The 72,089-nt window shown below is 39.2% G+C and overlaps 2 protein-coding genes across 5 annotated transcripts in view; both read right to left on the reverse strand.

Moving 5' to 3' along the window:
* DEPDC1B (DEP domain containing 1B) overlaps positions 1 to 14,826 on the reverse strand; it is a 16,444-nt gene extending 1,618 nt beyond the window's left edge. For both annotated transcript variants that reach the window (XM_041414615.1, XM_041414614.1), the window contains exons 1-8: positions 14,779 to 14,826; positions 14,102 to 14,367; positions 10,083 to 10,218; positions 7,660 to 7,787; positions 4,780 to 4,910; positions 3,765 to 3,812; positions 3,180 to 3,320; positions 1,378 to 1,544 (exon numbers count right to left, since the gene is read on the reverse strand). In XM_041414615.1, the coding sequence (XP_041270549.1) occupies positions 1,378 to 1,544; positions 3,180 to 3,320; positions 3,765 to 3,812; positions 4,780 to 4,910; positions 7,660 to 7,787; positions 10,083 to 10,218; positions 14,102 to 14,367; positions 14,779 to 14,826 (1,065 nt within the window). The remainder of the gene's footprint in view (positions 1 to 1,377; positions 1,545 to 3,179; positions 3,321 to 3,764; positions 3,813 to 4,779; positions 4,911 to 7,659; positions 7,788 to 10,082; positions 10,219 to 14,101; positions 14,368 to 14,778) is intronic.
* A 4,403-nt stretch (positions 14,827 to 19,229) lies between these two features.
* ELOVL7 (ELOVL fatty acid elongase 7) lies at positions 19,230 to 50,776 on the reverse strand. Of its 3 annotated transcripts, none has more exons than XM_041414617.1 (8): positions 50,701 to 50,776; positions 30,754 to 30,842; positions 28,603 to 28,793; positions 26,282 to 26,362; positions 25,699 to 25,755; positions 23,894 to 23,999; positions 20,977 to 21,113; positions 19,230 to 19,693 (listed from the first exon to the last, which is right to left on the reverse strand). In XM_041414617.1, the coding sequence occupies exons 2-8, from the start codon at positions 30,815 to 30,817 to the stop codon at positions 19,490 to 19,492; spliced, it is 840 nt and encodes a 279-aa protein (XP_041270551.1). In that variant the 5' UTR covers positions 30,818 to 30,842; positions 50,701 to 50,776; the 3' UTR covers positions 19,230 to 19,489. The 3 variants fall into 3 exon arrangements, with proteins under 3 accessions (XP_041270551.1, XP_041270550.1, XP_041270552.1); XM_041414616.1 differs by lacking the exon at positions 50,701 to 50,776 and adding an exon at positions 50,337 to 50,452; XM_041414618.1 differs by lacking the exon at positions 50,701 to 50,776 and adding an exon at positions 49,481 to 49,513.
* Positions 50,777 to 72,089: the final 21,313 nt, after the last annotated feature.

Consider the following 72,089-nt stretch of genomic DNA (forward strand, 5'->3'; position numbering starts at 1 on the left):
TTAGAACAAATATTTTAACATCACAATACTTACTGTACTTCAAACATACCAATTTTTTAAAAAATGTATTATGTACAGTGGACATTATGTGAGTGCACTAAAGATTGCTCCTGCCTCATAGTGATAATCCACTCCTGACTTTAGTTATGGAATAAATTAATTCCATTTTATTCTCAAGGCTTTGTCAAATAGCCACTTTACAAGGCTATTTAAAGAGGGCATATATATTTAGACTTTTTTAAAATAACACGGAAATTTAATAGAAATTAGGTACCACAGGGAAAACTTGAAACCACTATTCTGAAATCATCAAATCAAGTTTCAGGTTCAGCTAACTTCAGGTAGTCTTATGCTCAAGCACTCAGTTACAAGATTTTTTGTTTGTAACATTAAAATCACAGAAGGCAATAAAGATTTCTGTCATGTACCATACATTACATTGCTGAATTAAAACAGCACAAAACACTCAGACTGTAAGGATTCACTTCTAAAAACAACATTTGAATTGCAACAAAAATTTTAATGAAAGACCACTTAACAGTTAATTAAATTATAACCTTGGCAGTAAAAAAATTAATTATTTTAATCAAATACTATTCAGAGTTCACTAAAAACTTAATTGCTGTGGAGCACATTTATATTTGTGCATGCTGCTGTAGGATTTTTACAGAATGGCTCTGCAGCTTAGTTTTCCATTGCACTTAATTTTCAAAGACTTTTAAATTAACCAAAATAAATACATGTTGTTAGCTAGTCAGAACAGTTAAGTTATACCGAATAACTTTGTAATAAGGTGTTGTTGGAAACATCAGTGTAGTGATATCACTACATAAGCTCCTACAGAAAAAGAATCAGCAAAAACTGGAGCTTACTTTAAGAGACTTCTGTGTGTAGTGAAAAAAACCAACGACTGAAATAAACAGTTGGGATTTTAATTTTTTTGAATGGCTGAAAACAGGTCAATCAGAACATTCAGCTCCATATTTTTACTATGACTGTTTGAAACGGGCAGTCTTTTTCATTCACACTGTCTGCAGTGATAAAGAACAACAGAGACCTCATCTGCTTTTCTTTTTTGGTTGATTTTGCTCATTTGTTTTTGGGGGTTGCTTTTTTCCTACTCATTAGAGAAATCAGTGGTGATTTGACTTTGAAAGATAAGGGAACCTCTAAATTCTGAGCAAGTTCTTTGTGTGCTCACTAATTGCCATAAAATCCCACTTTATTCAAATCCAGATTAGCTTTCCAAATAGCTGGGACAGACAAAGCAGTTCCTTAAACAAGAAAACTGTATTTTGTTCATACTCTCCAGTAAGAATCTTTAACCTGTGCTCCTCCGAAAGTCTGTCCAACCTTTTAGCTTACACTTATACGTACCAAAGTTCTGGTCCTCACTGATTCAGAAAGACGTGGCATATCCTGGTTTAGACTAATTCTTGCCATCATTCTCACCAACAGCTGTAGTCTTTTCCTATTTTCTGGTGGCAGCAGGAGACAAGATATCTGAAGAGCTTCTACAGCCTTGTTGGGTTTTTGCAGTAGTCCTGGTTTATATGAGATCAGAAGGTTAGGAAACATTTTTCAGTTATATATTTCCATAACATTTAACATAATATTTCTAAATCTAACTCCCAAAATTCCCCTCTTACTCATTCAAGATTGCCTTAGAACTCCACTCCCCAATGAGACTAGAAAGATATCACTAAAATTGGACTACTAGGACTTGTTTAAGTTTTTAGAAGATTTTCTTCTGATGCACTGGAAGACATTGATACCCATAACCAATAACTCAAAATATTAGAATACACAAAAAATTATATTTTATTTCATCCTTTGCTCTTCTATTACATCAGCACTACACACAACTGAATGGTATGCACAGATACAGCAACCATGTTACATAAAATGTTAAGTATGTGGCAACAATCAGCGGGAAAGAAAACATGCTTATGCATCAGTGACAGCTATGACAATATCAACATGTGCCTCACACCTACAGACATTAAATCTGTGCCTAACTCTGCTTATTCCTCCTCAGGAGAGGACTTCTCATAGTAAAGCTTTTTCTAATTTCAAAGGAAGATTTGGCAAGTATATTAACACATATGTTTAGAACAGTAAGGAATGATTCCATATCAACACTCTTTTTTAAAGATACCACAAAATTAATGTGTGACTTCTTGAAACATTACACAATTTTCATTGCTTCCACATACATACTGGCATGAAATATTTCTTCTAATTTTACGTTTACGAAATACTGTGAAATGAAAGTAGTGAAACCTGAAAGATGGAAAAGCGAACAGAAATAGAGTATGAAAGCAGAAGAATAAGTTTTAAAGATATCAACAAGAGTTGTCTAAAAAAAAGAAGTCAGAAAACTGAATTATATTCCATATGAAGCAAAATTGACCACTCACAAAGTATATACACTCAATTCCAGAAACAGAAGTGTCATTCTGGATTCCTTTCTCATCTCAATAGTTTACTAAAAAGAGTGTTGTTTACACAGAAAGAAGCTCAAAAAACTAACATACTACAAAGCAGGTTTACTTTTCAACTCAATTATTCTTTCTGAAATTTGATTACATAAAATACAATCAAATATTTTCCTATTTACTTTCTTTCAGTAAGCCATCTATAGGATCAGAATTGTCAATTTTAATATAGTGTGAACCCTGGAAAGTTCTAGTTAATAACTAAAACATTTCTTCTTTTAAACACTACATTAATGTCATTTCTAAATTACAGCAATATAATATTTCAATTCCCTTCAACTATCATATCTCCAGGGTTAAGAACTGTGCTTAAAGCCCTAATCCTTTCTAATCTAGACTTCAGTCAAGCAATTTCTAGAAGCTTATGAGAGTTTTTAAGACGTTTAAGCACTTGTAAAAAAAGAAAAATCTGTTTAAATCCATCTGCTGGATGCTGAGCCATGAACAGAGGCCTTTAATATTATAAAGACAAGCAATGAAAGACTTTTGAACTAATGTGATCAAAAAGATACAAAAATAAAACCTCCATGTGATATAAATTTAAATATTCAACTCTTCTCTTTGTAGAATGGAAAGGACAGGTCCTAAAGAATTCATCTGTGATAGTATTTAAGTAAGGTAAAATAACTCCAGGAAATGAACTGTAAAGAATATTTTTTCATTAGATTCCAAACTACTTACCTAACACACTAACAAAAATATCAAAAAAATGAAATGTGAGAAGAGGTTCCTTCATCTGGTCAAAGTAGTCCACTATAGTTTTGAAGACATCTCTTTCAAAGCCTGAGTATGTAGGCTGCTTCAGATCTGAACAGCTGGGCCCTACAAAGAACAAAAAAAAAAAAAACCAAAAAAAAAGGAGCAAAAAAGAGAGAGAATATTGATTTTCAGCCACTGAGCAGATCACTGTTTTCTAATCCAGCCCATTAAAATGGATCATTAGAGGGAAAAAAAATTTTAAAAAAAATTGATTCTTCAAAATAAGTAAAATTTTGTTGATCTACTACTTGACTGATCTATTCCCAATAGGTTTAGTGAAGACACAAAGTAGAGGAAAAACTTTAATAGAATGGCTAAACCTTTATATAATTAATTTTAAAAAGCTACACTGGAAGGAGTATACATGCTGACAGGTCTTTTCCAACCTTCTTTTAGAAAATCATCATAAACAGGATTTAATAAAGCAGTGAAGACACTGTCAGTTCAATTTATTTTTTGGGGGGCGGGTTGTTTGTGGGATTTTTTTCCCCTTCTGAATTTACTTACAATTTACTAGACATTTCATTGCAGATAATATCCAATGAGGTAGTTCCTCTGCACAGGGAAGAAAAAGAAATTAAAAGGACAATAAAGAAAAAACAAGAAAAATATTCAACTGTTAGACAAAAGCAAAGCTGAAAACAACTTAACATGTTCCTCTCCTCTGTAGTAAATCAAGTGACTCCAAAGGCAGGCTACACCTTAATATAGGATCTAGCTTGAATTACATCTATACTTCAATACCTCCACTACTATTATACAGTTATGCATTCTGCCCTTACAGCTCCATCAGCAAAAAAAAACAGACAAACCCAGTTCTAGATACAGTCTTCCCCAGTGCTATTCAATGAAATGTTTACTTTGTACCAAAGATGATGAAAAGCACTCATATATTCAGTTTGTCATTTCTGCAAGGAGGAAGTTAATATTTTGAGATGGTCCAACTGTCTTTGAAATGAGCACAGATATGCTCTGAAGGCAGTTTTTTTCACACTCAAACCAGGTTTCAAGGTCATATTTAAATTTCTCTACAAACCCTATGAAAATCAGGGTGGCAATAATACTGTGATAGATCAGAGCAGTAAAGATGCTTTATTTTTTCCCTAATGCACAGAACAGTTTTAAACATGGTACTATCTTCAAAAAACATTGACTGAAAACTCAAAACTCTCTCAATGTACATTTTCGCTCTCTCACAATTTTTAAAACATTTTTTCTTCACGTAAACACTTCAGTTCAGGTAATTAAAAGGGTAGGGCTGAGAAAGTTACCTTGAAGTGATTAATATCCCTATATTTATAAATGACAAAAAGTTGCTTGCTGTCTTACATTCATTTTTCAACCCTACTAAAGCGAGAATTTGTTTAAGAGAGCAAATATAGAATAAACCCTGACTCTTACTATTGGGTTACTATTACCAGAGGAAAGCAATAGCATCTTAAAAACAGTAGCATTGTAAAAACTAGAGTTTTTACAAAGTAGATTAGAATATTAAAAAAAAAAAAAATTCTAAAATACTCACTTGATTTGTCCTCTAAAGTGACAATGCCTTGCTTATTGACATTATATACATTTTGAACTATATGTTTCGAATTCACAAGTTTTGTGTCTAACACTTCATCCAGAGAATCCAAACCCAACACCTTTTGTAATCTGCAAAAATACATAAACACATAATTCATACACCTCCATAATCTGGAAAAGGCAAACATGAAGTATTAGGATACAATTCAGAAAAAAAAGACACTTTCATTTCCTAGAGAATATCTCCAGCTGGATGACAGCCATAATGACCATTCAGAGCAACTCCTGCTTCTCACAGAACTGCCTAGATTTATAGAATATCCTAAGCTGGAAGCGATCCACAAAGATCAACTCTTGGCTCTGCACAGCACAACAACAAAAACTATACCACATGCCTAAGAGCACTGTCCAAACACCTCTTAAACTCTGTCAGGCTCAGGTACTGTGACCACTTTGCTGGGGAACCTGTTCCAGTGCCCAACCCCCCCCTGGATGAGGAGTCTTTTCCTAATATCCAATCTAAGCCTCCCTTGACAACTTCAAGCCATTCCCTCAGTCATGTCACTGGCCACCACAGAGAAGAGGCCAGTGTATTCTCCTCCACATCCCATCACAGATTGTGCTGCAATGTCCCCTCAGCCTCCTCTTCTCCAAGTTAAAGAAGCCAGGAGCCCACAACCACTCCTCATGTCTTCCCTTCTAGACCCTTCACAATCTTCATAGCTCTAAAAAAGTTTTGTTTTAGTACCTAGAAAAGGTTTCGTAATTTTAATACCTAAAACTATACTGTATAACTGAAAGTGCTGCCAATATGCTGCTTGAATTCTGTCAGGTTTGGTGCTGTGACCACTTCCTCAGGGAGGCAGTTCCAGTGCCCTGTCACCCTCTGAGTGAAGAACGTTTTCCCAGTGTGGAGTCTGAACTTCCCTAGCTGCTTGATTCCATCTCCTTGTGTCCTATCGCGGGTCTCCAGAGAACTTCCACATCTCCCCCCGCCCCACCCTCTCCAGAAATTGTAGGCTGCAATGAGGGCATCCCTCAGCTTTCTCAAAGCTTTTGGAGACTATACAGCTCTTTGCTCTACCCAGATCTCACTGCTGGCCCTGTCCACCCTTGAATGAGTCCAAAGTTCCTCCTAACCTAGTATCATGGACAAACTTAAGGTACACTCAATTTCTCCATATAATATCCATATCATTCACAAAAACATGAAAGAGCACTGGCCCTAGAATGGAGCCCTGCAGAGCCCCACTGATGACTGCTCACCAGAAATAACCACATTTACTAAAATTCTTTGTTCTTAACCCAAGAACCAGCTGCTTACCCCATAATATCATGGGCTAATCAAGCTGCATGCTGGACAGTTTATCTAGAATAATAATGTGAGAGACAGTATCAAAAGCTTTGCTTAAATGCAAATAAACCAAATCAGCTGGCTTCCCTTGGTCAACTAGGTGGGTGACCTTGTCATAAAAGAAAATTTAATTGGTTACACAATATTTTTCCCATCTGAAACTGTGCTGGCTATGACCAATGACTGTATGTCTCTCAAATATTTTATTATTAACTCCCAGAATAATTTTCCATAATTTTTACAGGCACTGAAGTGATACTGACAGGCCTGTAATTAACAGGGTCTTTTGTTCTTTGCTTTCCTAAAATAGAGAAAATAGTTGCCACCTTCCAGAAAACAGAATCCCAAGATAAATTAAAAAAAAAAAAAAAAAAAAAAAGGAGAGAGATCCAGAGATCCTGCAATAATATCATCCACTTCTTTCAGTACCTTGGGATGAGTCCCATTGGGCTTCATAGCTTTAAGCACATCCAGCTGGAGTAGAAAGTTTCAAAGAAATTCAAGCTCAGCTGTGAGTCTCCCCACTCCCACAGTCATACTCTTCTCCAACACAGAGCTGTGATTCCCAGTGTCAATTATCAAACGTAAAGAGTCCAGGACTTTCAGTCACATGAATGCTACTTCTCCCTGATCAAGCTGTCAGGGTTTCAGCATCCTTTCACACAATCTGCTGTGCCAGCCCTATTTTCCCACCCTTGTCTTTTGATTGCTGGAGCTCTATAGGGGCCTTCATGTGAAGGAGGGGCTTGGACACCACTGCTCCTGGTCTCACTTGCCCAGGTCCTGTCAGCTACCGCCATGTGAGCCCAGGCTACCAGACGGTCTCTCCATTCCCCTGAAGTTTCCTTGGTTCAGGAAACCCAGGAATACACATGCACTAAAGCCCTCTGCTGCCCATCATGCTGTCAGCAAAACTGCTCACCCCATCACCAAGCATATTACATGCAGATAATGTGCTAGGTTCATACTAAAGTCATCATAAGTAAGACCTCAACTATGCTGTAATATAAGCTAGCATATATTATTTTTTCCTCTGCAGAAACAGTTCAAAGCAATAGCTTTAACTTTGCATAGGAGATTACATTTGAATATAGTAAATGAATCTCTAAGCTGATCTCAAAGCTTCAGCACTCAATTAGGTATGCCATTTATCTCATATAAAGTATTGTATTTGCCATTGAAAGGTTTCATAGCACTTCGACATAGTGCTTTTATTTCTTAGCAACAAGAGAGACAGAGAAAAAAAGTGATTAAACAAGACAAAGCCCACACAACAAAGACTTGTATAACACAACATGCAAAAGTCAAAAGGTACTAAGCACAGTAAAGTTTTTTTTGAAGAATTTATTTGCTGAATTTGTTAGCCAAATCACAAGTAGCAGAGTTAGTCTAGACACTATGGCTTTGAAGGCAACGATGAAAAGTGAGTGGGTGAAATTACAAGTGTTACCAGAGAAGATAGACAAGACTATTACCTACTACACAGTTTTACTATAACAGCAAATGACTCATAAGTATACTCACCGTGATAAAGTCATGGATTTCCATATCTCTTCTATATTTGTTTGTGTTAGCTCCCTGCGGGACACAAGTTTGCATGCCGGTACTTCCCCGATAGCTATGCTGTGTCGCTTGTACCACATCTCAGAGTTCTGAAATCAGAAAAAACTCTCCTCATTAACTGGTGGCTTTTCAAGTGTTAAACAGCATAAAACATTTATAGTACAGAATTACAAGTGTTCTTAAATTCCAGTGAAGTTTTCAGGATGCAAGGTAACTATTTGTGTTTAAGAGAAATGAAACATTTTCTCAACCTTACACACATATGTTTTCTCAATTCCATAACTTGTCCAAAGCTGAAAAATTATGTGCATCAGAATAGCCATTAAAGTTCAGGAGTCAATGGCCTGCAATCCTGTGTTCAGGTCCTATTCATGATTAAAAGCAGTTCATCTGCCATTTTAAGATTAAACATGATTAAACATCTTTATGGAAAAGTTACTGCAGAATTACGAGATACCAAAGAATTAGGAAAAAAAAAATCCTTGTTCAGGGATATCATAATTAATAATTAATAAATAATTATAACTAAATTATATCTAAACTAATAATTAATAAAATAACTAAACATTAAGTTCAATAACAGGGTCTATACATAAAGAAAGTAAAAGAAAATCACTACATCTGAAGGCACCCATCAGATCTAGTCCACCATTATAAAAGTGTAAAGTAAAGCTGAGAATGCAGAAGACCACTATCTTTCATGCAGCCTTCACAACCAAGCTCGATTCTTGAACACTGTCATCAAGGTATCAATGGGACATACATTGCAGCTTGTATCAGCAGCATCCTTTTCAAGACAAAACTCCTAATCATTCTAGTTCCTTGATTCACACTACAGACCAGTGCTAAAGCACATTAAAAGTATTCCTTATAACCAAACCACAAAATGGATTCCTGAAATGCACTTAAATACTCCAAGCACTAATTGTCTGTCATTCCATGGCAGACTAGACCAGAGCTAGTTGGAAGGAAATAGCACTCTCTGAAATTAAGGGTCTGGTCTTTCACATCAGTATTTCATGACACAGACCCATGCTCATCAATCCACACACAGCCACTGAGTGCTCAGATTGATGCTGAAGCAATTCAAGATACCACCATTTTCAGCTGTCTACTTCAGCATCCCAGTGGAAGCTAGACCTAATTATAAAAGAGGCAGCAGAAAGAAGCTTATAGCTTTGTCTCTTTTACAGTTCACTGTATTAATCCAAACTGCCAGTGGAAGAGATTTTGAGCTATGCCAAACACTATGCTGTTGCATCTGAATCAGATGCAGAGGCAGACTTTTACTAATTCTTATCAGGCCAGGATGCTTGGATGGAAATTTAGAGCACAGTTGGAAGCTCCTTCAACATATTACATACATATTACACCTTCAACAGATACTTGCTCAGTAACTAAAATACTCCATTCTATTTTCCTGTCTTTGGCACCATCTTTTCTTCTACCTACTATTGAAGCTCAAAGGACCATGTCCTTCCTCTTCAGAAGCTTGCTGTACGTGAAGAGTACACTTTATTTGTACACATAATTGGATTGTAAATATTGAATAACTGTTCATTCAGAACATTTAGATGTCCAGCAAAATGATAGGAGTTACTTTTCCAAATAGACTATGGTTTATTAAGAAATCAAGGCCAGACTCCTGCTCCGAAGGACAGTTATAAAAAAGCAAAAATCAAAGAAATCCTGAGTTCATAAATTATGAGAATGCACATATGTAAGATATGTAAGAAGGAAGAGCTTAGAATATACAAAACTCTAGAAGCCTAGTCTTTTACTATGTCCGGGTGAACAGAGTTGATACAATTTTGGTTTACTAATAAAAGCAAGTTTTTTCAACAGCTTTACAAATCAAAATCTAGATCAATCCAGAGAAGTAAGAGGCAGGATGATTTTCCAGGCTTACAAAGGATAACTGAAAAATCAGGACCACTTCTCCTTAACCAAAACATATTCCTTATTCAAAACATATAAAAAGGGAAATTAAGTCAGTAACAGCCTTATAGCGGCTAGGAAGGTTGTAATAACTGTATATGTTCCAATATCTGATGTGCCCAAATAAGAGTTACAGTATGACTATTTTGTCTGGTAATATAATAAATGCCCTATTGGAATTTGAGCAAACTGGAATGAAATATGGGAAAATACACCCATGTGGAACTCAGATTGCTCAGGATGTTGCAATGTGTAGTACAAAGAACACTAAAATATTACTTCTCCAGCAAATTCTAAGAAAAATTTAATTTCTCAAAAGTTTAGAATAAAATTGTTTAGCATTTAATTTTATAAGCAAGTATTTTGTGAACCAGCATAGAGGTCATCAGTTCAGTTTTGCTTTCCAAATATGCTTTTGTCTGGGGAAATAAAACGGGGTGCCTTACCATTGCGACGGATTTCACTGGAATGTGTTCTTGAGAAGGGCCAGCCCTTGGTTCACTCCAGTCTGGAAATTTAATTACTTCCTTTCCACATGAAGGTTTCTTTGGATATGACTTCAGTGGTGAGGAAGGAGGAAATCTACAATTAGAGAACATTTTTAAAGTCTCTGAATGCCAATCTAATCCCTATTTACCAATGCAAAACTGTAGTCAGCCTTCACATGCAAAAATACAACAAATGCTTTGGACATTCACAGCCGAGCTTAGTTTGCTGTAGACTGGTGTTGCATGATATGTAAAACATCGTGGAGTGTCTTGCTTGCCCTCCAGCTGCTGTTCCGGAACAGTTAAGGTCCTTTGTACCTCCCATGACAGCTGAGCCTTGGGTGAATGTCTGATATCCCAGTGCATCTCATACAGCACTAGCTGTCTTTGCATAGACAGTGACATAGGTCTTCTCTAGATGTTGATTCTGCTGAAAAAGCCGTGGGGATGTCTTCCCCCATGTCAAGTGCTTTGTTAGCATGCATTTCCTAAAGCAAAGCTACATAGCTAAGTCTTGACTAACAGCTTTAGTTAGAGTGCATGCAAGTGTCCACACAAAGTTTTGCCCACATTACCAGGTTCTTGTGAGTTTACATGCTTTCTGTGCGAAGATCATATCCTGCAGTTCTTTTCTGGATCATATCCTGCAGTTCTTTTTTCCAGTTGGTTTTGCAGGTAACTATTTGACTTCTTAAGGCATTTCAAGAAGTGCCTTGAAGAAATTAGTAGAAATAAGCCCTAAACCAGCCCTTGTAGAAAAGAAGGAAAACAAACTATCCAGCTTGACCAGCATCAAATTATTGCTAAGCTTAGGTCAGAGCATGTACAAAGGAACTAATGACAGCATACCAGAAAGACAAATCAGTTTGATGGAAACACCTCTTCAGACTGGACCAGATCCAACCCTGTCTACTTTCACATTCAGGTTTTAAATGCTGAGATTCCTGATGCTTTAAGAAACTGCTTAAGCCTCATTAACTCTTCTAAATCAGATGTAAAAGACAGATATGTCCGTGACTTTGCAACAAGAGCTTGTACGCTGCTGGAGAGCATGCATATGTATCCTACCAGAAAAAATGCTTGAGAAATCCTCAAGTTTCTCCAAAATGTCATCCCGTCCTGTAAAGGCACTTCAAGCATTTAATAAGTTTTTCATTTAGATTTGTTCTGCAATTTGGTTAGTCCAGTACTGTTACACTGAATGGTTAAACACATTGATTGTTTTGACCACACACACTGAGCATATTCCACAGTGCTGTTCACAACAGCACATCTGTAGCACAGATATCAGGTCTGTCAGACAAACCCCCAGAACCAGCAGCAAGCACCTCATTCTAATCCTGCAAGATTTACTCTGTTTTTTAATGCTAAGCCAGACTACACGGCAGATGTTCAGCTGTTGAGTGTTCTCAACCATTTTTCAGATATTCATTATTTCTTAAGAGTTTAATGTTAAAACAGAACATACCCATATATCTGCAGCCCTTTTCCTTTGCCTTACGCTATTCTTAGTAGTTTCCTGTTTCTTCTCCAGTCCTTCACAATTTTTAGCTTTGTGTCATTTGCTGCCCTGATTTGCAACCAATCAGTAAAAGTCTAAGTTCTTACAGGCAGAAAAAGGAGGTGCATTCCCCTTTCTCAGGTAACATTACAGCAAGATCTAGATGGAGAAGGATTAATGTCACTCAAAGCAAAGGACAGAGAAGCACTCCAAGGCTGACACATCAAGATCAGAATTGATTATAGGCAGCAAGACTAGTCTGGGGAGTTTGTAAAAAGAGGAACTAGAGATACCTGTTTGTATCAAGAATAAGGTCAACTAAGAGTGGTGTCCATGATATAACAATATTACTGCTGAATTCCCAAAAGATTGTTATCATTGCAAGAGTGCTAACCCTTTTGCTTTTGATAGAATGGCTTAGATTCAGAAAAAAAAATATATATAGAACCCAAAAGCTTCCCAAACTGCAACTTCTCATTCATTATTGTGGACTCAACTGAGCCGGTGAGTCAGGACACACTGATAAGTCTTTGCTATTTTTAGACATCACATTAGAGCTCATCTTCACATTTAATACTTGCCAAATATTCTCACGCAATCCAACTCTTGGCAATATTTCTTTTGCATACTCTGTGGATGAACAAGAGCACACAGCTACATTTACATGTGAAGTAAATGAGTGACACAACTCTGTACCACAGCATGCCTTTATAGCATGTTAATACATAAATTTATGCAGAAGATATGAAGCTTGAAAGTATTTCTAAAGTAAGCAATGTCAGTACAATTGACGCGTACCACTACCTCCATCAGCACTGTGAGGAGAAAAAAAAACGTATTTTACATGTAGCATTGGGATAGCCCACCAGAGGGAGCTGCCAGGACATTGAATACATGACTAAAATAGGCTGGAAAAAGAACGTTTAGCTACTTAAATAGGAGAGGAGCATGTTTTGATACTTAAATCCGTGAGTAATGTATATAGCTTATTTACGCACCAAGCACCAAGCCCAGTGCGGAAAAAAGCCGGCTCCAGTTCAAGATATATGAAAGGTATGCGTGTTTAACTGAAAAAAAAAATCAGTTACTGACTTAGTTATTTTGTCAGTGACAGGGGAAAAGAACATCACAATGAAATATATAACAAGAGTTCCATTATCCAATAGCAGATCAGTAGGCCGAGCACACAGAAAATTAGAAGAACAGAAATATTTAACCCAGCCAACTTCCATATCCTGCAGCTCAGTGAAGTCATGACTGAAAATACAAATAAATGAAAGAACAAAATAATTTGAATATACACTCATGCTAATGCAAAATAAACAAAAAATCCCACAGCCACACAAACACGACAAAATCAAGCCAAAGAAATATAGAATAACACCAGCAGTTATCAAATCCCATATTAAATCTTTTGACAAGAATTAATGCCCAGAAATAAAAAGATCAATAGAGCAAAATAAAAAATTGACTTAATATATATCAAGTGGGAATTCAGTACCATCTATTTCCCCAAAGAAAATATTAAGAAAACATTACTTAAAAATGAATATGTAAATTTTGAGTATATAATAATAGCTATAATAAGTAGAAGAATAAACTTATTGCTAGCCTATTTTCCCTTATGTTTTGCATGATGAGAACTCCCTTTTCCTTAGAAGAAGACTAACAATGATAAAAGTTACAAATCTAGAACTTGAAGTAATGGTCATCTTTATAATACTTCTGCACCAAACAGGACACAAAAGATGGTACAAATTCAGAACCTGAAACTTCTGTCCTCTCAAACCTTAACTGAGGTCACAAGAGGTCACAGATTCCAGCCCAGTAATCCTAAGCTCTTATTACAAAGAAGTTTCTTCTCCTCTGTTAACAAACCATCAGCTGAGATGCTCAACAGGGATAAGTAAGCAACCATCCTTGAGGATAAACAAATAAAGCTTTATCCCTTGCCCATCTACAAACCAAGGTGCATAAAAAAATATTACATCATAAATATATTCGATTCAGAAGGCCATTCTCTTGTCTTCTCTCATAAGAAGTGGACAGCAACCAAGAGTCAAGGGGTCGGGGTGAAGGAAGACAATTGGAGCTGTATGACCAATGGAATTCTCACTTCCACCTGTGTGGCTTAATATGTACTCTTCCAGCACCAAAAAACCTGATGTCTGCCATCAGCAATGAGAACTCGATACCATGTGAAAGCTGCAAAAGCTTTTGTTGATATCTAAAGAATGCGACTGAATAGAAGTGACTTTCAAAAATATTTCAAAACCGAGAAGAGAACTGAAGTCAAATAGTAAGTCGTGGCAGCTACCCGTTACTAAGAAAATTGAAGTCCTTAAAAGGAAAAGGGGAAAACACAGCAACACTTTTCAGAGGCGTTCTACAAAAACACTTGTAAGACATAAGCAAGAATTATTATACCCTGTTTCCAAAAAGCCAGGTTTTTTTTTTTCACCTTATACAGGCTTACCGATATAAATGGCCATCGTCTTCAAAGTCCTCTTTGCCCCACCTTCCTTTAATGTCTTCGATTACATGATTTTTCAGGAATTTTTTAAGCAGCTTAACCGTTTGATCGCGTGTCACTTCTGGGCCAAAGTTTTGGTTAGAGCCAAGTAGCTCATGTAAACATTCCACTGCCTCCGAGGCTTTGAAGCATCGCTCGTAGCTCTTGAAACGACAGCGATGCTTCCGTAAGGGCATCCCAGCACGGAAGAGCTCGATTATCTCGTTCCACTGGGAAAGAACAAAGCAAATCGTTACGGGAGCTCTTCTCCCAGGTTTTCCTGCGGACAGAGCGCGGCCAGCTCTGTAAGCAGAACTACACCCTTTTCTCACCGCCTGCGTTCACAGGAGCTCCGAAAACTAAGCCCAGGATTCAAACTGTCGAGACCCGAGAACAAACACCAGGTTTAGGAGACTGAAATATTTAGAGCCTCATACTACCTGCGGACCTACGGATACTGCTCTAGCCTCCCTTGGGTTTTACCGGGACAAAAGGCTCAACCTGTCGCTCAGCCCGGGCGGGCGGGCTCTGCCCCGCAGAGACGCGGCCTGTGAGCACCGGCCGGCACCAGGAGAACGGAGGGCCGCCCGGAGCAGAGGCACGGGAGGGCGGCGGTGTCCGGGATGGCGGGGGGCACTCACCAGGCGGGTGGCGCGGTACGGCCCGGGCCCCACCAGCCGCGGCTCCATGAGCGCCGCCGCGCCGGCTCCGCGCCGCGTTTGAATCCGGCCGGGCGCCGCCGCCCTTTGCCCATTGGGTGGCGGACGCGGCACGTGATGGGCCCGCGCCGTGCTTGATTGGCGGGGCGGGGGCGGCAGGGCGCCGGGCGGGAGCCGAGCTCGGGGGGGCTCAGTGGCGGTGTGTCCCACGGGGCTCTGCGCCGTGGTGCCCAGCAGTAGGATGAGAGACAACGGCCAGAAAAGCGATGCACTGGGAGTTCCCCATGAACATGAGGAGGAACTTGTTTGCTGTGTGGGTACTGTGCGCTGGAACAGATTTCCCAGAGACGTTCTGGAGCCTCCCTCATGGAGAGGTTCCAGAACCATCTGGGCTCAGTCCTGTGCCAGTGCTGTGCTCTGGGATGGCCCTGCTCGAGTAGGTAGGCTGGATCAGGTGACCTGCTGTAGTTCCCTCCAACCTGGCCCGTTTGGCCACTCTGTGTGTAGCAACAAGTTAAACCATGTCAGGAAAGCTGGCCAGTGTATTGCTGCCCTGACAAAGAGAATAGAGCCTTGGCATTAACTGAGCCAACAAAACAAAAAACAACTGAAAAAAACCCCTCCAAACACTCAATTTTCAATATTTATAAATTGCTTCCAATCAGTTGTTTTTTGTTTGTTTTTTGTTGTTGTTTTTTTTTTTTTTATTTATTATGGAATTTTGTTTTGAATTCAGGCAGTGTGTGGGATGATAACTACTTGCAATTACATTTGATATTATTTCTACAGAAGACAGGGGTTGATGCTGGTGCCACAGAACTCATTGAGTTGTTGTTTATTAACTCTTTATGAGTATTTTAAAGAAAGGGTGATTTAGAAAGTAAATAGGAAACCACCATTTTAAGGTAGGAGATTTTGGTAACAAGTCACCTATCCTGCAGGGGTGTAACTGAAACTCCTGTGGTACCTATTACAGATGAGCTATCTCTGTCAATTTTTAGGACAGGAGAGGAGTGGCTGGTAACACCAGTGTTTCTTACCCACTAGGTCTAAGGAAAACAAAATTTTAGCCTTATTCCCCTCACTGTCAGTAAACATTCACCATAACACAGATGACTGACCGTTGGACTCCTCTTTCTAGCCTTACTCAAAAGTATACACTTAAGTAAGTGAGATGCACAGTTTTTAGGTTCAGATAAAGATTGTGTGATTCTCTCACTGTGTGTGGGAGGACAGGATTTGTTTTGAGCTGATGTCATTGGCACAGTTACACTATATGCATCCTTTTAGGCTGCATCCTTACAATTCACTGTGAAACACTGCATTCGCTTTCTCCAAATGCTTTGTAACTCCCAGAAGACTAAACCACTGTGCAAGATATTATGCAGTGGCAATCTGACACAGCACTTGCTGGCAGCCCCCAGAATGATTACCGTCTCCAGTTTCTGCCCCTGCTTATTAGTTCTTAATCTCAAACAACTGACCCTGGAAGCCTTTGGCTACTGTGCAGCTGCTGGAATTGGAAGCTTTCCTGGCTCCCTTCTGTTCAGCACCTGTCCACATGCAGCACTCCTTAGTTTTGATTGTGCATAGTCTCAGCTCCTAGTTAAGCCCAAGTAAGTTTGAAAAATCTGTTGCAGATCTAGCTCCCAAATCAACAAACAAGTACCTGTCCCTTCACACCCAGCTGCAGGATGCATTTCTCCATCCACGTTTATGGGCAGGGAAGGAGGTATGATTGCAAAATCAGAAACCAGAACTAGGACTTCCCCCACCAGTATAGAAATCATCTGCAAGGCTACAGAGTAATGCCTGCATCCTTGCACAAGAAGCAGACGGTACTATTATCCAGTTTTCACTACAGACTAGCTATTACAGCCTTTCCCTCATAAGGCCTGCATTTCCCAAACACATTTGAATGCACAGGCTCAAGAAGGCCTAAAAGAATCAAATTGTCCCACTTCTTTCATCATTACTTATTTAATAAATATTTATTTATATATATATATGCATTTAAAAAATTAAAAAAAAAAAAAAAAAAAAAAAACTCTAAAACTGGCAAATACTTTCCTGCTATTTGAAAAAACAGCAATAGGTCTCTGTTCTTAAGGAAAGCCCTCCTAACACTGAAGGCCGGGGACATACATACAGGCCAGAGCTGGCTGGACTTGAGACTGAATCAGTGATGGACTGCATTTCCCACCAAAAAGAGGTGTGGTCCCTGATCAGCACTGCAGCTGTTTAGGATCATGTGATAGAGCACCTCTCCATGTGTACTGCTGGGAGCTGAACACTGATGATTTGAAGATCAAGCATCTAAAATTCAGGTGCTGCAATTTAAATCTCAAATCATCTCAGTACTTTCTGAGATCTACTTTCAAGCTGCCATGACAGCTGACAGCTACAGGAATTAAATAGTGAATAGATAAAATATAAGTTATTTTTTATTTGCTTTAAAAAACTTGAGGTAATATCAAAAGAAAACATTTGCAACTTATGTCCAACCTAAAGTTTACATTCCTTTAGCGTTTACTGCATAAATGTTAGTAAAATAAAAGTGTTTAGGTAACAAAACTTATGCTCTTGGAATTATGCAACAGGAAGGCTATTAAAATCTGCCTCAAAGTCTTGAGTATTTGAAAATCCTACAGATCAGATCATATAAAAAGTAAATATTGCAAGTTTCTTTTTTCTAGTGTTGTAGAAAACAGTACCTTTAATGGTAACATTAATCTGAATACATTTAATTCCCCATTTCCAGGTCTGTTGCATGCACCAATTCCTTAGATGTCGGAACCCAGGACTCTGGGTTCTCTGGATGGCTCAAAGCCCTGGCAGGGGTTCGGAGACCCTGGCAGGAAGCCAAAGACACCTGGGAATTTTATCTCAACCCACGGAGCAAATTGCGAACCTTATATGAAGAATTACAAGTCACAAAAGTTTAAGTAGCATAGTAGTAGCAATCACAGGGTGAAGGGAGAAATTTTGGAGAATGGTAGAGGCGAGTTTGGAATTCTGTACATGGGGGTCAAGGGTTCCAAGATGGAGGGACTTGGGTGTGCCCTGTCCTTCTCTCTTCTCCCTGGCATCCATGTTCAGGATGATGTTGGCATTCACAGATTTGTTTAGAGTAGAAAGTCACTGTCTAACATAAGTGATATGTATTGGAACATTATTGTAAACATAGTATATGTAGTTTTTAGTACAAAAGATAGCACCAGCCCGAGAGGTGGGGAGAGTGCCTCAGACTGACTTGCAGAACAGACCTTGGCAGGCCAGACAGAAAATGTTTGCGATAAAGAAATAATAAACAACCCTGAGAACGTGAACCGAAGACTTCTCGACTCCTTCTTCAGCTGCTGGGTTGGGGCAGAGAGACTTTTAACAGAGACACCTCGGGATCTTCCCAACCAGACCAGACCAGAGGAAATCCTGAGAACTGGTGTCCCTGGGTGGGCTCCCCACCAGGAGAAGATCCACGAGACTTAATAAATCCATCCAGTACAAACGCAACTTACAAATAGAAAGTTCCTTTGATTTCTACACAAATATGACCCTAACAATCTGTCTAACCTTGGAAAACAACATACTGGGTAATTCTACACAGAATGGAGCCATGCCCAGTCACCACTGCCTGCCCCACTTTCAGAAGCTCAGAGAATGTCACGTATTTTTGTGCCTGGTTCCAGACAAGGTAACTGGAGTAACTTTAACCTTGAGCTGATAAAAACAAGCCACAATAATAAAAAAAAAACAAGATGACACAAACTTTTTCTAGACATGTATTTCAATAGATAATGGAAATGGAAGAAAGTAGAGCACAGTACAATCATGGTAGGCAACATTTCAGCTTAAATCATTAAATCAAAATTTTTTTACATTTTATTTGACTACTAAGATTTTGGCTATTGAATTAAAAGATTCCATAATCCTCCTAGCCCCACTTCACAAACAGCACAGGCTAGCAATTTAAAGTATATCCATAGACACACTGAATAATATTTGGCTACTGCAGTGAACAAATCAATAAGATGTTTTGATCACAATGCTACAAGACAATTCAGATAATCCCCATATTAGTAGCTTTCCAACATTTACGATAATGTTCAACTGAGTAGAACATGAAATGAATTCAGTTCTCCTAGTAAAAGACAGTATATGCAAAACTCTGTGATCTTCAGATGAAACGCTATGTCTTGACAGATAAACATACAATCCTTCCTTTAAAGTAATACAGTTTATAAACAGATGTAACAATGTTTATGCATTAACTATTTTAATATGCCTTAGATTCTATAAACAGTACTTACTGAAGAATCATTCTTATAATAAAATGCAGCTGACAGTCTTAGCAACTTACAACATTTAAAGTGAAGTATTTTTTATCCCCCTCAAAGTGTGTTCAAAGTACTCAGTACTTGTCATACACATTGTAGTTTTTCCAATTATCTTTATTTTTGTGCATTTTCTAGACAGAGATCTCATTCTTTTTTAATCAGAGATCCGCAGTTCTTCCCCACTCCCATGTTCTGAATCCCAAATAACTTACGGTAAAAATACAAATTCTGTTTTGGAAGAAAACATACAAAATATACACCATGTAGTGTGCGCACCTAAACATCTTGATTGTCAAGTAGTGCAAGTTTCCCCTTTGACATATACACTTCTTTGGTTTTAATGACAAGAATTTGTTTCACTGATCTTTGCTGATGCCATTTCTTGCCATTTTTGGCAGTCTTTGTCCCTTCGTGTAAGCATGGTACCAGAAGTGGAGAAACAAGACTAAAAACATGGAGCCGTAAAGCCAGATAATAAACATGAAAATTGGATACTGGTATGGACAATCATCCATGATGTAGATTTGTCCTATATGGACTGTTATCATAATAAACTGGACCTGGAGGGAAAAGATGAAGAAAATAAGTACTTTTAAAATAAATTACAATCTTACTACACAAGTTTAAAAAATTTCAGCATAGCTTGTTTGCTGAAAAACAGATAGTAGGGGTGGAGTGGGTGGAAAGCAGGGAGGAACAGGGACAACCATACAAGTTCCTAATATGACACAGATGCACCTTTGTAGTCCATCTCCCCAAAATATTATTCCACTGAAAAACAGGTTTACATAAAAAGGAAGAGAAGTCCTGGGACAAACTAAAAAACTCACAGTAGTAGAATAGGATTCTACCCTGGGCAGTTCAGATAAAAAGGAAGGAGGCAGACAGTGTTTGTCCAGTGACAAATGGGAGGCTCCTTTAGAAAAATTAGCTGGGGGGAGGAGGGCAGGAAATAAACATGAGACCTGAAAAAATGGGAATGTTTCAAGAGTTTGAGGGGAACCCACCTTCCCTACACACTAGGATGTGAAAAAATACACTCCACATGAACTCTAAGTTAAAAGTCCACTAGTAGTGCCTCTAGGTCAAAAAGACCAAGTTATAAATATTCAGGCTACATTGTTCAGAGTTGCACATGGTTACATGAACTATTCTACCAAAACCAGCCCTGGTGCAAGCAGACAGGCTGCTCCTTTACCTCCTCCTTATCTTTGCTCATTCTAAGCCAATTGCTTAGCCAGCAACTGAATACTGAAAATCCACCTATTAAATGAAGCGGGCATGAAAAAGCACTCCGAAGAGCAACCTTTTGAAAGTGACCTAAAGCAGATAAAACACTTAATATACCCACACTGCAAGAGTGGGTTTTAGTGCTCTGGAGAGAGCATTAAACAGAAGTAAATTTTCCAAACACAAACATTTTCTATGAAAGAACATCAAGTTCTAAAGACATACATTTTCCCTTTCCTTACTACATGTTACATGTAGTTACTAGTTAGATGTGTATTCTGTATATTAATTATATGTTCTTGGTGTAAATTTATATTTTAATAATTTTTACACAAGTATTGAGTCTTGTAAATATATTTGTCAAGTACTGCATACCTGAAAAGCCTTTTTGTCTAAATCTGTGATTACAGTGAATGCTGACATCAGCAGATATAAGTATATTACTGTAGAGAGCTCAAACCTTTTGTTATCCTCAATTAAAACATTAGTAAATCTTATACCAACTGTAAGCTCCACACTTGGGCATAAGTGAAAGGACAGATTTATTGTTTTTAATTCATGTTAGCTGGAATCAGGTTTTTGAGAGGTCCTTATGTCAAAGACAGTTACTCACAAGTTGTATAGTTGTCATGTACTTTTTCCACCACAAATATTTATGATAGGCTGGTCCCAAAGAACAGATTCCGTAGTAAGTGTACATGACAACATGCACAATACAGTTCAGCAAAGCATGAAATGTTCCTAAACCACCTGGAGAAAAACAAAACATAGTAGCAGTATTATAGGAGGTATTGAAAAAGCCACTGAGGTCCTAGCAGATTGTCTTGAGCCAGGGTATGAAAAACATACCACAAAACCTAGACTTTGACTAATCTTCAAGGTATTTTACCTGAATTGGGTTGATACCAGTTCTTATGGATCACATCAGTTTTTTGTCTCAGAAAAGGTTATTTAAGCATTCCCAAAACAGCAGTAAAACCCAGCTGATCTAATTACATATAAAAACATTTTAGTGGAATTTTTTGTTCTTTGGGTCCATTTTTAAATTTTTTATTAAAACCTATATTTTGATAGAGACACAGAAAAGTTGGTAGAAAGAATTCCTCCTGGTTTTTGTCTCCTTTCTAGACATCATGATGAACTTCAAAAAGTTGTAGAGGATAAGTAGTAAGTCTCTTCTCAATACAGATTTGTAGATTCACAGGGAATGAAATACAGTTTCAGCCAGTAAGTTTTCATAATCGTGGACAAGTGTCTCACAGATACATTGTCAATCTCAAAACACACTTCCAGTGAAAGGGAAACTTAAGTAGGGCCCATTTTGGGATAAATTTGTGACAAACTGTTAACACATGAGCATTTCAAGTAAGGAAATACTTACTTTTTCATTGGATTGACCATGAAGCTACAAGATCCTGCTCAAAGTAGCTTTATTTTAATGAATGCAAGAAATTAGAGGTAAAAGTGATCCAAGAAGCAGCAGACAGCAAAGTATTTTTAAAAGAAACATGGACATGAAAACAATGATCATCAAAAAGAAAACAAGATGACATAAAAGGAGACATTTAGTGAGAAAAAGAGTGCTATTTTCCCATTTAGAATCATTCCAATTAAAAATAAAACATATTTTGTGTTTTTAGTAGCTCACACTAATCTTCCAGCTTGAGAAGGCATGACTCCTCCAGCTGTGATTGCAAACTTTCTTTGAAACTTAGCTATTTGTATTTTTAAAAATAATTTGAACGTTCTTACAGTTCAAATATACATACTTTTATTGGCATGTGCAGTGAATATGCAGAAGAAAAAATAAATAGCTAAAGCAGAGAAAAAAGGAACCTACACAAAATTACAAAAATATGCTCCAAAAAATAGCACTAAGCATAATTTTATAATTCTCTATTTATATCAGATCAGAGAAAAAACAGCATCCCCATCCATAACTGATGGTTTTTTTACAAACAGGTTGCAAACTTTACAGATGCTGCTGTTTAGAAGGACAAGCATGATGAAACTGAATACAAGATAAACATCAGCAGGAATGTAATTCTTGGAAAAAAAATTAAACTTATCAAACAACAGCATTTGGAAAGATAAATGTAAAGATAAGCAATAGGGTTTTTGGAATACACACAGCTCTGCATAAATATGAGGGACCATTACTAGCAGAGGACAAAACAATTCTTACACACTTTGCTGAAAGCATTTGTCAAATTATCACATGGGAAATTTGAATCTGATTCAAAATCAGAAGCCTGTAGCTGGTATACTGATCCAACATCCAGATAAAAAGGAGAAAGCTAATCACCTATAAGTGGAAAATTTTCAAGGTTGAAGAGGAGGGACTGTTATTTGCTGCAGGTTTCCCTTTGCAGACCTATAAACACACTGGGGTGTATGCTGAGACAACCATTCACAGTTTTATTATTAACTTAATGCCAGTCACTCAGCAAGATTTGAGACACACATAATCAATCCAGCACTTTCCTAATAACAGAAACTCAACAAATACAACAGAGGTATATCCATTTATACACAAGGAAAAGCTGCACACTGGAAAGGTTCAAAAGATGTACAAATTTTCTGGAGTGCTTTCTGGACCGCTCCAGGAAAAAACCAGACATAAAATAGACACTAACACATCAGACTGAAAAGCAATGGAACAACCGCTTCATCAATTCATCACCAATTTTCTGGGACAAAAAAAGAAATAAAGAACATATTTCTAGGTAAACATGTATGAAACCCCACTATTTCTCAGTAGAAACTCCTAAAAAGGCCTAAGCTGTCCCAGAAATGGATTAATAAATGCCTGTGCATTTCTCCACTCTGTGCTTTTCAGACTATTCTCATGGCAAGTTGTATTTATTAGTGCTGCACACTGGTAAAGTGGCATAGGAAAATGCATGCAAAGACACATGAGCAGGAAAGGAAAATGTGAAGGTAAGCTCATAGTGGTCAAAGAATTTAAGTTCAAAACAATTCAAATATGTTTCTTTAATAAAGAAGGTCCAGAAAAATATTTCTGTAGTTTCGTGAAAGCTGAAGTATCAAAGGTATATAAATCCCACACATGCTATCTAAAGCCAGTAAAACAAACTGCAACAAAGACTGAATAACTGCAACACAGACTGAATAATTTCTCAAACAGGAAAAAAATTGAACGTAGTCCTCCCCTCGAACTCCTTTCTAACATTGTAGGGTGTGTATCTCCCCTAGCACTTACGATTTTTCAATGACTTCTCTTTCTCATTTAATGTTTTTTGCTTTGACCCAACTTTTTTCTCTGAACCTCTTCTCCCCATAAGAAATCAACACTGAAAAAAATGCTGTCAAATAGGAAAAAATGAATAATACACACCCATTTAAATAATTATGGTGATCTCAGTTGTTCCAAAAAATACTGCAGAAGTCTAAATTTAAGAACACTGATGCTTCCAAGGTGTTTAATTCTCTTTCTTTCTTTCATCTACCATAGGTAACTTTCACTACCAGAAGATATGTTCAACCTAAACTCCACTCTCTCTCCATACCTGCAGCAAATTTGACTCCAAACCACCAGGTCCACGGCATGATGGAATGATGAAAGACATGCAGGAACGTAACTTGGTTGTTTTTCTTACGCAGCACAAAAAATATCTGAAACAGATTTTTAATGAACAGAATGTTACAGAAGATAATCAAGTCCAACATATTTAAAGAAAGATGTACACATCAGTGCTGGTTGCTTATTACTATGCATTTAAAAGTTCTTCACAGTTACAGTGTTGGGAGAGGAAGGAAAACTAAGTGACTGGCTGGCTATGCAAACTAGTTTTCAAAAAAACTTAAAACCAATAAGTAAAATCCACCTGTGACATCTCAAAAGCCAAGGCAAGCTTAGAAACCAAATGTCAAAGGTCAAGCCATCACCTACATGTGCAACAAACAGTTTAAGATGGACTTGCTTGGACTGAGAAATCTTTACAAGCATCAGATTTTAACTCCCTTGAACTATTAATGAAAGGCCATTTGAGAAAATTACCTGAAGGACTAGCAGTAGAAAAAACTATGTTAGGGAAAAAACACTTTATTATGAACTCTGACTTAGCTACCACTGGAAAATATTAAAATTGTACAGAATATATGCAGGTATTCTTAAATGATATTGACAGGCCTCATTTTAAAGGACAGGCATCAAGGGAAATGTTAAGGGAAGCCAGAAAAAAAAAAAAAATGTAAGAAGTCAGGTCATGGAAAGGGTAGTATCAGATGGCAAGAAAACAAACACAGAAGAAAAGAAGTCTGGTGTGCCAGAGAAAACTTTTGGAATCAGCTGATTTAAATACAGCTAAGAAATTACTTTTACAATAAAACAAAAAAGCTGATGAGAAACAAGTACCTAGTACCTGTATTCAAACAAAACAATTTTTTTTAAAAACCAGGCTCAGGACTAATTAAAAAGGAGCACTACAACCTGTGGGGAATAAAGCCAAATAGAGGAATATACTTGTCAGGATTTTCCAGTTTTAGCATTCCTGACACTTCCATTACCATTCCATTTGGTTTAGTCAGTAAGATCTCCTAGTGTTGAATCATGAACATTTGCAGATGAAAAGTCAGACAGCCAGCTTTGCCCAGAGGATGTAGAACATCCTCACTGCTCATGAGTCAGCTCCTGAACCACTACTATTTTGTCCCAAACAATAGGGCAAAAACTGCAGCTAATTCCAACACTCAGAAGCTGGTATTTTCAGTCAGTCCTATCTGGTGCCAGTCGTGGGGAAATGGCTGCTGGTGGTGAGTGAGGTCTGCGTTCGGCTTGAAAGCATTACTGCTCAGACTTCGCTTGAAACAGGTTAGAGTGCCAGCCTGACATCAAACACCTCTATAGCCACAACACTCAAGACAATCTCCAGAATTTAGAGCAAGTAGTTATGGCAATTTTGTCCTGCATTCAGAGCTGCTGATGATATGAATGGGGAAGACAAAATCTGAAGATGATATGAAAAAAAATATTCAGCATGATCAACTGTTTTTTATCTGCAGTGTTGAGACAAGCATTGATATAGCATAACAGATTAGTGTACTCAGCTGTTAGACAAGTTATCCAGTCTTCCTAAATATTTAAAGGTGTGTTGTTTCCTCATTAACATTTTTCCTGAAGATGAAGGTAGAGCAGTGTAAAAAGGCAATGAGATAGAACGAGATAATAGGGGTAAACACTATGATGATATTCTAATAATTGAAGATTGGAGGATTAAATAAAAAACAACTTATATCCTCAGCCCTGAACAGCACCAGTTCTTCTGCTGTGAAAAGGAAATTTTTAGGCTTTTATTAGGCTACAAATACTTACAGTGTCTAATAATTCAATGAACTTGGAAAAGAAGTAAAGCCAACAAGTTCGCACCATCTGCAAGAATAAAAATCAAATTGTCAAACCATAAAAGTCATAGCAGAACAAATGGGTATCTATATAAAGGAAAGTATTGGGCCAAGTGATGTTACAAGGTTGACAGAAATATTTAAATGTATAATTTGATTGTTTTTTCTTTAAAAACATAAAACATTTTTTAAACTTAAAGGAATTTTAAAACCAACAAAAACAAAAACAAGCCAATGCATTCCTTGTCTCTTTCTTTCTCCCAACCAACCAACCAACCCTCCAGTTAACTCACATGCTCTACATTACACAAGAGGTTATTTTCTATTTAGAGCATTCCACTCTACAACAGTGCATTCAAAAAGCAGGTTGTTCAAAAAGCATTTCTAAAAATAAAGTATATGTATAACACACTACTTTGAACAACCTGGTCTAGTAGAAGTTGTCCTTGCTCATATCAGGGGCGTTGGAACTAGATGATCTCACAAGGTCACTTCCACCCCAAACCATTCTATTGTTTTGTGATAACAATTCACCTTTGTCTTTGGCAACTTACTCTTAGAGCTGTCGGTGACCTCGAGTAGTCAACAATATCGCACCGGAACGAGTATCCTGTGGCCCAGCCTGACATAAGAAACTGGAGGAAAATAAGGGCAAAGATTAACTTTACGTCTTTTGAAAAATTCATTAATTTTGGATTACTTTTGCAATCACTAAGCAGGAGGGGAAAAACAATATTAAAAACACCTTAAATCAGCAACTTTGTCAATCATCTACCTGTGTGTGGGATAGCTACCACAAAAATCCTTTGCTGTTGCAGATTAATGAATTTCTAATTCCAGGACCACACCCATAGACAAGAATTTTCTTCCTACACCCATTATTTCAGCTTTAGTAACTGAAGAGAAGAAAGAGATGCATCTCAAAACCAGTGTTAAATAACAACTTACTGTGTAAGTAAGACCACAAAACCAAATATAATTATTTTTAAAATTGCTACCACAGCTAAATATCTTAATACAAAAAAAAAATACAACACAGCATCTTGATACTATAACAAAACCAGCACAACAGAAAGCCATTGCTAATTATCATTACAGACAAGGAACAATCAATATGCATGATGTATATTTCATACCGTAGTCTCTAAAATTCTGTGTAGTTAAACTTCATGGTTCAATTAGTTTTCCACTCACATGAGTGATGAGAACAACTGAGAGAGCACATGACCACAGGACTATATTTACCAAATATAATATAATCTTTTCTCTTGGAATATATTAAAGTTTGGACAAGAGCAACAATATTAGTATTATAGTTGGCTTAGTCTACTGCCAGCCACTATGACATCTGTATTTTATATCTTCATGATGCTTCTCATTATCACCATCCACTCATGCATGGCAAGAGCTTCACCTCTCCCAAATTAAGCAGGTTTTAGTCCTTTTAACTTCCTGAAATAACTGATTGCTTGAAAAAAACAGTTTTCTTTTAGAACACCAGCACTAAAACACCCACCAAATGACTTGGTTCCAAAAAGGGAAAGAATCAGCTTCTTGCTAACCACCAGACAATAGCAGAAATTCAATGGGTTACACTCTGTCCATGCAATCTTTCATGAAATTGTAACATGGAAGTCTTGACAGCAGGCTTATTGAATATCATGCCAATGTCAGACACTAATAGAAATTTAATTTTTTTCTTTTACTATTTCTTTGTGTGTTTCTTGGTGGTTTTTTTGGTTTTTTGTTTTTTTTTTTTCTGAGGTTTATAATCAAAACCAAACTTGGAACCAAATTCCAAAAGGAAATTCAGCAATTTTTTTTTTTAAAAAGGCCAAATAGCAAAAGTGTTCATTTTGCCCACCACTTGCCACACAACAGTCATGACACAAAGTAGCTGCTGCTGCAGTGCCTTTAGAGAGCTTAGAAGAAATGTCAGGTAGTTCACGGTAACTCGTGATAAGAGTCATGCAAATTAAGCTAACAGGAACATAGCCTGCCAATTTGGCACAATAATCTGACAGCTTTTTATTACTAGTTTGCCAAGCCTGAAATAGCCACATAGCCTGGGAGTCACACACGTGGTCAGTACTAGCACAGTGATGCTTCACCAAGCAAACCTGTAAGGCTGTCATTCACACAATACCATCAATACCTACCCTTCAATAAACCCTCCCAAAGCCCACCAAATCCCAACAAACAAGTAAAACCCAACAGCAGCAAAATCTCAACATTGCTTTTGAAAAAAAAAGAGAATTTGCTATTTTGGCAGTGTGGAGAAAATCAATGTTAAAGATACTAAGAAATTTGGCTTAGGGGGAAAAGCAGGGGGTAGAGGTTGGAGGTTTTTTATTCAGAGGGGTTTTGTTTGTTCATTTAAAGAATAAAAATACTTTGAATTAGATTTTGTTAACCTCTGTCATTGATTTCTGTCATTTAAAAGGCAGATCTAACTGAAGATTATTTCATAGTAGACACTCTCTATACAGTGTTTGAAACATCAGTGGTTGTTCCTTCCCCTTAAGGGCATGTTATCACATTATTACCTAGTAGGACAGAAACAATTACAAAATACTAAGAAAAGCATATTGTCTGCTTTTCCTGCTGCAGTACAGAGAATTTAAATGATGAAAACTTTAAACTTTTAAAATTATATATAAAAACACAAAATGTTTCATGTTCTCTCTTTCTGGGTATGACTTATTCTCTTTTTCCAACAATTACAAGTTTAGCATACAGCTGGGAAGATGATAATTACTGCCATGACAATAACATTTTTTGAGAATTGCAGTGTAGGAGTTATATTAATAGAATTATTAAAAATTAGTTGTTAAAGACATGAAATATATAAATACATTACAAACATAGTACTTACTTCATAAGTCATATATAAAGAGAGGGCTACCACGCTAAAATTATAAAACGTCATGATCTGCCTGAGTTCAAAAGGTTTTTTATTTTCCATGAGTCTGGGTCCCAAGGAAGTGACAAAATAAACGTAGGTTCCAATGATAAAAGTTGTTGGAAAAGGTGAAGACATGAGTGGCCAGCCTTCCAGTCTTGGATCTAGAGGGGGTAGAGGGAGGGAAAAAAAAAAAATCAGATGTCTACAGTACTTACTAAAACAATTACAGAAAAGCATTTAATTCCTGATGGTCTAGGTTTTTCTGTCACTTATCATGTTTCAGATGATACTGATACAAATCTATACTGACTGGATAACATGATTTAACCCATGTAGGATTCAGCGCTTCTTTCTTCAGATATCATGAAAAGGAGACACAGAATCACGGCTGACATGATTTTCTGTCTTTACAGCACGACAAAGCACACACTTTCATACAACAAGTTATAATTCAACAAGCAAATGTTGCAAGTTATTCCACCGTTGTGCCAGAGAGCTGTATTGCAGAGGCATCTCCTCCTAAGCACACCCCACTCCCTCTTCCTGCACTTGAGGCTGGTAGGTATTTCATCTGAGCATCACCATGATTTCACTGCACCCTTTTGTGGTTCATTACAGAGTCCCAGATCACCAAAGACTGCCACATTTCTCCATAAGCAGGTGAACTGACACAAACCCCATGTAATTTTTATTTTCTTTAAATTTTTTTTACACTGACTTTTGGAAGACTTGGTTCAGAATTATCCCAAACTTAACTACTGACTCAGTAAACTGTTGCTTTCATGGTTTGTTGCTGCATTTTAAGGGTAAAACTAGTGTTATTTTTTCAAGCGTTTAATTCATAGCCAAATGTTTCAAGTCAGCCAATTTTTCAACCCACAGCATTCAAGCAAGCTTTCACCCATGAGACCTTCTGATGTGGTTAACAGCCACTGGAAGTATAAATCAGATTGAGGAGGAGAGCACATTACAATGCTGCTCACAGCTTGTGATGTGCCAGTGCTGCTGCCCACAGACCAAGGAGGACTGTGACCCACAGCATGAGGAATCTGCTCGAGTGTGCTGCAGGAGAGCCACCACCGCTCCACAACTTTTTTTGTTGTATCCACCCTTGCCCTGCTCCTACCAAACCTTTCCCGCTGTTTTTCCCAAACTAATCCTGAGAAAACCATGTTCCACCGCTAACACTATGATACCAAATGCCACATACAAGCACTGATGGGCATGGAGACAGCTCAGGTTCTGGAGTCATGGACACTGCAGCATAAATGCTCACTCCATCCCAATCCACCTCATCCCATGAGTCATACTAATTAAACTCTCTGCTCACTTGCAGGCTGTGCTTTTACAAGAACAAGAAAAGTGGTGCTCAGCTATGCTAGAAAAGATAAATCTAATCTTGCCTATCAAACCTTAACCACTTCTCATTTTTTTTCTAGGAATTAGCTAATCCTTGTCACTATCTGTCTACCACAGTGAGAAACACTGAGACTCATGGGTCTTAATCCCAAAACCGAGGTCTTCTCTCAGCTTTTGATAAGCAAACAGAATAAGAGAGTGGCAACATAAAATCAAAGTGTGATTAATATCCCTTACTAACTGCAACAAGAGACGCTCATCCCTTTTCAAATTACCACTGTGACAGAGTTAATTACTCTGAGGATTAATTTCAAAATACTGAAATTTATCAGGGCTTGGGCTTTTTTTTTCATTTTGCAAAAGCAAAATGCAGTAACAATTGCATTTTATCAGTTAATTAATGTGCATTAATTAACTGATAAAATGCAATTGTTTGGTAATGAAAGAGTTAAAACTATACATTCAGCACCATAGGAAAAACTCAAACTATATATTCAGGCAACCAGAGACACTAACAGGAGAATCACTGTCTGCACTTTATTTACTCTGACTTTAATTCCATAAACTACCTGAGTTTTGTTTATTTCCTGTTTTAAAATGCAGAAACTAGAGTGCCATGTTAATAGGTAACCTGGCAAATCTTACAAATATTCACAAGATGACAAAGCTACTTCTAAGCTGATAAACAACACACCTAGCATAGCTAAACATTGCTATTCAAAATTATTGGGACTTAGTAAGTTTTAGATTTAAATGACTCACCAGCATCTTTAATCCATTCATCATACAGTAGTATAGCCTTTGATGTCAGATTGCTAAAGGCCATTTTCACTTGATTTTTATGATGCTGCCTGCAGAAAACAAGCCAAAACAGAAATACGGGTTTTATCAATAAAAAAAAGATTAATGAAGTTTTTTGAGAAAGACTTTCAGGAAGCAGAGTGGTAAGAAAATAGAAAAGACTAACAGAGCACCATATGTTAAATACAGATCAGGAAGCATTAGCTGGCCACATCCCACTATCCTTGGGTCTAATTTATAGCAGAGCTGTTATGCACAACAATATGATTTTGCAATCTCTACATACAAACCAGGTGCTTCCGTGCCATAAAGTGTTATCTCAAGAAACCGTGCTGTGGTTAACCATTACAGTTAAGAGGTAAATATGAATAAACAACAGATGCTTAAATTATTTTTTATCACCATTTCCACTTAAAGTCCAAGCTGCTGATATACGAGGAAGTTCAGCTTTGCAACATTTATTATTGAAAAAAGGAATCTTAAGTATTTCTAAGGTATGTGGGAAGGAGAAAAGGTACCAATATGTCAGCATACTCCTTTTAAATACAATAATTAGCCATGTTATAATTAGTATGCAAATCCCACTCTGATGAATCAGCTGTTTCCACACCAGAATCATGGAATGCCATAGTACCAATGGTAGCACTATTAACTCACAAAAATTATCCAGCACATCCACTTTGCGTGCAGTACCTCCTCCTTATGTAAAACTTTTCAGAGAAGTATTCTTATATGACTACTGAATTTTGCTCTACAATCAAGCACTCATCAGCCCTTCCCTTGCCTCATTTCCCCTAGAAAATACCTTTTAAATATGCCAGCACAATTGATGTTGTTTTTCTCATACCTACTCAGTGTCTCACTTTACCATATGAATTCTCTCAATACCCCGGCACAATCTTCACACTGTGTTCACCTTTATTAGTAGTACTTATTTACTATTTGAGGCTGCAGCACACCTTGATAACCAGCTCCCTTCCTCTGGCAGCCCTTCTGCATCTCCTCCAGCTAAGCCAGCTGAGGTTGAGAGAGCCAGTTCTTCCCTCATGGGTAATGCATCGCTCTCCTCAGATCTCCCCACTATCATCTTCTCATTTATCTTCCCCTTAACAGTCCAGAAAAACAATTTCACCCTTATTTCCACTTCTACAAGTACATCCTGTTCACTGCCATTTCACAGGAATTTTTAGACACTACACTCACCCTTCATTGCAAGATGCAACACAGACAAGCCTGCCTCCCTTAGAGTTCAACTGATATACTTCATCTCCATTCTCATTTTGCTTCCCACTTGTTTTCCTGGTTGTACTTCTGTCCTGTGTCTCTGAATATCTTAAACCACTACCAATTTCAGGTTTGGAAAATATTCCCTCTGCAAGTCTAAGTTCACATTTTCTAGAAATATAATCCTCCAGCATCAGCATTTCCCAATTCAATGTCACTGCCTTGACTCTGACCATTTTCATGCATCCTGTATTTATATTACAATATTTACTTCAGCACTCCATGCTGATAAAGGTGCTGACAAAACAAGAAGTAGGGGGCATCCTCTTTCTTTACTAATGGAAACATGAGGAGCACTCTTGCATTTGACGCTAGCAATCACATGAGAGAAAGCATTGTATGGGTAGAGGCAAATTTTAAATATTATTGTTACCTTGCTCCATAAGCCAACTATGGATGATATCAAACACATGCAAATCCAATCCTGTCCTGGACTGGACGCCAGGTACTTCAGAGTGCTCAACTGTGACAGCCAAGCAATTCAGCCATAACTGGCGCTGGGGAGGAGCCATTAAAAATGTTTACTTTATAAATAACTATTGTATTAAATTGTTAGACCAATTACAATAAATTATCCTTTTAATCCAGTATTCTTTCAGTTTCAGACACATGAGAACAGTCTGTCAAGAGAAAAGGCATGGCAAACGGAAAGTACTTCACGCAGTGGCTATAACAGAATTCTGCCAAAGGCGCAGAGCATGGCTCAATTTGTCAACAAATATATTCACTGAGTACAAACAATCATATTATATTTAACTGGGTCTTTGGTAACAAAAGTAGCTTCATGATTTCACTGCCACCCAGTTTTCCCACCCTCACATTACTGGAACTCAGAAAGGCTAGCTCAACATGCTGACCAAGACTAAAATACTTAAACAAGGAATCTGCTTCAAAACATGCTGTTAAAAATCCAGAAAATTCAGTGTAGATTCTGGCACTAAATCAATTGCCATATAATATCAGTGCATTTCATTTGCATGGCCAAGGTGGTGGTGGTGGGGGGGGCTACAGGGTGGCTTCTGTGAGAGCCTTTGAGAAGCTTCCTCAGTGTCCAGCAGAGCCAATTTCCGCTGGCTTCAAAGATGTAGGTGTCACTGGCTAAGGCTGGACCAAATAGAAATGGTGGTAACACCTCTGTGATAACAGATGTAAGGAGAAGAAAAAAAACACCCAATGTTTGTGCAGTTGTAATTGCCACCAGAGAAGAGCAGAGTGAGAACATGAGAGGACCTGCCCTGCAGACACCCAAGTCAGTGCAGAAGGAAAGACAGGAGGTGCTCCAGACACCAGAGCTGAGGTTCCCCTGCAGCCCGTGGTAAGACCATGGTGAGGCAGCTGTGCCCCTGCAGCTCATGGAGGGCTCTGGGGTTGCAGAGATCCACCTGCAGTCCCTGGAGGAGACCCATGCTGGAGCAGGTGGATGCCTGAGAGGAAGCTGTGAGCCCATGGAGAGAGAAGGCCACACTGGAGCAGGCTGTGGCAGAAGGACTGCACCCCATGGAAGAGTGACCTACATTGCAGAAGCTCATGGAGAACTGTTGCCTGTGGGATGGACTCACACTGGAGAAGTTCACGGAGAACTGTCTCCCATGGGGGAGGCTCCATGCTGGAGCAGGGGAAGGACTCCTCTCCCTGAGCAGTGATAGGGATATGGGATGAATTGACCACAACCCCCATTCCCATCTCGATGCACCACTCTAGGGGAGAAGGTAGAGCTAGGAAGGAGGGAAGGGTAGGGGGAAGGTGTTTTCAGGTCTCATTTTACTTCTCATTGTCATGCTCTGATTTAGTTAGTAATAAATTCAGTTATTACTTTTAATTTGAGTCTGTTCTGCCTGTGATGGTATTTGGAGAGTGATCTTTCTCAGTCCTTATCTTAACCCATGAACCCTTTGTTGTATTTTTTCTCCCCTGTCCAGCTGTGAAGGGGAGTGAGAGAGAGGCTTTGGTGGGCATCTGGCACCCAGACAGGGTCAACCCACTACAACAGGCTTGGGGTGTTGCTTATGACACCCTCTTACAGTTGTCATTCAACAACTGCAAACCCACAAACAGACAATTCTTCACATTTACCCACTTGAACAAATAGACAATTCTTTACATTTACCCACTTGACTCCTCCACTTTAATTTTTTCATCAGAAGTCAGACAAATGTGCTGTCAGCATTTAAATAACAACTCTTATACCATAATACCTGCTAGGCAGAGAGGCCAAGTGCAAGACTTTTATCTGGAATCTGACTATTTTCAATAGATTTCTTGCAGTTGTAGTAGAAAGGCAGATGATGAAAATAGTGAACCTGGCACTTGCCATACTGATGGTGAGGGATTTGTCCCAAGTCTCCTAACCCCAGCACTCAGCTCCTCTTCCTTTAAAACAGTCCTCAAAAAGAGGCTCTCAGCCTTCAAGATTTATTTTCTGTTCACAGTCAAGCAAGAAACAACTCCATCACAGATACTGAACTTCTGAAAGTTTCTGGAGCTCAGTAACTCTGGAATTCAGTAACTTGAGAGAAGGATTTACACAGAAAGCAGCTCCTGCCTCACCACTCAATAGTGACTGACCTGAATCTGAATCTAAAGGTAAGCAAAATACAGTAAGTTAACTCCAATTAATTTAAGAAATAATGTCTGCAAGAAAGACAGTGCTGTTCATAACTTTCCTACAGTTAAAAGATTTATTTAAAAACCAATTTTTATATATGACATTACTATTTCACTTTCAATGTATTTTACAATTCCACCTATTTTGTTACCTAGCTACCCAGTTTTCCTTCATAAATCCACTTCTGTGAACAATAGTTTACATTAATGTTAGGTTCTTAGGATAATTTTTTGTTAACCACCTACAAAAGGAGAGTTATTGGCAGCATGAAAAATATTTTGTCTTACCTTGTTACACTTACTTCACACACACTGGAAAATAATATGATCAAGACCTGCTTTTTTCATGGAAGAGTGGAAAAAAAAAAGGAAATCATACCTACACACAAGCTAAACAACCAGCTTGTGCTACACACAAGATAAACAACTAGCTTGTGCTTCAGCAAAAAACCAAACCATTTCTGAAAGACTGTTTTTTTATAGTACGACTGTGTTGTTAAGAAGTAAACTGATAATGCTTTGACCATAGTGCAATCTTCCAAAACATTTGGCAGTAAGCTACAGAAATTATCTTCTAAGAGACTGGAAAGAGTTCACCTAAGGGGTCAAAGAGTTGGGGCCAGAGAAGGCCATTTGTTAAATACACAGTTTTAGTTCTTCATACTATGAACTCATCTGCCTGTTATGCATTTGTATAGCCCTAGTTCAGTCAGGAAAACATACATTTATTTACCTACAGGCTAATGTACTTACAGAATCAGTACATCAGCACTTTTATTTCCAATTTTCCTCTTTCTGCTCATAACAAAATTTTTAAATGCCACTAAAATACACAACAGATTGTCCAGTTTCTACCAAACTCTCTCAAAATTAGGTAATACAAGCAGACTCATTTTCAAAATTGGGTCATTTTAAACAATATATTGCCAACAATTTACATAAACTCAAAAATGCAGTCATATAGGTAATCTGGCCATCTTTAAAAGTTCTAAATAACAGAGACAGTCCTCTCAAACACATGCAGTTGGAAAACAACTTTCAAAATCACCTAAAAATTGTATGCAAGATATTCAGCTCTTCAAAAGAAGTAAGCACTACTTTTCTTTTTCTCAGTGGAAATAATACTGTGTACCTAAGTTCAAGTCAGTGTAGCAGCATAATTTCTGAAGATATCGTTAAACAAATGTGTCTCCACCGCTGTAAGAAAAGGAGATGTAAGTGGGGCAAAGGAGGAAAAGGTTTGTGTTAAAGAACAAAGTGATCTGCTGTGCTCTGGTTGTCTGCAGAGCCCACTAACTGCAGCTGAGCTGAGGCATACAGCTGGGCAGAACCAGTTCCAAGCTGGACCATTACCTTTACTGGAGAGAGAAGGGCAGATAAGATTGTTTACACCAACAAAATGCCACAAATACTACAGCAAACCATATGAGAATGTCTGACAATGACAAGTGGTAAGGAAACAACCTGTTGGAAGTGCTCCGGTTCACTTAGCTCACAAAACTATTAGTGATTTTTTGTAATGGGAATTACTGGTATGCCTCAAATATTCCTAATTTTTAAATGAGAACAAGAAGTTTCTCACATTCCTTTGGTTAACCCACATAAAAGATATTTGCCATTCTTTATGCTCATTTACTCCCCCTACATAGTTTTTAAATAACAAAAGAGATATCGAGATTTGCTTTTAAATAGTAATTTTACAAAAATTGTCTTATGTTAAATGGCTACTAAACAAAATAAGCACATAAAGAACTTCACCAAAAAATACACAAAAAACCCAAACAAACAAAAAAAAACCCAAACAAAAAAAAACACCAGAATGAAACAATCTAATATAAGCTCTGTCACTCCAAAAAACAATTTTCAATTCAGCGTGAACTTAAAACACTTAACATTAAAAATATACATTAGAGAAAAAAAGCTTGTTATTAAAAAGACAGACAGACAGACTTTTACAGTGATCCTTTAGAAAATGTCTGCAGATTATGCCAACTCAGGGCAGAATTCAGTGGTCTAATTTCCACCGAGGATGGGTCTCAAAAACAAAGCTTCTGGAGTGTCACACCTAGCCCAGTAAGACAGAGATGACTGGAGGATCATCCACCCTGCAGACCCCACTGGAAGAGGGAAAGAGCCTACAGCAACATTGACACATGCAGGTCTGATTTCAAAATTATAGCTTAAGAAATGGCAGTAATACTGGCTTACATATTCAGGCACAATTATGAAACTTTCATGTTTCAGAATCACTTTGTATACTGTTGTTAATTCTGCTCTTGAAGTTCAGAAGGTAATTAAATTAGGACGTTTCACAGATGGTATCTCAAGATTTACCTGGGAAATACCAGCTCTGCCCTTCCTATTTCCCAAGGCTGTGTGTTACATAATTGCAGTTATTTTAACTACATTACTCCCTTATGTCACATGGCAAGTAACTACAAACTGCCTATTATATTACACGGATTACTCACCTATGTTCTGCAACAAAGTTTTAAACTTTAGCTGGGTGTCACCTGTTGTTATGGATTTTGCTGAGAAAAGTTTCTGCCACCTTTTCCATTTTTATGCCTTCTCTCAACCATCCAGCCCAGTTTGTGAGAGATTCATCTCATATGCAAGTTTGCTACATCCTGCTTAAAATCAGATGGCTTTTTCCTCTTTGATAATATTGCTTATAAACACTGCCCCTGCTAGATGACAGTGGACATCCTAAAAACAGATTACTGAGCTTTAGAAACTTTATTAGAACATATTCTAAAATTACTCATTGGAACTATTCAATAAGATATCTAATGCTTATCTTGTGTAGTCACTCTTACTGAATTTTTTACATAGCACCTCTTTATTTCTTTGCTTTTTAAACTAGCATCAAATCTGTTATTCACTTATGTGACCGAAGTACTCTAAGTAGCACAGCTAGTGAAAACAGGTTTCATTTCAACCACACTTCACACTGGTTTTTTGTCTGTCCAATGGATTTCCCACTCAGCTGCTGTGTAAAACAAAGACCAGTTTGTATTTGCTTCCATACCTCTGTATAAATTGTTAAAAGAACAGATACTAAGGACTTCACAGCAAAGCTGAACAGTAACAACAGGCATGGAAAATCCTCTTCTTATGGGAACAATTTCAGGAGTACAGCCCTGCTTTGTACCTAACTCCCAGCCAGGATTACATGGGCACTCTCCTGGAGCACCTACACTGAACCAACCACCAGTGTCTGAATGAGGAAGGCTCCCTGTGCAGTCCAGTCCCACAGCATCACAGCCAGTGGGTCTGCTCCAGGCAGCTGCAGGATAAGCCACAGCAGTTCACCAATCCAAATTAAAGCTTAGGCTTTGAGAAAGAAAAAAAAAGTTATTATTTCCCAGTCAACTCAGACTTGAATGGCTGAACTGGCTTGTGCAAAGGAAACATTAAAACTCACAAAGTGAAATGCCACAGAAAGGGAGAAAAGTGGGAATAACAGCTTTGTTTTTGAGACCCATCCTCGGTAGAAATTAAGACCACTGAATTCTGCCCTGAGTTGTCATAATCTGCAGACATTTGCTAAAGGATCACTGTAAAAGTATCTTGTCTGTCTTTTTAATAACAACTCTCATAGATCCCTTTAAGTTGATAATGAAGCCATGTAGGGAGGCCACATCATCATCCAGTCCCACCTACTCACAGACAATCCTGTTCTAGATGGCTAGTCAAACACTTCACATGCTCCACCTCAAAAAGTCATCACACTGTCCACCAGAGACACTCTACAAGATGAGATGTGAATCCACAAAAATTACATTGTGCTACAATAAGGCAGGAAAAGAGCTGTCATCACCAGTATCTTAAATATCTTAAAACATATCACCTGAGGTTGCAGGGATGCATGTGAAATGATCCTAGGGACTAATCTTGTACATCACATAGAAAGACTTACCAAGTCTAAATAGTTCTTCCAACCATGGCCTGGAAGGAAGTTTCTTTGCAAGTCTGAATCTACTTATCAGGTTGAATCAAGCATGAGACTCTGGGCACATCCCTGAAAAACTTCTCAGTTTCACTTAGGACTTGAGCACCACAGATATCACTGGATCATCACCAATTTTCTCTCCCCATACTTCCAATGTTTCAGAGAAAATAAACAATATTAGCAGGGGTAAAGTTCCTAAGATTGCAACTTGTTTTCAAGCGTTTTCAGTGCTCCCCTGCCTTTAACAAAAGCTCTTTATTGGGCATTTAAATGTCAGCCATCCTTCAGCCAACTAGTCTCACCTACCTACTCTGCTGCAATGAGTGGCTCCTCACACAGCTTAGAACAGCTCTTCTCCTTGGTGCCCCAGTGCACAACCTACGCTTGGCTCCTTTGAGTTTGATCCTAGCTCAGTGACACCAGCTCACAAGGTCACCTAGACCTGTGTACACAGTCACTCCTGAGGCACACACAGCACAACAACTTTCACTAAGAAGTCAAAATAAGGTTCTTAATGCAACCTCACTTCCACTTGATAATGGTATATCATTACCCCTATCAAAGGTCTTTGGTAATGCATTGATCTAGTAACTGGGCCATATCCAACCCAGGTTAATATCCTCCTTTCCCAAAGGATTTAGACTCTCCTGTTTCCTCCTTACCTTACTGTGCAACTAGGAAAGCAGCATTTCAGATTTACTTGAAAGACCAGATCAACTAAGCTTTAGGTCATTTTAAGCAGACCTTCACAAAACATGAACTAAAGGCTAGAAAGCAGTAACACAATCTACTATTTTCAGCTGTGCTGCACAATCATGCTAACTCATACCCCATGTGCTCCATGCTCATTCATCTACAAGCCAACATCTTCTTAACATACAGAGCTCTTACCCATTCTGTTTGTTTTTCCTCTACAAACAGCTATAGTAGAGACAGTTCTGATAAGGATAGGTAAGAATTACTTACAGCTCTGGTGCTTCTAAAGTGTATCATTAGTATCATCACCAGTAACCAAGCAAAACAGAATAAACTCTGTACTGAACTAGAGGGGTAAGGACTGCTATTTACCTGTGCTGAAAAAGATAAAACAGACTGGGTTTTTTAAGCTGCCTTGGAAGCACATTTTTAATACTCAGTTTATAGGTAAGTTCTAAAAAGAGAGAGGGAGTGCAAGTGCCAGCTAAATACTATGAATTAAAGGGATCAAAGACGTCTAATGTCTGAGACTGTCCCCTTCTCCTAGCAGCAAGCTGAGTCACTGAGTTGGCTCCACCATATCGTCTACCCTAATTTACAGGTAAGAGTTAATGCATTAGAGTTAACTGAATATAAGGCTCTCATACACTGAATTAATCACAATAGAAACAGTTTGCTACCAAGGACTTGGTTTGTGTTTACCCACCTCTTAGTAGATCAACAACATAAATTGTCATTAAATAGTCACAGTGGGGGTCACTCCATGGAAGCTGAACAGAAACAGAAAAGCAGAGCTAAACTTCAACTTCCAGAGAAGACTCCTTACAAAAAAAGGGAAAAAGACTCGTGACATATGTAGTATCTTGCTAACCTAGCCAATGCCAATGGAAAAAAAAGCGGACAAGCCTTTTTATTTCCAGAGACATGTCATAACCAAGTAATCAATGGCAATGTACCAGTTGGTATTCAGCACGAGGGAAAAAAAATAAAAAATTGGACCATAATTTTCACTTGCAGTAGACAAAGACAGGTAGATGGAGTTGTCTTTGTAACAACAAAAACACATCAGAAAAGAGTTTTATAGGAAGAGGAGATAGAAAAAGAAAAGTAAATAATTACCTTAATAATGCAATATTCACCTTAAGAAAGAAGAGGTAAGCAAGTAAAGTGAAAATATTCATAATTATTAAAGGAAGAGGTGTTTTTCCACCTTGTGTTACATCTTGTGTATAGCATAGACTCAGCTCTTGTCACTGTAGTTGCCATGGCAAAACAACATTGCAAAATCAATGCCATTTTATGGAATTTTTATTGCACCAGCTCTAACCTTGCTGGGTTCAGAATATTAGTAAGTAGTAACACTGATAACACCCGTGCAGAGTTGCAACATACTATTTTGTACACCCTCTAACGCAGCAATTTACAGTAGTTGACTGCTCCCACACCACTCTCCCATGCTGACGTGAGCTAATTTGCTTTACCATTGTTTCCCACTGCCTTGCACTTGCTCAACCTACCCACCCTCTGGGTCCTGGGCCGATATCCTAGGCAGCAAAATAATGCGTTCCTTCTGCTCCTATTTTGCTTGCACTGCAGTAGGCAGGCATAAATTTTAAAGGCAGCTGACCAAGAACTGACACCCTCCCTTCCCTCCCCCTCCTTTTAAGCTTCCATGCAGCACAGTGGACATGCTGCTGAGCATTGTAAACACCAGCAACTGCACCCTCCCTGGGAGGCTCTTCCAAGAGAACGGGAACCAGCTGTGCTGGCACCTTTGGCAGTGACCCGCACAGAGCAACGTGAACTGGGGAAGCGTGACACGGGCAGCAGCGGCACTGAGACGGGTGATGGCAGAACCTGGGGGGGACAAAAGCCACTTTAAAGGAAATGTCCTAAGTGCTCTTTAAACTAAACTCTCAGAACCCTCCTCCTACCCAAGAAAGCATGCTGACAGTATCGTTAAAAAGCTGCTGCTCCCACGTCCAGTCTTGGCACATGTACTTTTTGGAGCACACCAGGAAGCAACTACACTGCCACATCCCAAATCCTTCCAGTTCAGAGCTGGTAATTTATACAGCTGCAGCTGGAAGTTTCAAATCACTGAGGGATATGCAGGGAGGTATACAGGACTTAAGTTGTTGTTGTTTAAATTAGCATTCTTCAGCGTGATGAAAGGTTTGGTTAATCACTATGAAACACACTCATGAGTATTAGTATCAGGCAACCCAGGAAGGCACATTATTCCACTGTTTGGAGACACAGATCTCTCTTGTCAAAACAACTAAACAGAGCAGTAAAGTCAATTTCTCCTGGCACTCAATTTTTTATTTTCCAAAGAAGATCTCCACTTAAAAAAAATTAATTAGCTTATACTTACCCCTGACCAAAGTTACACGTTTCTGAAATAGAAAAGCCAGATGTTTCTATTATACCCTATACTCAATGGAGGAATCACAATGGGCTGGAGAATGGAAATGGACAGCAAATAGGCATCTGAAGTTTAAGGATAACTGGAGGAAATTACCCCACAGGCTCATTCTGAAGCCACTTGCATTATGATTATATGTTGAATCCAGAGATGAATGCATGGAACCCATTATAAACCCCTATTTGATTCTGTTCAAAATTTGAGTAAGCTTTTGGGTACCACTCCAGCCATCCTGTGTGTTGCTTACACTACTTGCCTGATAACTTTCCCCAGTACCTTTTCCTTTTGAGATGACTCACCCAATGGAGGCAGATCCAGTTTGACAGCTTGGGCACATGGGGTGAACACAAGAATGGGAGCACCTTGGCTTTCACACAGTGCTAGCAGCAGTTACAAAAATACTCTTCTCCTCTTGCTATGCAGATACCCTTCCAAGGACTATGGAAGTGCCAGACGTTCAAAGGGTTCTTGTGACAGACTTGGAGGTCAGAACTCAAGAAACTCTAAGGAATAGGAATATTCATGGTTGCCTATAAGCATTAGAGTGAGGAAACATCCAGACACAGTGACCCAGAACAGGCAAAGGCCTGTAGAAACTGAAGAAAAAGGCTGCATGGGCAACAATGTTACATGGACAGTATTCAGAAGACAGCCTAACCTCAAGAGCTTGCATGAAAGCAAAACCTAAAAACATTAACTGGCTTGATCAGCAAAAGTATCTAACAAGATTTTTTTCAACCAGATCTTGTTATATAAATTCAACTTTAAAAATTTATAAATTTTTCATTCAAATTCCATTAAATCAATATGCAGGAGTTTGCAGAACCAAATGCAAAATGGAGGTTGATATTATAGGCAAAGATATATTAATGACAATGCAGAGCTGTGAAAGCATACTTCTGCTCCAGATCTAGTTATTTAGACCTTAGTTCCTTTGCTAATAGAGATTTCTAAAAGTCTTCATTATTTTGCACTTCCTGGAAGCTCAAGAACAGCACAAAAAGAAGCACTGTGCAGGCCATGAGTTTGTAACTCAGAGCTCTTTTAAATCAGCCTGGAACACCGAACAGTACTTTCACTGAGAAGCAGAATCAAACAACACATCCATGCACAAGTTTAATCACAGGTATATAAGGATTTTTTTCATCTTGTATCACTATTTTCCACTACCACAATAGAATGCACTTTTTACCATCTTTCCAATCACTTGGAGACCACCCAGGACCACAAGGCATCTCTGCAGTTTAAAATACAAGTTCATCCAGAACAGCATGGAGGGATGAACCAGCTATGTGTCTGGGCAAGGCAACTGCACTTTTTTTGTCCTCTTGTCGATCCTGAAAGATTGCCAAATATAAATAGCTTAAAAAAAAAAAAAAAAAAAAAAAAAAAAGAGAGCGATCCCATCAACAAAGTGCATTAGGCAATGGATGTGCAACATCAGAATAACATAAGAGACAATAATACTTCCAACAAAGAAGCTTGGCAAGCAGCAGAGTACTCAGCCTAATACTAATGTTCCTTTAAAACACCAGAATACTAGAAACAGACAAGTGTCTAACAGTCTACTCAGCATGCCACAGCAGTAAAACACAAGAAAACTGGACTATCTCCAATACAAAAGAAAATTAGACTTATGTATAGCTATGCATTTAAGTTATCAAAAATAGTCTTAGTATTTTTGACACACAGGTTTCAATGCCTTGCAGAAGAGGTTGGTCAGTGGGTTTGGTTCACTCTGGATGAAGTTCCAGTCTCTAGAGAAAAAGGGGCATGTCTTCTACCAGTTAAACAGCAAAGCTGCAAGCAAAACCAAAGTGTTGTGTGCTGGTTCAATATTCCAGTCAATGTGCAAGACTAGCAGGCCACACCCCCCTTGCTGAAGGCGAAGCAGCACCGCAGCCCTCACCATGAAAGCAAACCTGGTTTGCTCCTACTCGTCTTCTGCCTCACTTCACAATGACTCTATTGCTCACATTTAAACCAAACCATTTGCATTTACACACATTCTTTGTCTTATATATACATTATTCAGGTGCAGGTTCATCCAGCTGACCATATCCCAAAAGCGTGATGCCATCCCACTGACTGGAAAGGAAGACTGGATCTCTTCCCACTGCAGTCATCTCAAAGAATGAGCCAAGGTCATATAATTTCACAGTCTGTAAAAGTGACTCCCTCACTTATCACAAAAGTCTTTCTAGATTCAATCAGGTTTTGTCTGATGCTTCAGCACCTTGGATGAAAGCAACTGATGAAATATCACATTTTACAACAATATGCATAAAGTCTCTACAGGATAACAGCAAGAACGCCAGATTGCACAATTTCCACACCTCCAGAGGCAATTTTCCATTCCATACTTTTAAATGTAGTTCAAATGGGGCATATGAGGTGTTCAGTTTTAAAATAAAATAGCAACCTCATTTCAAAACTGGGAAAAATTCCAGAGCAAACCAGAACTCAGCAAGGTCCAGTCCATGTACAGGAACATTTTCTCCTCAACTTTCTGATAAGCTTCCCTAACTGATCAAGTGGATCACTTCCGTTTACAAACAGCTGTTTCAGGAAAATCTGAAATTCAGATGGAGACTAATAACTGCTTGAAATCTTAATGAGTGAAGTAAGGGACAAGTTAAAGAGAGGCACAGAGTATTCTAATGGCACCTGTGTTTTACATTCCCTTTTCTCTTTGTAAAATCTGCCATGCTCCTAGTTAGAAGTTAAACTGAGTGAACTTCCTAAACATCATAGCTATGGCATGAGGCTATTTACAGCCTTGTCTTAAAGTTTTTTTTTTCCTTTTTCATGTAAAAACAAACTTAAGCAAACTCCTTAACAACCTGACTTGTTACAGAACAACAGATGCTACAGAAACAATGTTGTCAGCACAGCAGCAATAATAAGAGTGATTGTAAAAAGGTTTTTGAGAAGTTTACCTTACAAATAGTTTTGTGAAAGGTTTCACTTCCAAGTTGACAGTGAACATTTGAGTTAACTTCATTATCTTCTTGGCTTTGGTCAATCATATATTCTACAATCCTCATTCACAAGTGACAAAGGCGGACAGGGCACTTCCAAAGTAATAATAATAGTAGTAATAATAATTTCATTAAGCTTGTTACACCCCTTCTGCACAGTTAAAGACTAAAAAGTGAATTTTTTTTTCTTCAGCACTGAACAAACAAGCTAGAACTCTGACTACAAAATGATAAAGAATGTATTTAATCTAGATTTTTCCAAATGTACATTTAAACAAATACAAAAGGGATTGTTGTGGATGTTAAGAATGCAAATACTGTAAAACACACTGTTCTCTTGCAATATACCTGAATCCAAGTAATTTTCACCTGTACAACAAGAAAACTTGCCAGCTACTACTTCTCTGAACTGACTACAGACATTTCCACATGCCCGTCTCCATCTATTCATAATGCCACAACTTTCCTGAAAGAAAGAACACAGTACCAATGTGAACCATTCCCGTACTCAAAAAGCATACAGAGAACCACTGAATCAGGTTTTTGTGACTTTGCTTTAAGTCATTTCAGGACTGATGATACAATGCAAATTATTGCCAAATCAACAAACTGATCTTTGTGATTCAGAGTCCAGCAAGAGTCGTCCCCTTCTTTTGTTAGAAAACAAAGAATAAAAGGAATAGAGTAAGCTATATTTTTCTCTCAGACATAGCCATAAACCCGGAACGCCATCACTGGGATAGGAGCATTCTCTTGAATTCCAGCCCATGAGATGCCTGTTGAGACTTAGCAGTTTTTTGCACAGTACATCCTATTTCTTTGCACAGGGTTTTGCAGTGCACTAGACAAACTTACGCTCACATTCACATGCATTCAGTGAGGCATTGCTTTAAAAAAAAAAAAAAGTCTTTGAATAGAGGTTCCAGGCACCGAGCCCAATGTGCAAGGCCCATATCAATATAAAACATAATCCAAACTACAAAGAATTCACAATACAATTAAATACAGGCAGGCAGCATGTAGGAATTCATAAAGTGCTACAAGCAGCTTCTCTTGAGCACAGCCTGCTCAAGCAGAGCAAGTCTGGCTGTTTACAGGGTAAGTTTGCAATTATAAGAGCACTTTTAATAGTAGCAACGTAATTTTAATCAACCTCTCTCCCCATTACTCATACCTGCTCCTATGTCACCCTTGACTTCTGCTGGAACAACCATTTTTCTGGCTGCATAATAAAATAGATTGGGAAACAGACCCAGCACAGGAGAGCAAGCCTCACAGAAAAAGAAAGGGTATTTTTTAACCCAGGCTGTTTCCTCGGTGCTTTTTAGTACCAGCTTTCAGTGAGAAATACTCCAGCACAAAAGAAAAGTGACACAAGAAGCACATGCAAAGAACAGCATGTGGAATAATAGAAACATTGGTGAAACTGCAATATCAGCCTAAGTAGGTATCACAAGCAGAGTGGAGATAAGAGTTGATGTATTTGCTGCTTTTACCCTGGCACAGTTAAAAGGGGCAATCTGAATACCATTGCTCCTAGCAAATAAGATGATTCATAGAGGTTACTGACACCTGTATTTGCCCTCCTTATGACATCTGTGCCTTCTGCAGGTGGAAGCCAGAGTTTGCTTTGGGCCAGGTAGGCTTCACAAGTAGTTTTTAAAAGATTTGTGTGCTACCTCAGGATTTTGAAATTAAATGCTACTGAAATTCAATTCCTCAGACTCTCATAAAGAACCAAGATAACACTTAAAGACACTTAAATCTGTGGTTGTCTAAAGTGTTTATTCATCTCACATTACTCCATTCATGAACCACTTATAGGTGTTTTCTAATCAACATATTCAGTGATAAATTGCTTTGCCTAGCCATCTTAAGCAGACAGAACAAAAATAACAAAAAACATGCAGAAGAAAAATAAAAGACATTGACAAAAAAGACACATTGAAAGCATTTTACTTTGTGAATTCATTAAAAATAGAGAAAAAAACCTGACCAAAAAACAAAACCAAAACCAACTAACTATTCAATATTTCCATGTCAATGGTCAGCATTAATCACTGAAACCAAAGATAAGTAAAGAAAAGAAACACCTGAGTTATTCTGGTGTCTCTCATCAGTGTAAACTCACGTACTTTTCACATTTTGGATTTCAACTAAATGCCATATACATAGAAAAAAATTCTTAACTGCTGCATCACTGGCAACTTTGCCAACTTTTGGCAAACTTTTGGCAAATTGGAAATGTGACAACAGGCACTTAAATTACTACATGTCCCTCTAGCTTTAGAGGTACCCTTTAAACTGAGCTGTTTAAAAAAAAGTACAATCAGCTTACAAAATTAACTACTTGTTTTGTAATTCTTTTGTTAATAATCTCGTATTTTTGAGGAGTAAAAGGTTTTGTTTCCACCCTTTAGGCTGCATTTGCCCTTCAAATGCAGCAGTGAGCCTAGGTAGAGGGTGAAGTCCCAGGGCAAGGACATGGGACTTGCTCCCTAGCACCGTGGAACAATGCAGAGTAACCAATCAGCTTTCAGGGCAGCTTTCAAGCAAAGACCAACTTCCCTTTAAGTACTCAGACAGGCCTACCAAAACTGCTGTTTGAAGTTAACAATCCATAAACTGAACAAAAAAAAAAAAACAAAACAAAACAAAACAAAAAAAAAAAAAAAAAAAAAAACCTAAGTCTGCCATTTCTTGAATTTAATACATACTTGAGAAACAAGAAACTGATAAAAACACTGCCCGTGTGCCACATGCTGTGACTTCATGAAAGAAAACCAGAATAGTGAAGAGCTGCAGTGAGGGACAGAAGAATAGTGAGGGGAACAAGTATTTTTTTCCTTTCCAGCTGCCCAGGCATTGAGAAGCAGCTTAAAGTTTCAGACATCCATTAGCCTGAAGTGAATAGGAGTGCTGCGCTACAACATTATTTGTATAAAATATGCTGTGCCACTGAAGATGCCAACATCCCATCTATTCGTATTTGCCTGTATACTATATCTCTATTATCCCTATTTTACAAGTTGTCCTTGATCCACTTCAGACAAAACAATACAGTTGGTCTAAACCCATAACTGATAGCTAAACCATCTTATTTCAGCACATCAGCCTTCACCAGGAAAATTATGGGGCAGCAGCCTCTGACAGCCATGCTGAGGCAGTCATCAGGCAGGAGAGATGCCACATGAAGTCAGCCAAGTTAGATCCAGAGTACAATAAACACGATTTCACAAGCAGCTAATGAAGATCCATAAAGGGATCTTGGCTCCCTTCCACCTCCTGCCCTTGAACATGGCACAGAGGTGACATTCTCCCACTTCCCTCACCCCACACATGCCTCCCATGCCCATCCCATGCGCTGCTTGTGCCTCTGCCTCGCTGGGCAGCTGCCCACACCTCCGGAGATCTGTGCGTTAGGCAACCAGATACGGGCAGGCCAGGGGAAGCAGTAACGCACACACGCCGTGCCGAAGCAGCTTCGACAGGAAGAGCAGAAGTCCGCAGTGGGGGAAAACAAAAGATTCCCAGTTTATTGCAGCAGAGAGAAGCAAACCCAGGAAAGGCACAAAGAGGCAAGGGGTGCACACTCGGCAAATGCCATCCAGTCATGTCAAGATAGAAAAACACTCCTGATTAGTTCTTTTGCTACTAGTTGATAGGTATTTCATGGTATTTCATGAGCTTCATAATGAGTTAAATCCTATTTGGCTTGTATTACTTGACTAATGCTGTGGCATCTGTCCCAACATATTCCATGAATATTGCTTCTTGTACCAGAACCTGTCTTGCTCTACCAATAAATTCTTAATAGAAAGATCACATTATATTGAAATATCATAAAGTTGTAGTATTCTCTGTATTTTCAACAGAAGTGCTGCCTAGCAAGAATTTCAAAGAATCATAGAATGGCCTGGGTTGGAAAGATCACCTAGTCCCAAACTCCTGCCATGGCCAGGGACACCTTTCCCTAGACCAGGATGTTCAGAGCTTCATCCAGCCTGGGCCTTTCAGGGATGGGGCATCCACAGCTTCTCTGGGCAACCTACTCCAGTGCCTCACTTTTAGCCTGTGTTTCTCCAGGTTTTCAAATCATAGTTCTTTGTATATTTTCTTCAAGTAAACATGCGAGTACAAGTGCTCCCACTCCTCAGGGAAGTGTTTTCAGGGTACACCCACACTGGCTAATGCCATGTCAATACACCATGATTCCATCTCTACCTGAGGCAGCTCCAAGGCAGCCCGAGTGCGTTCCGGGCAGCACCCCAAATGTTGAGCAGCAGAATAAATCAGGCAGCATGCTGTTCCCAGGCTGCTCCCTACAACCAGAAAAACTTGTTGAAACTTCTCCCACATGGTAGTGTTCAGTACAGACCTACACATGGGTCTGAGAAGAACTGAATTATAATGAAGTAAGGAAGAGAGTATCCATTCATGACTCTAAGTTTTCTGGTTTGTCTGAACAGCTTTAATTAACATACCTTGATTTCCTATGCAAGTGAAAAAAAAAAAAAATCAGTAAGAGCTGGATTGCTGCCTCACTATGACTTTTCAAGCATCACACTATTCTGTCTTGGTGACAGCAATACCCAAGACTCAACCAAAGTTTCAATTCCAAATGTATTTACAAATTAAGTATCCACAAACTTACAATTCTATAGCAATATACATGACATCTACAGTTGCAAAGAAGCTGCCCCAATGTAGCCTCATCAACCCCCCCCAGCTGGCACTGACCTGTCTCCTTGGCTCCTGGCCTCACTGCCTCTGTGGTCAGTCCTTAAGGACAGACCTGCCCCACACAGCAGCAAAGGTGAGCTGTCTCCAAAGACGAGGAAGGCAGCAAGCCAGACAGCCACCCTTCCAGACAACCCCGGCTAGACATCACCCCTCCAGCCCTACATTTTAATATCACCACCTTTAGCACATGGGCCACACCTCTCCCCTGACTGTCTCCAACCTTCACCCTTGCAGAGAAAAACCTCAGTATTTTCTTGATGCCTGGTATCACCCTTTGGGAGCAAAAGATGTGGGAAGAAAAAAAGAAAAAAAGTAAGGTCCCTGACGCAGTGGGGCCATACACATGCCACGATGTAACTTGTTCTTCATGACAGGAAGGAGAGCTCTGTTCGTGCGAGGCACAGCCGGAGGTCCTTGAGAGACAGGCACCGGGAGGTGTGGGGCACAGCCAGAGTGTTTGGAGGAACAAGTGCCGCTTAGTGCCAGAGCCGGTGAAAGGGTTTAGGGGCACAGACTCGGGGCGGTGTAGGGCACAGTCAGAGAGCTTGGAGGCCAGGCACTGCAGGCTGAAGTACACTCAGTGGAGTTGGAGGAGGAAGTCTGAGAGTCTGGAAGTATGGCACAGGAGGGTGCGGATAGGGAGAGGGACCAGGGATGCAGGTGCGCCCAGAGGACGAAGGTGGGGAGCAAAAAAGCTCAGCGCGGAACAGCCATGGTTCTGCGGAAGAGAGAGGAGGTACACGGGAGCAACCAGGGAGTCTGAAAGGAAGGTGGGCAGGAGGCAGCCCGAGACCCGACCCGACCCGACCCGTCCCGTCCCGTCCCGCCCTGCACGCCCCAGCGCGGGACAGACCCTGCGGAAGAACGCCGAAGGCTCCTGCTCCCAAGATCACCGCGGTGCCCCGCGCTCCGGTTTCCCGCTCCCGCCGGATCCACTCACGTGGCAGCAGCGCGCCCCACCTGTCCCCGCACCGCCGGGCGGCAACTGCGCGGCGGCACCGCGCGGCCGCGGGAGGGCGCGGAGGGGGCGGGCCGCAGCGCCCGCCCCGCTCCGCTCCGCCCCGCACCGCCCCGGCACCGCCCCGCTCCGCCCCGGTAGCGCTCCGCACCGCCCCGCACCGCCCCCCCGCATTGCCTCCGCACCGCCCCGCACCGCCCCGCACGTCTCTCTCGACCGGGGCTCAGGGTTCAGGGTCAGAAACCTTCGTGAGCCAGACCAGAGAAGGCCGCAAGTGCGATCCGCAAGTTGGAGCGCTTCCCCTGTGAGCAAAAGCAGAGGGAGTTGGGGCTGTTCAGCCTGAAGAAGTCTTCAGGGAGATCTTAAAGTTCCTTTCAGTGCCTCAGCGGGGCTACAGGAAGGATGGGGAGGGACTTTTAACAAGGGCATGTAGTGATATGACAAGGGGGAATGGCTTTAAACTGAAAGAGGGTAAGTTTAGATTGGATATTAGGAATAAGTTCGCCATTGTGAGGGTGTTGAGGCACTGGCACAGGCTGAAGATGTCCCATCCCTGGCAGTGTTCAAGGCCAGCATGGAGAGGGTTTCTGAACAACTTTGTCTAGGGAATGGTGTCCTTCCCCACAGCAAGGTGACTGGAAATAGGCACACTTCAAGGACCCTTCCAAGCTAAACTGTTTGGTGGTCCTGTGACAACTGGTTTTCTAACTGTTGCAGTACCCACTGGTGTGGTGTTAAGGGGTTCTCCAGATGCCCCTAGGTCTCAATCTCACTAAGCATGGAGGAGGGAAGACTGCAAAGTGGCTTCTTGGTGTTGCTTTGGGATCCGTGGCAACTAAGTGTCACTCAAGGCAACACCAGGAAAGTGTAAAAATTCCTTTTTTAAAAACAAAACAAAACCAGTCAGCTTTGGCTCACTGCTTTCGGGAACACTCCCACCCCCAAAAAATGCAGTAGTCCTCTCTTAGAGGGTATTCAGCATGACAGTAAGCGTCCCCAGTGACTCCCATGGGGCACAAAGAAAGGTAACCGGGAATTTCTAGTGTGTAAACAGGTGCTCCATTTTAGATGATCTATCACTTTAGTCCACAAAAGGCTAAAAATTACAGCTTTCTGAGATGGTTAGAATGGAGATGATTGCTTGAGTCAAAAGACTGCAAAAACAAGGAGCAGGGAGAGGATATGAAGGCAACTTGAAGGAAAGAGGCAAACTCATTTGATGATGAAATTTGATGAAATGCACAAGATGAAGGTCTGTAAGCTAACACTGGGACATGAATGCATGGTCAATGTCAGTGCAGAGATGTATAAGAAGTGTCTGAGTTGGAGGACAGCAAGAAGCTCAAAGCTCAAACCTGAAGTTTGTGATAACAAGAGGCAGAGCCAGCACAGAAAGCTTGTTAAAAGTGGGGAAACATTATGAGAGGCTGACAAAGAGACGGCGGGATGTGGAAAACATAGCTTCTAACAGAGATCCTGCAGAAGCTCCATAACACTGAGTGATTGATTAGGGTGGGGAGTAGGAAGAGGGTCTTCTCTTTTAGGATTTGCTTCATGCTTCTATTGGAATTGCTAGGATTATGACAGATGATGAAATCCCTGGGCTTTTGAAAGAGCGTCTTAATAAGATCACTGGGTTTGGCCAAAAGGGATGTGTCAAAATATGATAAACCATTGAGCAATACTGTGTGTCTCACCTAGGAGGGGAAAATCACATAACAAAATTAAATCATCCCCTTTTCCCTTCAGCATTCAGAAGTTAGAACCATTTTTTATTCCTTGGTTCAAACCCATTTTTTTTTGGTCTAAAATATTGGGCAAGAAAAACCACAAACAAATCTTAGGAATCATCACATCCCTGCTCAGAGTCCTTGGGAGCCTGAAGGGTAGTAAGTCTTGACTTTGTCTAGAGGGATGTGGCTTAGCCAGCAACTAATATTCCTTCCATGTTGCTAAATCTGTTTTGCCATGCCTGATAGGGCTGCCTTGGCTAAGAAAAAAATGTGACACTGGGGTGCATACCAATAAAAAGTAGGTTACCTGTAGGCTTCAAAAATACACAGCTGTTGTCATTCATGTGAAAAAGAAAAGCAAGCCAAAAAACAATAACCAGATGCAAACTGACAGCTCTAACACATTTGATGCCAATAGTGTTAGCATCAACAGCTTTTCTTTCTTTGGAGCTCAAAAAGACAGTAAGAGTCCTTGCTTTCCATGCACTTCAAGAACAAAGGTAATTTGAACCATCAAGCAAGTCTGTGAGGGTTGGGAGAGGACAGAAATAATGGTTGACCTGTTCAGGGCAAGTAAATCATTAACATGCATCAGGAAAAAGGCAGCATAAATGAGACAGCTGTGCCCTACACACACAAAGAAAACCAAGACACAGAGCAAGTCATAGACATTTACATTATAAAAGAGGAGATAGCAGCAGACAGGTTTTCTCAGTTCTTAGCATGTGAGAGCTGCACATGATATTTACTGTAAATTTAAGTAATCTTTTAAGTTCCCTACATGCCCTATCCAAGAATAGGACAAGAGATAAACATAGACTGGAAACTGCCCAATGGACTTTACAAGATATAAGACATAACTACTAGTGTATGATGAACAAAGAACTGTGCTTGTCATGAATAGTGATAGCCAGTGCTTTACCTTATTTTTTTACCTTACTAGAGTCCAAGTAGCTCATACGCCTTAAGAGTCTTTTAGAGACAAGCACTCTCTAGGGCTGTATTTGAAGCCTTGAACAGCTGATCAGCAGGAGAACCACAGGAACCACTCCCTACTCCAGCAACAGTATTAGCTGCTTTTACTCACTCAGTACAAGGTAGTCATCCCAAGAACACCAACATATATCTGCACACCAGTCTTGAAGAGAGATGCCAGGATAACCCAGATTTTGTTTGCAAGCTTTGCTTTTCTGGAGAACACCTGGTTTGCCTGTGCATTTGTACCGGTGTTCTGAGTCACAACTGCCAAACCTGTCTGAGGCAGGTTCTGCTGCACATGGCCAGTCTCCCACAGCCATCACAGCACTGTGTTGGGCAGCTGGACTGGCAAAAAAAGGACCCTCTATGCCCTTTCTCATTTTCCACGTGGAGTTGCTTTCAGACTTTTCTCACTGCTTGTTGCAGAAAATATTGCTTTTTCCCCTAATCCTCTGAGTCAGAACAGTGCCTCTCATTTAGCTGAGGCTTTCTGATAATTTTCTGTCTAGGTCTCTTCCAGAACACCATGGATGGCCCCTTGTGTAATGCTGGCAGTGACTTTCCAGGAGCAGTTTCCACACCACAAAGGAATTCTTCCTCAGACATACATCATCAACTTTTCTATGGGACAAGGTGAGAAGATGACTCAGTCATGCTCATATCTCTCTGGATGAGCTGAGTTTTGCAGGGAGGTTTCCCCATCCATCTGGGGACACAGTCACTGCAGTTGACTGTACAGAAGTGAGTAGTCACTGCTGGGTTTCCATGGCTTCTTGGCACCACAAACACACCACAGCGTACTCCACTATTGTCACATCAGCCTGTTTCAGTACCTACGTGTTGACCTACATGTTGGGTTCCAGTTTTGACATTTGAACAGTGAACTTGAAGAACTCTTACAAATATGACAAAGCTATTTAGATAGAGAATTTTCCATGCAAACCCACCCACGTCTAGTAACAATATTAAAACCATTAGGTACATAGAAAGTTGTTTTGCCTCTGAGATTCATGCTAGGCACGAGTGAAGGAAGAAGGTGCCACAAAAGTAGGGTGAATAATGACAATTGCAAAAGTATAAGAAATAGTCTTAAGTGTATGAAAAGTGTCATTAAAGGGGATGTTTATAGAAGCAGTGTCACAGTGTCATACATATATAATGTACATATGTAATATATATATTCTACTACATATGTATATTTTAAACTTTCTGTGTAATGTGTATAGTACAACACATGTAGAATATACTGTATATACAAATAAACTTAGAATGTATACACACATATTGTGTAATGCACTTTATTATACACACACTGGGATTCTCAAATGAAAACTGGTAGTGACTCACCTCCTCAGAGTGTATTGCTTGAAAGCAGGCTGATTGCAGCTCAATCTATACCAGGAAGGAAAATTTAAATCACCCACAAATAGTGCAGTCAGCCAAAGAAGCCTGACTGAAAATAATGAGAAAACCAAAGTACACCTGGCCAGCCTGTTCCCAAAAATCATAACTTTGCATCAGCAGATTTTTCATTTTAGTCTGCCCCATGTCTGAAATCTCTATATGGAAAAACGAGCTGGACAGTGGCTGTTCTGGAGCCTACATCTTACAGCTTTTCACAGCTGAGAATTCTAATTCGGATGCTATCTACCAACTGTTTTAAATCTTTTTAAGTAAAATTTTACCTGTATGTGTTACTGACAGTGATGGGAGCAAAAGTTTTATCCTGTAGGAACTCACACAGACAAAGCTAAAGGAAGTGGCAGTCTTTTTAGGATGCTGGAGGGCTATGGGACCTGTTTGCTGTTCCTGGGCGAGAACAGCATGCTGTAATCACAGTGTTATCCATGAACTGGGTGCATAAACATGTCTGGAAACATAAGCTCCTTTTAGAGAGTAGGAACTCCATGAGTCCAAAAGGATTTTAACATTTATCATTAAAAAAAAAAACTAAACAAACAAAAAACCAAAAAAAAACCCCAAAAAACCAAACCAAACCAACAAACAAAAAAACCACAAACAAGCAAACAGAAAAAAAACCCAAACAAACAAAAAACAAACAAACAAACAAAAAAAACCCACACCAAAAAACCCAACAACAACAACAACAACAACAACAACAACACCAAAATGAAAGGTCAACAAGAAGTGAATGTTAACTTTGCAGAACACCTGCACAGTGCTGGTTGGGCTATAGTTGTCCAAGCTGACAGGTGCATGCTGTGGTGCAATCCACCAGAAGGGCTTAGAGCAGTAGGAAGATCAATAACAATAAGCTACTAGTACATGTTATATCATTTCCAAATCAGAACAATCAACAAGGATTTTACCAGATTAAAAGTTTGTTTCAGGCTTTTAGAAACAAGTGAGTTAATGAGGCAAGCAAAGATAAACCAATATAGCCTATGGAAACTCTTTGGTGCTAATGAAGATGTAGCTGCCTGTGTCATCTCCACACACCATGTGCTGCACAACAATTGCAAGGGTAAGAAAAAATAAGATCTTTGGGGTAGGCTTGAGTACCTGCCGGTTTGCACTTTGAACCTGAAAGAGACAGACTCTTTATCCAAGCAGCATGTGGTGACACAAACATATAAATAGCTCTCTCTCATATAATTTTCCTATTTCTTCATTAGTGAGTATCACACTCTGGGAGTTCATGGGCTGACATGTTCATTGAACTGGAGGGACAGGGATGTTGTCAAAGAGCTTTCTCTCTGCTATGTTCAGTGTCCATGCAAAAGCTTCTACTAATTTTGCCAGATTGCAGACATTTTGCTGTGAGAATGCATTACAAAGATGGTACACCTAGGTGAAGGAATAAGAACTGACCTTCTTATCAAAGCCCTTGAGTTATTTTGTTTGTTTCATACTCAGACCACCAAGGCTCAGGACATAACTTGTAAGGCAACTGAGTGTCACAGGAAGAAACAGAAATCTAAAATACTTCTGAGAAAGCCATTGAAAGCTCACCTCCCCCTGCTCAAACACCAACCATCTACTTTTTTCTCCTGTCTCTCCTATGCCAGTGTCCACAAGGACTCCCATAAAAGCCACTAAATTGCATAATCTTCCTAACAGTGAAGCAGTTTTTCTTCCCTTTCTCTGCCAGTCTCTGAGATATGAAGAAGAATGAAAGACTAGAAAAGGGAGTTTTATGATTAATTATAACAAATACACAGTCCATTCTGCCTTGCAGATGAGACATTACTCAAGGAATGCAAAACTACAGTAAAATCATACCAAGAAGTTACTTTCGCAAATTGATTCTTGATCACATTACGTGCACCTAGCAATACATTGTAGAAACCTAATCCTTTAATGGATTTTCATTTATTTATTTTTGTAAAAACATTCTGCAGATGGGATTAGGAAGAAAAGCAGGAAAATGAAAGTAAAGAAATGGATAATCAAGGGAAAGAGGTACTCAACACATTTCTGGGAATATGTTACAGTTATGCCTGGTTGGATTCCCCATCTGATTTTAGACAAATAAGGTTGTTTTTGTTCCCATTCTCCCCATGACAATTATGTCACCTGTGCTTGGTAAAGAGACCAGAGATTAAGAAGTTACTTTGAAACTGAAGATATAGCTACTAATACTCAAGGAAAGGTAAACCATGGGAAAATAGTTGTGAGACAGACATGCTGTTCAAGACATAGGCAAGATATGTTTCAAATGGATTAAAATAAGTACTGCCTTTTTCTAAATTATGGTTCAAATAAATTTAGAAGTGACTAGTTTATCAAGTGTAAGAACTTGCTAATTTAGTTTAATTTTTGGAGAAAGTGCTGAGAAGAATAAACTTCTCATAAAGGGAATAAATAAGGGAATTTCAACAAATTTTTAATTGTGTGCCATGGAGTTTGTACTGTCTTGTCACAGCTGGGTTCCACAGGCTGGTATTGAAACTGAGCATCTTCATTGGCAACATGCCCGTCAGACAGTTCCTGAAAAAGAAATTGCATAAGCTAATTATTAATCAATCAAACAGAAATCTTTGTTATATTTCATAGTTAATGACATTTCTGTGGTTTCCCATATATGTAAGACTACCACAGACCAGGCATTTAAAATTAGGCTTTTGAAATTAAGCAGAAAGAATAAACAACAAAGAAAAACCAACAAACAAGCCCCAACCAAAACAAAACAAAAAGTGTGCCCAAACAAACAAGAAAAAAATTCTTCACTCATGTATTTGTTTTTCTAGCAGTGTTGCAAAAGGCATAATGTTTATCTTTTCTTATGATGTAGAAATGTGGACACCCAATGGCTTTCCTTTATGAAAGTATGGACTGTGCAAGCCTGCAGTTACATCCACAACTTATTAAGAGTCACAAAAACTCAAAAAGTCACAAAAACTCACCATCTTCCAGTGCATGTTCAGATTGCAGGTGTGCTGCAAAGTAGCAGTGGCAGTCATGAAGAAAACGCTATAGGAGTCATAGATCTGTTTTAATCTGGAGAGTGGGAGAGCATCACATGCCACCCTCAGTGGGAAGGGCATTCATGTTTCTCTTTGGACTGAGGAAGACACTGATCAGAACAGTTAGATAAACTGCCTGGTAAGATCTTATAAGGACTTACCTGAAGCATCTTAGAGAGATTTGTTGCTAGGACAAGTTCCAGTCTCCAGTCCCTTCAAATAATGAGCTGAAGCTGTACAGGGAAAACAGCAAACACGGAAAATGTGTACAACAAAACTCTGGATGGAGGAGATGACAAAGATTTCACCTCACACTGTTGTTACCCTAAAAAACCTCTTTCATTCTCTGTTCTGCCCATGGTCTTCTCCTTCCTCTTCGGCAACAAGGTCATGCCATGGAAATAAGCATCAAGAATGTTCTTTATTGCATCTTCTCTCTTTAGTGCCTTTTGAACATTCTCCAAAGGACAGCAGAGAGTTTTAAGACTTCTTAAAACAAAGGGAAAATAAAACCACATACTCAAATAGCTAAGATGTACTCAACATTCACTTACATAAAACTATCTCTGGCCTTCTCCAAACAAAAGATTCTGATACTGTCTGCACACTCCTGACCAGCTAACACAGCCATGCATACACCTCACTATCTTTTCCTCCATGAGGTAGAAGGCAGTGTTACAGAAACTTTTATTCCCACATTTCTTGGTGCATCCCTCTTTTCTTTAACCTTTACAATCAAATCTGACATTTTCACAGGAAAAAACTGATCCACCACAATGCAGCCAGCACATCAACACATGCCTTCCTATTGTAATTAGAGTTCTCCTTCTAAAGGATATGCATTTACACATGCATGTCATAAGAGTTCACATAAACATATCTGAACTCCTTTTACTCTTCCCAGCTCAAGTGTCTGTAACCACAGCAACAATAAACCAAGAGCAAGGAACTACAGCCTTCCTCAAGGACTGAGTAAACTCTCTTCAGTCTGACTGATAAAGCTGAGCTGTACTTAATAAGCACCATGTCAGGAGGAGAGGTGACAGGAGAGGAGCTGGCCCCATGAGGTTATCAAACAGTTGCCCAGACTGTTATTTGCCTGTGCATCAATCCACTTTGGGGATTTCACTGGCCTGACTTTATTATTGGCTAAAGCAAAAAGTCCTGCATACCCCTTTGCAGGCCAACACAGATTCATTTACATTGGCATTATTATCCTTGATCTTCCAGACAGCCATGAGAATATCTTTTAAGCAGACTTTACTAGCAGGCAGAGATGTGACATGCTTGCAGAGATGGGCTAAGTAGTCTGTTTTTTTACAAAGTGCTTGAAGTTCCTTTATTCCATTCCACTTACCATAAATAGCACTTGGAACATTTCAGAACAATGAATTTTACAGATAAAGATGCTACTTAATCTGTTTAAATGAGCGAAGCAGAGTTATCAAACAGTGAGGTTCTAGGCTTAAATGTATCTATAGGTACCTGCCTAGAAAAAACATTCTGCCTTGGAGAATCTGGAGCCTGAATCCAGTATTGAAGAAAGAAAATCCACCCAACTAACTAGTGAAACATACAGTCTCAGAAACCAAATGATTTCTGCCCCCAAAAAAGAAACCACCAGCCCCCCCCCCAAAAAAAAAAACCCAAAACCCAACCAAAAACATTATCTCTCTATTCTACATAAGCAATTCTACTTGTCAGCAAGAGACTTAAAGTACATCAGGGCATATTTTTGTTACAAGATATATCTCTGGCCTATATTCATGCTGAGAACCTTTTCCCAGGCAGACTTCTGGCATTTTTCACAGCTGCATCTGGGGACATGTTAAGTACCTGCCCAAGGCACCATTATGTCTTACAGTGTGTTTCATAGTAGTGCTGTATTTATTTCTCTCCTCCTACTCCTTCTTCACTAAGGTTAAATAGATAGATCTAGAGTAAAATGTGAAAGTGGGAATGTGACTTCATATCAAATGGCAGAGAATTATTTCACTTTTAGGTGTGGGTGGGAGCTGAGAAAAAAAAAATCTAAGAGTGGTTTGGGTTTGAAGAGACCATAAAGACCATCTAGCTCCAAGCCCCTGTCATGTGTAGGACATCCCCCACTAGACCAGGTTTCTCAGAGCTCCATCCAACATGACCTTGACACTACCAGGGATGGGGCATCCACACTTCTCTGGGCAACCTGTTCCAGTATCTCAGCAGTGTCACAGCAAATAATTTCTTCTGGAGAAGTCCTTTTAAGGGCGCTTGTCTTCGTACCTCCACCCATGCCTTTACACCACTCTAGAGTAACTACAGGCTATAAGAACTTATGGGCTATAAGAACACTTCAGAGCATAATGCAACTGTTTGCAATCAAATCTTATTTTAAAATCTCAACATTTCCAAGAAGAAGCTTATTTGAATAATATTTAAAAATCTCTATATTTCAAAAAAACCTGTACTTCCTTGATTGTTACCTCTGCATCAGTCTATGGACTGTTATGGAATAATACATAGTCTGATGTTTTTCATATGGAGACATTTTGGGGGCTAAATCTTCAGGGCAGTTTGCAAGTCTTACATTCATAGACCAGTTCTCCACCTGAGGTACAGTTTTCTCTGTGCATGTGACACCCACGAACTCAAAATGATTTCTAGACAGAGCATAGGAAAAATTTAGTACATCTAGAAGTTAAAACTTTCTCTTAAACTGGATAGAAAACTGATAACTGATGCTACTTGTTATTTTGTGATTCTGGCATGGCTTCTCAAGTATTTCTAAAGAATATTTTGAAGCCTCCTCTTTAATCATTTCCCTTCCTGACAACTATTGTTTCATAGAGAGACTTACTGCAGTTGAGGTATTATATTTATTATATTTGTTGTGCTCACCTTTTCTATTGAGAGATGCAGTAAGAGAACAAAATGGAAATTCTAAACTTAGGTCAAGATTTTCAGAGACATTTCATGTTCTTGAAAGCAGCTGAAATGCTTCCGGGTAGATATAATGCAATTGTAACCAAAATAAAAGGACTACTACTTACTGTTGCTTTCTAGTCACTCTTTCCATTTTTAAGGTAGCTTGTCTCTTTGTCAGATACAGAAGATGTGGAGAAGAAGTTACCTCCAAGCACTTCTGTTTTTTTTCTTGTGGCAATACTTTCATATATGAAGCCATACAGGAATTAATGGCCTTTGTCAGGACATGCCCCTGGTCTAAGATTCATCCTCTGGTCTAAAATTCTGCAAATTGCAGAGAATACTGAAGGATGTATACATACATTCAGAAGTTAATGTTACAACAACCACAACAACAACAAAAAAATTAAAAATACATCAATTAGAAAAACTAACAACATCCTCTTTCTCCCACTCTCTTTTTGATTATCAGCTGGGTTACTTCTTGTTCTTGGATATCTGGTCTATGTCTCTGCTAGGGGATTCATAAGCTTCCAGATCACAAATCAGAATATAATAAAAGTAATTACTTCTATTTTTAAGGCAAAAATTGAATAGCAACTTGAAATTTTACTGAAATTCCTAAAAAACCTCAGAAATTTAGCAGTCTAGTCTAATTCAATCTAAATTGTGAAATGGTTTCTACCATGAATTTATTATGAGATATAAATAAATATTTTAATATCACTAAAATAAGACTATGCAAAATGCCAAGTGGAAACTTCTCAATTGTATTGGAAACTGCTTTTCACCAACTTGTATACAGGAAAGGTCAAAATATCTGTTAATCCTGTAAATTCAGATAAATTTGAACCACATTTGGCCCCCCAAATTCAACATGTGTGGATACCTTTAGGAAAATGCCTGTCAGTGCCAGGGAATTGAGTTTTCTTGTCTGAAGTAGTATTGTGTGATTTAAAATACTAATTCCAAAGCTTTGCCTTTCCAGCTCTACATGTACATCATTGTGTAGGGTTTGTGTGTTCAGGTTCTGGTAGTGGGAGTGGCTTCTGTGAGAAGCTGCAAGAAGCTTCCTACACGTCAGACAGATCCAATCCCAGCTGGCTCCAAGATGGATCCACTGCTGGCCACGGACAAATCAAGAAGGAACAGGAAGTTGTTCCACAGATGTGAATGCACTCAGAGAAGAGCAGAGTGAAAATAGGAGAGAGGAACAGCGCCACAGACACCAAGATCAGTGCAGCAGGTGCTCCAGAGCTGAGGTTCCCCTGCAGCCTGTGGTGAGACCATGGTGAGGCAGCGGTTGCCCAGCAGCCTGTGGAGGTTTCTGGGGATGCAGAAATCCACCTGCAGCCCCTGGAAGAGATCCAGGCCAGAGCAAGTGGATGCCTGAGAGGAAGCTGTGACTCTGTGGGAGGCCTGTGCTGAAGCAGGTGCTGGCAGGGACCTCCAGACCCATGGAAAGAGGAGCCCATGCTGGAGCAGGTTTCCTGAGAGGACTTGTGAGCTGTGGGAGACCCACACTGCAGCAGGCTTTTCCTTAAGGACTGCACCCTATGGAAAGGGATCCACACTGGAACAGTTTGTGAAGAACTGTAGCCTATGGGAAGAATATGTCCCATGGGAGACATCCCATGGTTGAGCAGGGGAAGGCCTCTTTTCCCTGACCAATGACAGGAACAACGTGTGATGAACTGAGTATAACCCCCATTCCCTGTCTCCCTGCATTATTACGGGGAAGGAGACAGAGGTGGGAAGAAGGGAGGAGTAGGGGAAGGTGTTTTTAATTTTCTCCTTATACAGCTCTGATGTTTTTAGTAATACATTGAATTAATATCCCCAAGTTCAGTGTTCTGTGACCTATAAGTAATCCCTTCCCCATCCCTATTTCAACCAATGAGCCTTTTATTTTCTCTCCCCTGTTCAGTTGTGGAGGGTAGTGACAGAGCAGTTTTGGTGGGCTCCTGACATTCAGCAGGGTCAACCAAATACTAACTACTAAAAAGCCCTTTTTATGTCCCCTACCTGGACCTGATTTGCTGTATTCATCCCTTTCCCTCTGTGCACAGGCACTCATGCAACCCTCCTCTGTTCCACTCTGAAAATGCACAAGCCACTCTCAGAAAACTCAGTAGAAAACTTCATTGCAATCAAAATCACCAACAGATTGTGCCACTGAAAGACAGGCACTAAACCCGTTCACGATTTGGGGCATTTGCGGCTCCCGACAGTATGTGGCATGACATTAGGCTGCTTTCCTGCCTTCCAGTCAACCTGGTAAGTGTGAACAAACTATTGAAGCATCACAATAGCGGAGTTTTTCAATGTGGCAGGATGGAGTCAAATGTCAGGGAAGTGCGTGCTTTTTCACAGATGCTTTACTGGTTAATCTTTAACAGTTAAAAGGTTTTTAGATTAGAGTTTCTAAGAAAACACCTTATTTTTTCAAACAGACTACAAAGAAAGATGGGGAGGAGAACAGTCGAAGTAATATAAAAAGGGAAATAGATAAAGCAGAAAAAACGGAAAGAAGCAACCAGAGAAGATGTAGTGGAAGAGTTTCCCTACAAATTCCTTTCACTATGCTGCGTTTTATTTTTAAGAATCTACCAAGACATAAGAGGATTTTCATTCATGGAGAGCAAAGAAGCAATCCAATTTTGCAGTAGACCTCACTTTCTTGCCATTTGAGGAGAGGTGAGGCAAAGTAAATTTTAATCATTTTGAATTCTATCACCCAGTTGCCAAGGACACCCCTGTACCCAACTGTACTGTCTTTAACAGCCCTGAGAGGTTAAAAAACTGTAGACACTGTGGTTCAAAAACTGCAGGCAGGCAGAAGTGGCAGAGTGGCAAACAGAGCTGGCTGTCCCTGATTGTGTCATCTATGGTAATACCTTTTTCTTCTTGAATAGGTGACAGCTCTGTCTGGAATAACATTTGGTGGATTTGGAATAAGACAGAGTAACTACTTACTGGTGGATTTCTGCAGTCTAATCAAAGAAATCTTCTCTGGTTTGTGTAGCATGAGCTCAGATTTTATAAGATTTGGGAGAACTCGTACTTTCCTCAAGACATTTTTGACAATACCTTGAAAAGCCAGGTGTCTCTGTCAAGGCACTGTAAAGCAATGCTACTTAGACAGCCCCTTTATTTCTTGGTAATTATTCCATAACAATTTATAATAATTTGTAATACAATTTATAACATTTACAATCTGTCTATGCAATAAAATGCTTTTCTGCTTTTCTGTTAGTGTTAGATTAAGGTTTTCATCCATTATGAAATCATTCATATGTTTAATAAGAACTGAAGGGGTTAAAGCTTTAGGATACCAGAAAGGAAGAGGAGTGGGTGATATGATCATGCAAAAGAAGCAAGGTCTAATGTTTGTCAGCTATGGTCACTTGTCCGTTTTCTGGGTTAACACTGGCCTGGGACACCACAACAACAGGATAGTATGGGATGCTGCTGAAAGCACAATGCAGAATCATCTTATAAAGTAAAATCTCAATTCTGCATGGAGCAGACCTTGCAACTCAGTACCATCGAATGTTCTGTCTTGGACATAGTGACAAGAGACAAGGCAATGAGAACATTTTAAGAGAAATTAATTCAGTTTGGACTAGTGAAACTAGATTTAAATTTGACAAATTAGATTTGCATTTGACAAATCCTGATGTGAAAGGCAGCAATATTAATTTGAGTAAAAAAAAGAAAGATCATCTACAAATGAGAATAAATTACAAAGCTGACGGTTTACATTGCAAAAATTATTATAAAACTAAGAAATACTTTAATATAGCATGTGAAAAATGTGTATTTTATGATTGGCTTTTTGCAAGTATTAAAATGAATATTGTATGAGTTATGTTAGAAAGTTATGCTGTATTAATTTTCTTAAGTATTAAATTAACTATTAAATATAGTTTTAGGTTATAACATAATGTTAAAATAGAAACTATGCTATGTAAGATATTTGGTTAAGAAAGGACTCGCACCAGATAGAAGCCACAGGACACCTAAATCTTCCAGAGAAAGGGAATTTATTGCTCCCTTATCAGCAGAAAACTAACTTCTTCCCACCTTGCTCAGACAGGAAGATGGCAGGAGGATTAAGAGGAAGAAGTTGACAGTGACCAGACAGAATCCTGTGTTTGAATGGAATTTATGCATCATGTATGAGATGTATGAATATGCAACAGGCAATTGTTTTTAAGGGTTAATTCTCTGTTAACGGGTGTCCTTTTTCGGGCTCGTGTTGCCAGAAAAAGGTACCCGGACGTCCGTATCTCTTTGTTTTTATTGTCTCATATTGTCCTAATCTCAATTGTTCAAATTTTGTTACTCTAATTATATTACTATTTTTATAACCATTTTATTACTATTAAACTTTTAAAAATTTTAAAAACAAGTGATTGGCATTTTTCACATAGCAGTTGGTAGTAGTAGTGATGATGATTTACAAAGATTTCTATAACAGCTCAACTATACATTTATTTAACTGTGTCTCTTCATAAACTAGACCTTGATTTATATAATCACTTTTGTATATGACTGCAAGACTTTAATAAGCTGCAGGTGACTGAGGAGAATAATGAACACAGATGAATTATAAAATGAAAAAAAAATTAAAATGCCGATTAAAATTGTACTGGTTCCAAGCAAGTTAACAAGCAGCCAGTGTGATTCTAGAAACTGCATGTATATGTTAATACCAAGTGATAAAAAAGCTAATGAAATCTCCCATTTTCCTTACTCTGTGGTACATTTCTGCTCTAACACAGAAATGTCTTTCATTCTGTAACAGTCACATGTCTTTCAGATCAAAGTTCTCATGTTCTTCTGCTCAAAACGCTATTTGAATTAGCAAACCTCTGTATGCACCTAAGCACGTAACCAAACGGAAATCAAGAAGAAAGGGTAGGACACGCCTAAGGACAGCCCAGAGAGGTTGGGTGATACTTCAAAAGCAGGCAGAACTACCAATTTTAAGGTCAGCTTGATGAATTACACTGGATGTATAAAAGACTGAGGACTGTGGTGAGAATTATGTCCTGGCTTGGACAGCTGTGTGGGCATGGCTGTGTGCAGCAGAGAAAGGAGATGCAAATTAATAGAAAAGATTATTAACAGCCTGCTGGGAAGAGAGGAGACAGGAGCTAGGGACCATGAAGGACCTGTATTTAATTTACCCTACATAAAGCAATGGAGATAGAGGGAAGATGGAGCAGTGTGAAAAGCATTGTTTTTACAGCTCCCATGACCTGGTCCACATGAAGCAGGACTTTCACCTTCAGGTCTGGAAGATCAGGACAACACAGAAGCGAGCACTAGCCCTGGTAATGCACCACTGCAGCATGGAGGATTGTTAGATGTGCACACCCTGTGTATCTTGTGGCACAAGTAGGGTTCTACCTTTTCATCTGTAAATTAGAGTGGCTCCTTTGCTTCTTACATATGCTCATTTTGTGTGGGGTAGAGTTAATTTTCCCCACAGTATCTGTCATGGAGCTATGTTTTGGGTTTACTCTGGAAACAGTGTTGGTAACACAGGGATGTTTTAGCTGTTGCTGAGCAGTGCTCACACCTTGTCAAGTGTCCCACCAGTGAGGAGGCTGGAGGGACACAAGTAGCTGAGAGGGGACACAACTAGGACAGCTGCCCACAACTACCAAAGGGATATTCCATACCGTATAGCATTATGCTCAGCATATAAAGTTGAGGGAAAGTGAGCAGTGGGGAGGGGCACTGGTCAGGGGGGAGAAATTGTTTTTATTACTTTCAATTGTCTTTCTTGAGTTTTATTTCTATCTCTTTGTGGTTTGGTGTTTTCTTTGTTTGGTTGTTCTTTTGTTGTTGTGGGGTTTTTTGGTGTATGTTTTTTTTTTTTTTTTCCCTTTTTCCTTTTAATTACAATTTACAATTATAATTGTAATTATATTTTATTTCAATTATTAAACAATTATTATCTCAACTCAAAAACATGAGTTTTACTTTCACCCTTTCATTATCTTTCCCCCTCCATCCTTCTGGTGTGGGGGGGAGTGAGCAACCAGTGGTGTGGTGTTTAGCTCCTCTCTGAGATTAAGCCACAACACTCTTATTTTTCTTGTGCTTGTCACACTTAATGCCTGTGCAGGCTTGTGAACTACTGCCTTTGACTTGCATAATTTTTCCTCTTTCTGGCAGGGAAAAAACTTAGCTAGCACTGTTTTCAAGGCCACCAGAATATATAATTAACCTTCTTAATGGTATGAGATGTACCAGTAAGACCCTTTACATGTTTAGGTCACACAAAGCAAGCCTCCTTAAGTAGTGAAACCTACAGTCCAACACAGGGAATTCTGCTAAGCAGCAATATAATTCTTATAGTACAAGATTCAACAATTATCACAGGTATCTACATTTAATACAGCAGCTCATTGCTGAGTGTTATTTAAATTACTTTGATATACTTCATTAGTCAACCTAAACTTCAATAGTTAACCAGAGTGGCAGAACAGGATGAAGCAGCTATTTCAAACATTCATTTAGGCCCTCAGGTATATTAGCTGTCTGCAAAACAATTAAGTGTTCTGGAAACTTACTTTATAAATAATGATGAATAGTATTCAGATGTCGAAGTTCCATGCAACTCTAAACTAGACTACTTTTTTCTTGGGAAACAATTTGTGCACTACCCTGAGAACATGCAATACATTCCAAGCACATGCCAAATGTGACCATTTCCCACAGATGAGTAGGAGAACCACTCAGTCTAAGCCTCCTGTTGCAGTAGTGACAGTTCAAAACCACTGAACAGCATCAGACTGTTTGAATACTTAGCTTAACTTCAACTCTCATAGGCAATACAACACAATTCAGGTACAAAAATATATTCTCTGGGTCATATATTCCGCTTGGAAGAACTACTGGTGGGGAAAATCTATTCTTTTATTAAGTCCCAAAACACCTTTTTTTTTCATCTTTGCTAGCATGAGAATAATCCTCAGCTGATTTCCTGTGGTGTTACAGAACAGTGTGGGAGGTGATAGCAACAGTAATTAACTGTTGAGCAACACAAGACACTCCCTTCTAACTGCCACAAAACATGAGAACTTGATATTCTTAACATACACCTACTCTCTGGTGTATCTTTTATCGGGCTCCCCAAACAGCCCGTTCATTGTGTCCTTTGACACAGTGTACCTACAGAAAATAGGAAAGAAGCCCATGGGTGCAGGTGAACCAATGCAGCGCCCCAGGCAGGCGGCCCGGCGCGCGGTGGGGCTGCTCACATCCGCTGAACTCAGCTCTGTGCCACGCTGCTGCCTGCAGAACAGACGTGCCCCAAGCCCGACAAAGGGATTCTCTTTTCTTCTCTTGTCGCTCTGTTTTCTTCCCAGGGGTTTCTGGGAAGGGTTGCCCCCCTTTCTTAAGATGTCAGTGACATGTTAAAGATCCATCATACAGACGAAGATATCTTTGTGTGGATAAAATTAAAATACTGGAGGGAGGCATTAATAACTATATTTCTTTCAGAGGCCATCCTGGACTACTAACACAGAAGATTAAGAATCAGCTTTAAATTCTATATACAAATGGAACTAGCTGGCTACCAAATTTAAGTTTAATTCTTGTCAGTGATCTCCAGCAAAATGATAATATATTTCTTAATTTATAATGAATACGTATTTTGAGATAACTTTTCTAAAAATATGATTCAAATTTTTCCTAGAAGGTTTTAATAATTCTGTTGGGAGCTAAGATCTTTAGTTAATGTAAAGTAGTCTATTCAATAAATGCCTTGCAATTAGAAACAATAGAAAGGGACAATACTCAGTATTTTCCAAACGTGAAGAGAACAGCAAAATTTCTTTTAATAATTCCCTTTCCTCTGCCTCCTACATTAATCCATTTTGTATTAAACAAAGGCATATACATATCATTTTTGTTGCTGGATACATTACATGGTTCTTGCTTAAACATGTTACTTTAGATTACAAACATATGGCTGTAAAAATAACTGGTTGGACTGATTTTAACGGCTGATTATAATCTCAATTTTGGCATGAGGAAATTTATTACAAAACCTGTTTAGGACTGCAGATGTATCTCTGCCTCACAGCTGTAAGAAAAGGGTGGATTTGCAATCTTCCCAGTGTACAGATCTTAGTGAGTGTCTGAAAGACTCCTCTGCACAAAGCAAAAATGTGTCACTAAAAATATATTGTTTTTTTTCAAACTTAGTTGGAAGGCAAATGGTGATAAAATGAAAATTAGGAACAATGCCGTATGTCTATGCAATTAAAATATTCTTTCATGTGTAAATAAAATGCTTCCTTAATAGCCCCAAATATTTTTTTTTCAGTCTTTTGGACTCAGTGGAATTTGGCAGCCTGGGCGTGGTTAAGGGTTGCCGGCATGTCGGATGACATCGGTTAGCTGTCATCTGGGCTGAGCCTGTGGGCTGGTGGGTAAGGCTGACTACACACACAGACATGATTAGAAGGGATGAAGATGTGGGGGGTAGTTATGCACCTGCCTGAATTCCTGGCCACTCAGTCATCCCTTTTTATCCTCCATTCCCATTATTTTTATAAAATAGACTAAAAGAAAACAAAAATGGTGGAGGATGGAAGAAGGCATGTCCATTTCATAACTCAGCCTTAACTACACAAAAGGACTTTATTGATTATTCATACGTTTTACATACTTTTGTTTAGTTGGGTATTCTAACCACTAACTGTTGACCACTGAAACTAATATACTGCTTTCAAGAACATCTCTCAGGTGTCAAAACCTCAGCACACATCTTGGTGGCTAAGCATGAGAATAGCTGCATAACAACAGCACTTAGCAGCCAATATTCACAGTCTTTCTTTAGGGAATACTTTAACCATGCTAAAAAAACCTCTATTTGCACAGATGTTGTTTAACAGATACGCCCATAATGTGACTAGGTATTGCAAATTTTATGTGTACTAAGCTAGCAGTAAGTTTACCCATTCACTATGGCAGACGCTAGGCCAAGGTGCACTAAAGAGCCTACAATTATCAACTATGTGAACCAGACCCTTGCCTCCAAGTAAAAATGAGGTAGACCAAAACCAAGAACTATCCTCCACTGATACCAAAGCAGTGGTATTTCAAGTACTTTTATATCTTCTGTCCATAGATACATGTGTATGTATATGTGTATACATTCAAGGTAGGATAAGAACTGTAATACAAGTATTAAAAAAAAGGGAAGAAAAACATAACAACCAATCCTATTGATGTTGGCAAATCTGAGATTTTTTTCAGTTTTACTATCATGGGGTTCTTAAGCTTTGGGTCCTAAGCTGACAGAGGAAATAATTCTTGACTAAAAAACAACCCCAGATGTCTTGTGAGGAGCCTGGCCTGCAAAGAAACCCAAACAATGCAAAAAAAGATGGCAAACAAATTCCTAAGTTTCAAGACTTGTCAGTCTGTGTGCAAGAGCTAGTACACCAGCCACAGAAAAAAGGGGAAAGGGAGGTAAGCTTATGGTGTTTACTTGTTATCCCACTAAGGAGAGATAACTATATAGAAATTCTCATGTGCTAATGCTTTCTTCCAGATCTATGTACAGGATCTAAAAAAGAACAAGGTTTTTCTTGGCAGTCTTAGTATCAGGTACTTGTTGAGCATCATAACCTAGGCATAAATAATCAGTAATAAGTATCTTAATGCCTCCACAGAACTCAACTTCCACTTAAGCTGAAGGAGACTTGTCTTAGGCTCTTTGTGTTTCTTCAGTTGGACTAGCTCAGTCTGACTCCACCTTCATTGTTTCCTTAGGCTAGAAGAAAAAGAAAACTCTTTGATCTCTTGTAAGAACAAACAAATTCTTCTCCATCTTTTGATACTTACTGTATCAAGTTCAAATAAAAATCTCTGCCTTGGCAGACAAAGAAAGTCTTCTAAGCAATATTCAATTCCCAGAACAGCCTGAAGAGATTAAATTCTCTAGAATCTAAGATTAGATTCTCTATGTTCTCTGATACAGTATGACTAAATCCCAGTACCACTAGTGAGATAAGAATGCAGTTCATTGCAGCCTAAGCTCTCTTCTTAAACTCTTAACTTTTACTGTTCTTAACAGCAAGAATCTAGCTATGAACTAGTTGACTCTCAAGTGAATAATTTTATTTCAGTATGAACAGATCACTCATTTTGACATCTGACTGGATTTTTACATGTGTGTTTTTTTATGACCAATGGGTAAGGATGGGAAGTGTGATTAAGTCCATACCACTCTACTTGTTCCACTCTGGGTTCTAAAAGAGTTTTGATACTATAAAAATACCGTAAGCATATAAGCAGAAAGGCATAAACAAAAGGGAAAACTCAGTTTTAATTTTAACATTTAACTTACACACAAGAAAGATATTGCAGTTGCAACTGATATTGTGGGCTTAGTACCTAGTTCTTGGCAGTGAGAAGTCATATACAGTATACCTTCAGTGCTCTTTAAAGTTTTTCATTTTGAAGATACCAACACTCAGTAATTAAATACAGCTGCCATAGGAATGTAGAAGATATAAAATGCAATTTTTCTCTAAAAAAAAAGCTTAAACAAAAAACTTAACACAACTACAGAAAAAAGCAGTGAAGAAAATAATAGCAAAAATGCCATTCTTTAAAGTAGTATTTTCACAAAAATTGGTGTTTGAGATGCTGGTTAGTACCAAGATGTTTTAAAATTCACAAACTAAACACCGTGCGTCAGCAACTACCATTATGTGGAAGGCTTGCAGGTGCTGGGTTGTAGAATGTGTCTGGATTCTTGCCCACATGAGAGACAGGTGTTTCTCATTTTCCTCATAAGAAACACCTCTCCTCCAGCAGAGGACAACAGTCAAGAAGGAGAATAATACCACCAACAGAAGAGGTTGGTGGAAGGACTCCTATGAAGAAGATATGTGCTGCCAGTAGATGCAAGAAGCCCCCAGGGCAACTAATTTCTCTTCAACTGTTTGAGACACTAAACCCAAAGGCATCTGGGTAAGAAGATACTTGGACAAATAATTCACAGCCCACCTCTTCTTGAGCTGAATTCTTCATTCATGGTGCAACTTAGGCAAAAATGGACGTTTAAAAGGTTATTTGCCAATAGTGCATCAAATCCCTCTCCTGATGTGATCTGAGAAATGCTCCTTAGGAACAGCACCCAGACTGAGCCTCTCTTGACTTATCAGTAAAAACACTGTTCCCAGGAATTTGTGATGTCTAACGAGCTCCTGTGTTTTAATGAACAGCCTTGGACACTTTTTTGGCCTGAATAAGAGCCCAAGTATGATAATATGTTTTCTTCTCAGACTTTCAGAGAAAGTTTCCATTCCAAAGTGTGGCCAGGATAAAACACTGTTATGTCTCTTGCAGCCCTACAAACCGTGCTCCAAAGTGAGCCCCTTTGAGCTCTCCTGGAGCAGTGGCTGTGACCAGCAAAGCCCTTGTGAGTGGGGCCTCTCAGAGCCAGGGAACTCCCAAGTTTGCTGTACTCTGAGGATCCCTGAACAGTGACAGCCCCGACTCCTTGAGGCTCCACCCTTCACAAAGGCATCTGAAGTGGGTATTTCATTACTTTTGAGGGG

This window comes from Onychostruthus taczanowskii, unplaced genomic scaffold (assembly GCF_017590055.1).
Source record: "Onychostruthus taczanowskii isolate IOZ18803 unplaced genomic scaffold, ASM1759005v1 scaffold46, whole genome shotgun sequence".
NCBI lineage: Eukaryota > Metazoa > Chordata > Aves > Passeriformes > Passeridae > Onychostruthus > Onychostruthus taczanowskii.

Coding starts and splice junctions, on each gene's coding strand:
- ELOVL7 (XM_041414617.1), bottom strand. CDS start 30,817: ATGGCCTTTAGCAATCTGACATCAAAGGCTATACTACTGTATGATGAA. Junction 24,000..25,698: donor TCATTGAATTATTAGACACT/GTAAGTATTTGT, acceptor AATCTGTTTCAG/ATATTTTTTGTGCTGCGTAA. Junction 19,694..20,976: donor ACATGACAACTATACAACTT/GTGAGTAACTGT, acceptor TTTTCCCTCCAG/GTCCAGTTTATTATGATAAC.